The sequence below is a fragment of the Xenopus laevis genome, chromosome 4S, assembly GCF_017654675.1.
Source record: "Xenopus laevis strain J_2021 chromosome 4S, Xenopus_laevis_v10.1, whole genome shotgun sequence".
NCBI lineage: Eukaryota > Metazoa > Chordata > Amphibia > Anura > Pipidae > Xenopus > Xenopus laevis.
This window is the reverse complement of record NC_054378.1, coordinates 92,722,786-92,775,302: the sequence shown is the minus strand read 5'-3', so window position 1 is coordinate 92,775,302 and position 52,517 is coordinate 92,722,786. Positions and strand designations below refer to the sequence as shown.

The window sequence follows — 52,517 nt, the reverse complement described above, 5'->3', positions numbered from 1 at the left end:
AGGTCATGCTGATTCTTTGCTGAGAGTTTTGTTTTTGTAAGTAATTGGTAAACCTGACTGTTTTGCCAACCTAACTGTCCCATCTGAGCCTGTCAGTTAAGAGTTTCTAATGTTAAAGGACTCCTGCTGCACAAATATGGCAGCCCCCTCATACAAGAACATGGGGCATCAGACAGGTAATGTAAAAGCATCGTGCAAATACTTTATGGCAAAATTATAAGAAGCACGCAAAGTCAATTTTATGGTAGATGTAAAAAAGGTTCAATTTCTGGTGTCGGTATCTCTTTAATATGTCTGTGAATTTATATCAAACTTGGAACAAATAAAGTGTGTTTTTAAATTTATTCCCAGCAGTGAGACCCCCATCTTAAGTAATTCTCTGCTATATGGACTCTTTTTCCCAAAAATATTCTGTTACTTGGGGGAGCTCCAGGGAGCATTTTGCCCTAACATACTGGATACAGATCATATTTATGTTGCACCTTCATGTGCAGCTTTGGGATACCGCTTTTTCCACCAAGACCCCCAATACATCCTGCACAATGAGCTGACCCAAGGAACAGGGTACCCGACTTGCCTTTACACTGTTACATTGTCATTTTGTGCAGTGCACCAGGAACCTAGAAGGTAAAGTTGATGCATTCCAGCTTAAGAAGCCTTTTGCCAAAAGTTTTTTTTTTTTTTTTTACAGGTTTTAATCATCATGTAAATGTGCCTTTCCATTTTATAACATCTTGTAGAGTCTATACACATGTTCATCAGAATGTGGCAACAGAACGATGTATAGAACAGGTTTGTGCTACTGCATTATGAACCTTAAAAAAAAAAAAAGAGAGAACAATGTGCCTTCAATAGTTGCCTTCTGAACTGCTTTTAAGTCCATTTTGGGGAATTCATACTTTGGAAGCTCTGCTTTATTGATAACTTGCCCAAAAGCCATGTTAACACCAGCCAGTCATTCTTCTTCCTGATTTCCCAGGCTGTTCAGGAGAATCAGCAATACTCAAGACTAGGGATGCACCGAATCCAGGATTCGATTTGGTATTCGGCCAGGATTTGCCCTTTTTCAGCAGGATTCGGCATGGAAATCGTGTGACTTTTTGTCACAAAACAAGGAAGTAAAAAAGGATTTTCCCTTCCCACCCCTAATTCGGATATGCAAATTAGGATTCGGTATTCGCCGAATCTTTCACGAAGGATTCAGGGGTTCGGCCGAATCCAAAGTAGTGGATTCTGTGCATCTCTACTCAAGACTTTGTACTGTAGCTTGCCAACCAGTGTCCAGCTGGTATGAGGGCAGCCAGCAACCTGGCATTATTGACCGGTCACTAAGATCATTTCCTATATGAAGGATGAGCTCTAATTGGCTACCCAATCTTCTCAATGCAGTCATGTGTAGGGGGAAAATACTCCAAATAGCAATAAGATCCAGACACCTGCCTGCCCAACATCTTATTCTCAAACTCTTTACCACAATGACAGCCTCTATACGTCATTGATACGGTGGCATCAATGAAATGATGTTGCATTGTAAAAACTGAAGAATCAGATAACTTAATAAGGCAGGTCAATTAAACGTAAAGTATAAAAGAATATCTGTTTAGCAATCACAACCCACTTCCTTTTATCATACGCATTATTGCACATGATCTACAGGAACTTATAAAGAAATCCTATTTCTTATTTTAAATAACCAATTCATTACATTCTAAACAAAAAAGGTTTATTCCTAAATTAGGCAAAACTTTCAACTATTTCCATATTCCAAAAAAAACCCAACAAATAAATATCAGGGATTCACAAATCCATTAGCTTGGCTGAAACAAAGCCGAACCCTTAAAAATCACATGACTTTTCGCTGCACAAATAAGGAAACAAACATTTTTTCCCCCACACACAATTTTTTTTTTTATTTATTCCTGGCTGTAATTTGCATATTCAAATACATCCTTCATGAAAGCTTTGGGATTCAGTAGTGGATTTGGTGCAACCCTAGTAAAAATATGCCGTTCTGCAAAAAAAACTTTACGTTGTTATTTATATTAAACTATTTGTAAAGTTGTTTTTTTTTTTTTAAACAAAAGTAAGCTTTGCTGCATATAGCAGATGCTGTGGGGGCTTAGCACCATAAATGCAGTTTTTCTGGATTTTAAAAATTCCACATATTCCTTAGAATAATTTTTTTCCTTTCTTCTCAGGCTGTAAATTAAGATGTTCAGTCACATATTAAACATGAAAATATAAGCTGTGCAGAAAGTAAAACACTTTTAATAAAAAAAATACTATTTACAAATAACAGAACCTTTTAAAGGGGAGCACTATACCCCCCCTTATTCAACACGAGTGCTATAAAGTATGTTTAGAAGAAGCCCTATTCATTGCACTCATGTTGTATAAGGGGGTGTACTGCACCTTTAATTGTATATTGGAAAGTTGGGGTTTCTTCCAAAACCATATGTCACTTTACCCACAGTCTGTTTTAATTTACAGGTATGGGATCTGTTATCCGGAAACCAGTTATCCAGAAAGATGCGAATTACAGAAAGGCCGTCTCCCATACTCTCCATTTTATCCAAATAATCCAAATGTTAAAAATGTATTACTAAGATATAATTAATCCTTATTGGAAGCAAAACAATCCTATTGGGTTTATTTAATGTTTACATGATTTTCTAGTAGACTTAAAGGACCAGTTACATCAAAAACATTTTTTTTAAAAAATTCGTTAGTATACATCAAAAACTAAACACCAAGACAAATAAATCTTTACAATTGCAAAGCCTTTATTAAGAAATAACTTAGCGAAACTCCGCTCCTGTTCAGAAAAGGCGACATGGCGACCATCCATTTTGCGACGCTGGATTTCTCCTACTTGGCTATCTCTCATGTTGTACTGACGTGAAGCAGCTGCACCTCGATGTTTCTGAAGGGTGATCATCTTGGACAGCAGATCCTTATTCCTTAGGAAGGGGCCCACCTGTGGCAGTCACTGGTATCCCAGAGCAGAGGCTGTTGTGAGTCTTTGTCCGTACAGGGCATAGGGCGAGTAGTAGTGTCCCGTGGCTGCTGGCACTGGCGCGCCTCCTGAGGGTAGGGGGCTTTTGGAGTATGGATAGTAGCGACTGCTGCGGAGTCCCAAGGGGTGGTGGTGTGGGCTGCGCAAGGAAAGTCGGCTCAGGGAAACTCTTGTAGGAGGTATGTGCATGTGACAGGCCATAGCAGCGGTGAGAGGGCTAGAAGTTGAAGTCTTGGTGTTTATTTTTTGATGTATACTAATAAATTTTGAAAAAATTTTTTTTGATGTTACTGGTCCTTTAAAAAGGAACTCTGGCTTCCAAACAAAAATTTGGTATATTTAATATACCATCGCAGTTACCAGTTTCATTAAAAAGTATGAATAAATGCCATTATTTTCTATGCTGAAATCCAGTTTAACAGTTCTTCTCTCTGCATCATTTGAAATCCTGGCAGGGAAGGAGGGACTAGAATGTTACAAAGTGTAACAACTTTTCTCCACAGTTTACAAACAGCATGCAGGAACTACATAACCCACAATACATTGCACTGATGCTTTTTACTTATTGATATCACGTGTGCAGGGAATTGTGGGGTTTGGCGGATGCAGGCTGAGGACAGATGGCTGTTGATACAAAGTAACAGTAGTCAGCCAGCTCAGCAAAGTAGTCAGACAGATCAGCAGGAGAGCAGGGGGGCTAGGCTTAGGGAACTGTCAGAAACGATTAAAAAATCATGAAAAGTCTGCATATTTTTTTAATGTATGTATATTGCAAAGTTTCTTGAAATTATGTTAACTTTTCAAAAATATTAAGTTTTGTTTTTATGGATTTCCCCTTTCAGGTATGAAGTTCCAACTTACAGAAAGATCGGTTATCTGTAAAATCCCAGGTCCCGAGCATTCTGGATAACAGGTCCCATACCTGTACTTTCATTTTCTGCCATCACCCCATTTTTGTTGGCATGACCTCCTTCTACAGCTTAATCATGAGTGGAGAACTTAATTGAAGCCAGTAAGGTGGAGCTTATACACATTAAAGAACAAACACAAGCTTCATCAGGGTAATTGTGTTGCGCAAGTACCATTTTCTGAACATACAGTTCTTTAATATACAGGCACACCGAGTATAATGGGTAAGAAAGCCTTAAAATTACACAAAATATAAAAAACTATTGCAAACAAGCCTTCATCATGCCCCTAAGGCATAGAGGCCTTGCTTACAGCGTGTAAGCATATACTGGTATATTCCAGACAAGGCGTGACCCGACGTCTGAAATAGGGGGAAAATAGCAATAATTCAAAGGGAAAAAACACCCACAGTTATTTCGTGTCACAAACTGTCATAGCTTCCTCCGTCAGTAGATCCTGCCCTCTGCTCTCGGCCGTCTGCACAACATTACTTGCCTGGGAAGTATTTGATATTGTGCTGTTTTTCTCCAGAATGGTTTTGAATGTTGCCAGCGAAGCATTGGTGCGGATTCCTGTAGGATCAAAATGCGTCCGGCTCACTTTGAAACCCTCTTCTGATAAATACTGCAAGAATTTGTTCAATCTGAAAAGCAATCATAAAACCAGAGAGAATGACTATTTCCTGCTCACGTAACAGAAAGTGTTGGAAATCCCTTATTATTAAAATAATCTGGACATGAATCTGCCTAGTGCCCCTCCCTGCAATGCAGAATATTCCACGAATTACACAAATTAAAGGGGTGGTTCACCTTTAGGTTAACTTTTAGTTTGTTATAGAATGGCTAATTCTACGCAACTTTTCAAATGCATTTTAGTTTTTCTTTTTTATAGTTTTTGAATTTTGTCTTCTTCTGACACTTTGTAGCTTTTAAATAGCAGTCACTTACCGCATTTAAATACAAATGCTCTAAATTTGAAGACACACTTGTGCAATGGAAGAAGCTACCCGTCACACTAATAGGTAGAATAAATACATGCAAAATAATTTAAAGAAGACTAGGAAGAAAACATAGACAACCTCTACCTCTCTTTAGTAAGTACGAGATATAAACTCATACAATTCAGAATTATCCACCAAACATATAACATATTTCCTCCATTTGCCCGAGATGCAAAGCCCCAACACTTAATTTTTCCATTGTTGTCTTGGGGGACACAGGAAACAGTGGGGTATAGCTGGTACCACTAGGAGGCAGGACACAACAAAGTAAAAAATCTCTTGCTCAGATCTGGAGAACGGTGAGGCGCTTGAACGGTGGGGTAGCTGCTGCCATAAGATCAGCAGGAACATTCCAGTTGGGGCCTTACCTCCAAACCTGCTTCCTACACCCTCCACCCTTCAAGAGCAGCGCATAGCTCCTAACAAGGGAGGGGATCGATTATCTCTACAAGCCCTTAGGCTTACCAGGTATTGTACTACCATGTCTGAGGGGGCTAGTGAGGGCCTTTTTCCTAGAGGAGGGGCCTCCGTGAGATACCTAGCCTGTGCCAAATGCTGCAAACGATTAACCAGGGGTCACAAAGAACCCTTATGCTCAAATTGTAGTTAATCAACTGCTGGGTCAGATTCCCCAGGGACTGCTCATCCTCAGGGGGCACAAACTTCAGGGGCAGTCAGAGAACTCTCTCACAGACAATCCTTCCCAAGACTTGCAGGATATGTCACAGTGGGCATCCCAATTAGCAACAGGGATCCCAAGGTTGGCTCAATCTCTGGATAGGCTCCTATCTCGCCTTGAAAGCCCTGCTGCTGTTAAGACTAATAAGAGGAGGGTTCCAATCTCTTCTTCAGTGAATGAGAGCGAGGGAGAAGACCACAACCAGTCCCTTCCTCCCCCAGACCCAAATCTCTCAGACGGAGAAATAACTCAGAGTGATCAGGTGGAGGAGGAGGGCCCACGTTCTCATTCTTCTGAGACCATAAACTCTCTAGTCAATTCTGTACTAGACACTTTACATCTTCAAGTGCCAGAAACCTCTTCGGAAGCTTCTAGCTCTCTTTTCAAGAGACACAGTAAAGTGTCCCCAGTTTTTCCCTCCCATTCTCAGCTAGATCAGATAATCCAACAGGAGTGGGACAAGCCCGAAAGATGCTTCCAAGCAAACAGGAGGTTCCTAAAGAACTATCCATTTAGTACTGAGTCCACAGACAAATGGACCACACCTCATTCAGTAGATGCTCCAGTTTCCAGGCTTTCCAAGAATACTGCCTTACCAGTCCCTTTTTAACTTTGAGAGAATTGATTTGGGATATATCTTTGGATTTTTGACTTGGGGGCTATATTCCAGCATTTTCTGGCCCTTTTTTGACAGGCCTTTATAGACTGCAGCAGCTGAGTAATAATTGTTTTTTGGATTTTCCAAGAATACTGCCTTACCAGTCCCTGATGCCTCATCCTTCAAGGACGCAATGGACAAAAAGATGGAAAGTCTTCTACGCTCAGCTTTTTCCGCATCTGGCACATCCCTTCGCCCGGCTCTCATCATGGCATGGGTTAGCAGAGCTGTACAGTCATGGTCAGACTCTCTACTTGACGCTACTCAATCGGGAGCTCCACGTCATGAACTGGCAAGTTTGGCGTCACAAATCAAAGAAGGAAATGACTACATTTGTGAGGCTTCCCTGGACACAATACAGGTAATCAACTGGACTTCAGCCTTAATGGTATCCGCTTGGCGATCACTTTGGCTCACTTTTGCTGATATGTCCCAAAGAATCCTTGACTTCCATTCAAGGGAAAACTATTTTCGGTCCAGATCTGGATAAAATAATTAGTCAGGCCACAGGTAGCACGAGCACTCTACTCCCACAACCAAAAGCAAGGACTTCCTTTCATAGAGGAAAATTTTTTCGGGGGTCTCATAAGAGTTCCAGGGCATCGCCCCATCGTCATTCTACCTCTGGAGGCCATTGGGGGGGGGCAAGACCAGATCTGCCTGGAAACCCCGAAAATCCTTTACCAAGACCACCGCTAAGAACACCTCTGCATGCCGTTCTTTCTTGGCCCTGGGGCCATAGGGGAAGACTGCGCCACTTCTCAAACTCCTGACTGTCCTGCACTCAAGACCCTTGCGTACATGAAACAGTGACCCGAGGATATCATCTAGCGTTTTCCAGCCTTCCCCCTCAACGTTTCTTCATATCCAGACTTCCTCAGTAATCCCTCAAGCACAAGGCATTCCAGGAAGTCATTCTCAATCTGCTCCAAACAGAAGTGATCATTCCGGTTCCTTCCGGAGAAAGATTCAGAGGGTACTATTCAAACCTCTTCATTGAGCCGAAGAAGGATGGATCTTTTCGCCAAGTGCTAGATCTAAAGGAGCTGAACAGATGTATTCGTCCACGCAAGTTCAAGATGGAATCTCTTCGATCGGTTATAGCGGCAATGTCTCTGGAGGAATTTCTGGTATCTCTGGACATTAAGGACGCATACCTACATGTTCCCATTTTCCCTCCGCATCAGAGATTCTTATGCTTTGCTTACCAAAATCTGCATTACCAATTTACGGCTCTTCCAGTCTGGCCGACATCAGCCCCCAGGGTCTTCGCCAAGATCATGGCGGCGGCCACAGAGGTTATCCGCAAGAGGGGTATCTCAATCGCCCCGTACCTGGACTATCTTCTAGTGAAGGCTCCATCAGCCACAGAACCACAGCAAGCGCTTCAAACCACAATGACAACCCTACAGGATCTTGGTTGGTGTATCAACAGGGAAAAATCCTCTCTAATTCACAGTCAATCCCAGACAATCTAGGAATGATATTCAAAACTTTGACGCAGAGAGTATCACTACCTCACGAGAAGATCATACACCTACAATCACTGGTCAGGAACCTTCTGTCGAGGTCATCTCACACGGCCCGGTTCTGCATGAAAGTTCTGGGTGTCATGGTATCAACAATGGAATTGGTTCCCCTTGCTCAGTTCCATCTCAGGGAACTACAGTGGAACATACTATCATCGTGGAAGAATAAGTCTCTATGCCAGATGAAGACTCGTCTCTTTCCAGGAAGACTCGTCATCCCTACATTGGTGGTTGAAAGTCAGCACCCTCAACAAGGGCAGACCGCTTGGAACCCCTCGCTGGTGGGTTCTTACAACAGACGCAAGCCTATTCGGATGGGGAGTGGTTCTGGAGGGCAGGGTAGCCCAGGGCCTCTGGTCTCAGGGAGCGGCAGACTCTCAATCAATCTACTCGAGAACAGGGCAATCCGTCTGGGATTAGTTCATTGGCAACGACAACTGTCAGGTCAAGCAGTCAAGATCTAGTCGGACTATTCCACGGCGGTTGCCTACATAAATCATCAAGGCGGAACAAGGAGCAGAGCAGCACTGAACTAAGTCAAACTAATCTTCCACTGGGCGAAAAGGAATCAGACCCTGCTGTCCGCCATTTTCATTCCAGGAATACAAAATTGGGAAGCACACTTCTTCAGCAGGCAGTCCTTCGATCCGGGAGAATGGTCTCTAAAGCAAGACATCTTCAACGAGATCGTAGAAAGATGGGGAGTACCGGAGGTGGATCTCATGGCCACTAGACAGAACCGGAAGGTTCCCAACTTCTTCACAAGATACCAGAATCCTCTAGCACTCGGTGTGGACGCTCTAACCTCAGAGTGGAACTTCACACTGGCATACGCGTTTCCTCCTCTACCGCTACTTCCGAGAATGAGAAAATTAGAAAACTTCAAAGCGAACGGACTACACTCATCCTCATTGCGCCAAAGTGGCTACGAAGAACATGGTTCTCAGACCTGATTAATCTCTCCGTAGACGAACCATGGTCTCTGCCTCTACTGCCAGATCTACTCTTGCAAGTTCACATCCTTCATCCAAGACTGGCAAACCTCAACTTGATGGCTTGGCTCTTGAGACCCAGATTCTGAAAAGGAAGGGGTTTTCTGATGCTGTATCAGAAACAATGCAAGCAGCTAGGAAACCCGTGTCGGCCAAGACCTACCACAGGGTTTGGAAAACTTATCAAATTGCTGCTACCAGAACAACAAGAACTCCTCATCCTTTTCCATTCCCAATATTTTAGAATTCCTACAGAAGTGTTTATCCCTGAAGTTATCACTGGGATCGCTTAAGTTGCAGGTTTCAGCTCTATCCCGTGTTGTTCCAGAAACACTTAGCTCTTCTACCGGATGTCAAGACATTCCTACAAGGGGTGGCACATTTAGCTCCACCTATCAGACCCATGCCGACTTGGGATCTGTCTAGTCCTACGGGCTCTCCGGGGTCCACCCATCGAACCACTAGCCTCAGTGTCTCTTCAATGGCTCTCTTGGAGCCATTTCAGCTCTATCCGGTGTTGTTCCAGAAACACTTAGCTCTTCTACCGAATGTCAAGACATTCCTACAAGGGGTGGCACATTTAGCTCCACCTATCAGAGCTCCCATGCCGACTTGGGATCTGTCTCTAGTCCTATGGGCTCTCCAGGGTCCACCCATCGAACCACTGGCCTCAGTGTCTCTTCAATGGCTCTCTTGGAAGGTAGTTTTCCTTGTTGCCATTGTTTCAGCAAGGAGAGTGTTGGAACTCGGCGCTCTGTTGTGCAAAACCCCCTTCTTGGTGTTCCACCAGGATAGGGCAGTACTGCGCACAGTTCCATCCATTCTTCCTAAGGTGTTTTCCTCCTTTCACTTGAATCAGAAAATTACCATTCCGACCTTCTATCGTTCACCCTCCAATCCCAAGGAGGTGGCTCTCCATTCCCTGGATCCAGTCCGGGCTCTCAAGTTATATCTTGACGCAATGTTCATTTTACCCTCAGTTCCGCAACGGGGTACACAAGCTTTCAAGATTACCATACCTCGTTGGATTAATAAAAAACATTCAACAAGCTTACACAGCACAGGGTCAACCATCCCCTCACAGTATAAAGGCACACTCTACCAGAGGGATGAGCACTTCCTGGGCTTTTCGAAACCAAGCATCAGCAGAACAGCTGTGTAAAGCAGTGACGTGGACATCTATCCACTCATTCGCAAAATTCTACCATTTTGATACCTTTGCGGCCTCTGACACTCGCTTTGGGAGAAAGGGTCTTCAGGCTGCGGTAGCTTCTTCCACGTAAGTCTATCCTTCCCTCCCTATCTTATGGGACAGCTTTGGTACGTCCCCACTGTTTCCTGTGTCCCCCAAGACGACAATGGAGAAAAGGAGATTGTGTGTACTCACAGTTAAATCTCTTTCTCTTCAGTCAATTGGGGGACACAGGACATCCCTTCCCTGGATAGGGGCTTTCGCTACCTGTCAGACATGGTCTGTTCAATATTTCTTCTGTGTTTAAGGTTAATGTTAAACAGGTTATAAATAAAAATTCACGTTAAGGGTTGTATTCTGATGACTTTGGTACAAACTGAACTGGGCTCCGCCTGCTGGGGGATATAGCTGCAGGGGAGGAACTATTTTTTTTTTTTTCTACTTTGTTGTGTCCTGCCTCCTAGTGTTACCAGCTATACCCCACTGTTTCCTGTGTCCCCCAAGCGATTTAAGAGAATCAGATTTAACGGTGAGTACACAAAATCTCCTTTTCTTGCACTTACTATGGGACTGCCCTGCTGTACACAAATTCTGGAAATGAGTTATAAATTTTATTTCCATTGAGTTGGAACTTCCTCAGGTGCTCAACCCGGTTAATTGTCTACTGGGCCTACTTGACTCCCTGGTGTCCAGGGAACATACCTGACATTTCATGAGATTACCCCTGTTCTAAATATAATCAATTAAATATTCTGTACCATTTATAAAATAATCAAGTTGCTCTTCACTCTCCACCTGCCTCTCTTCATTCTGTCTTGATGCAGTAGGTGGAGTCAGTTTTTGATTGACAGCTCGATTACATTCTTTGGGGGGGTTGCACCCTTAACCTAGGTGCTCACTCTTTAAAAATACCCGGCTGTTATTGAAATCCTGTTTCTCTGTGTGCAGGGTTTTTGCCAGAGTCTGTTATTTTGTTGCCTTTAGTTTGTGCCCAAGTAAATTTGATAACATATAGACCCCATGGCTCGAATCACCAGTCGCTTTCAGCAACTAATGAACACTATCTCCAGCCTACTCCCCCCTCTCACCTGTCTCTTTCCTTCAACTTGTTAAATAAAAAAATTAAATAAAAATAAAACTATAAAAAAACCCCAAACAAATGCTCTGTAAAGCTACAAATGTATTTAGTTACTTTGTATTATGCTGAATATAAATCTAAATAACTAAAAAAAATGTGCTAAAACCTCTATAATAATATAGATTTCTGAATTATGCTAATGTTGCACACTACTTAACATTTTATTTTATTCATTCAACAAATATAGCCAATGGAAATGATTGAACTTACTTTGGTATGTTCAGCCCTCGGATGCTATGTCTGTGGATGCTGTAATAAAATGGAGGGTGCTCTACAGGGGCCTCGTTCTTCAGACGTTTAGAAATAGCTTTGCTTATGTCCTGACGTTTCCGTTTTCCTGAATTTAAATTGCGAAACATTATGCACATTTGTTTTATTTTAAAAAAATGCAGTGCATTCCGTCAGAGAGCATTAGTGCTGATGGGTGAATCAGGGTGCTGCTATATAAGTTACAAAAGCATTTAGACTGTTCAGTCTGAAAAGTTTTCTGCCAATGATCTATCATACGTCATGGTTGGGGCATCAGCAGATCATAATGTAAAATGCCACTTAGGCACAGATTCTGATGAATGAAACAGCACTATATGGCCTATCCGTATGATGGTGAATCATAACATATTAATCTACTTGACCCTCTGGCTGACCAATTTTTTTTTGCTTGAGTTACTACTGTAAAAGGCACTAGCCCTACTTGCTGGTGTTGCCTTCACTATTGCAATCATGGTACTTTCACTATTTCAATATACTCCCTTTCTCCATCCAAAGAACTTCGGTTTATGTAAATCATGGTACTTTCACTATACTCCCTATCTCCATCCAAAGAACTTCTGTTTATGTACAGATGACAAAATCAGGATCTTCCTGCTGAGACAATGAGTCTGTACAGAGCACTTGGAAGAAGACTGTATCCATAGGCCAATGCCTGACACTAGGGAAAACAAATTGAAAGGAAGCTAGAGGAATAAGACCCAAGGTTCACTGTTCAATGAAAATGAGTATCACGAAGAACCCACTATAATCTAAAAAAGCAGTTATGTTTATTAATTATTCATACCAAACAAGACCCCATCATCAGTAAATACAGATTTAAATATACTTAGGATATTCATTTTACCTGGGTCTGCGGAATAGTCTGTTGTGTCAGGAACCTTGATTAACACCCCACTTTCTTCTGTAGACAAAAAGTGAATGGAATACAATTTAAACTTTTATTCAACCCATAAAAGAACAAAATCAGCCTATGAAAAACTTATTTTTACTATACTTTTTACTATTTTACTCTCCTATGAAATTCAATGCAATTTTTTTTAGAAAATTACATTCTGAAAATTGGCTTGCTTCTCTTATTTCTCTATGCAAAGCTAGGGGAATTAATGTTTTCAACCTTGGGCTCAAGCAACTAATCACAGTCAAAGTGTGAAAGAGAATAGCTGGTCCCAAAGCTGCAAGATCCAGTTGTATTCCACTGAGCATAAGAGATTTGTCTGGTTAAGCTCTGCATAACTAACATAACTTGCAAAACAGCAGCTTATTTCAAAGTTCATACAGAGCAAACATAATGAAAGATTCTACTCTCGATTGTATATGTCCCTCACAATACCTAGCCTTTATCTAAGTCTACCAAATCTATTGTGGTATGGCAGATTCATAAGGGGCTCCCATTAGTAATCAGTGCTATACTACTTGTGTTGTTTGGATTAGGCCAGTTAGGATGCTCAATAAAATGTTTATAGTTTCACAAGTGAAAATACAGGTATGGGAGCGTTATCCAAAATGCCGGGGACTTGGGGTTCTCCAGATAAGAAATCTATCTGCAATTTGGATCTCCACACCTAAAAGGACAATGTCAACCCAAAAAATCATGTTTGCCTGATAAACGAAAAAATAATTGAAGCAGCTTTGCAATCTACTTTCATTAAAATGTTTGTGGTTTTTTAAGTTATTTGTATATGTATTGCAGTTGAAAGCAGTGTTCGTTTACCCCTTTCTATTCTCTGTGTCTTTTGAAACATTGTAATATAAACCAACAGATTAACAGACCTGTCTATATGGGGGAGATAAATTCATATTGGAAAATTGCTTATAATTGTGTTTTCTTTTATTAGGCATTTTTTGGGTTGACTTCCTTTAACTCTACTTAAAAATAATTTAAATGTTAAATAAAGCAAATAGGATTATTTTGCATCCAATAAAATTAATTATATCTTAGTTGGGATCAAGTACAAGGTGCCATTTTATTATTTCAGAGAAAAAGGAAATAATTTTTAAGAGTTGAGGATTGTGATGAAACACTGGGCCTTGTGTCACTGAGGAGACACAGGTAGCGTTACTGGAGCCTCTATGGACAGATTGAGAAGATTGAAGTACCAGGATCTCCTGGGCCAGCAGGGGGCCACCAGAATTACTGTGACTGGTTCCCTGGAGATATTTTGACGTACTCAGAGTAGCATGGGGAGGGGTGGGAAAATGTAGGCCAGTTGGAACCGCCATGGTCTTGTCATGGCATCTGTGCCCTCTGCCAGTGGGTCTCTGCACCTTGCAAAGAACCTCGCTACCTTCCGATTGTGTCTGGTTGCCATTAGATCGATCTCTGGCTCTCCCCACCGATGGACTAGCATTTGAAAGGCGTCTTGGTTGGAGTACCCACTCCCCTGGATCCAACTTATGCCTGCTGAGAAAGTCGGCTTCCATGTTGTCCACTCCGCGGATGTGTATGGCGGATATCTGAGAGGAGAGGAATCTGAGGAACTGTTGATGGGGTGGGTATATCGGGACATGTTAATATGCGTCTTGGATGTCTAAGACGCTAGGAAGTCTCCTTGTTCCAGTGCTCTGATGATGGTACGAACGGACTCCATCTTGAACCTGTGGTATACCTCCCATTTGTTTTGCGTTTTAGATCTAGGATGTGTCGAAAGGCGCCGTCATTTTTGGGTACGATGAAAAGGTTTGAATAAAACTCCCGAAATCTTTGGCACCGGGGAACTGGGACAATTACTCCTGACTCGAGAAGAGAGTCTATTATGGAGAAAAAGGCAAGCCTCTTGGTTTCCTGTGAAGGAAGTCTGGACATGAAGAATTGGCTTAGTGGTGCGCTTTGGAACTCTAAACGGTAGCCCGTTGATATAATTTGGACTACCCAAGGGTCGTCTATGAGCCGTGTCCTTGAGAAGGCCTTCCATCTTCTTTTCAGTGGGGTCCTTAAATGCTGAAACGTCTGGGACGGTTAACACCGTGGCCTTGGAAAGACATGAAACAGGGGGATCGACCATAGGCGGCGTGCTCAACTTGTCAACAAATTCCTTAGGAAAAGGGTATTGTCTGGAAAAATGTCTTCTGACCTGGAATTTCTTGTCCGGAGTTTTCCATTCTTCCTGGGCAAGGGTTTGTAGTTATTCATGAGCTGGAAAGACTGCAGCAGTTTTGCGTTGTCTCTTAAACAGTGAAGAAGTCTTCTTCTGGGAACCATCTTCCTCCTGAATGTGTAATGTCTCTAGTACTGTTCTAATGAGACCTTCGACCGCAGAACTGAGTCCTTCTCTCCGGAATCAGAATGTTTGGAGGAGATTATTTCCCCTTCACTAACTTTCTCATCAGAGGAGGACATGATATAGTACCCCTAAGCTATAACAAACAAGGGAAAGTTGTGCTCACCACTATTTTTTAAAACCATTAGGCGGGGGTGCAATGAGGCTGTGACCACAAAATACATATAGTCAAATACAAGAGTCCTCTGCACTCAACCCATTATCAATATATTTAAGACAGCGACATTTTGTGCATACTGCTACTAAAAAATGCCTTACCCTTTAAACAAAACAGGGATTGTTTGTCCATATATTGCAATATATTTAAGCTGGCCAACTACGTCAAAGTCATCCCATATCTGGCCAGTCCCACGCTCAATTTCATCTGATTCATCAAGAATTCCATTGCCTCATTACACATTTTACAAAGGGACTCGGTTTTACCTGCAACTTAACCTGCCGCTTTCAAAGTAAACCTCCATACTTGGCTGCCCTTTTATTAGACACCAGTGGGATCACCTGACTATAGCTGGGAAGGGTGGGAGCTACAACATGGAGCTGGTCACTGCTCCTGTATAAACTATAACAAACAAGGGAAAGTTGTGCTCACCACTAATTTAAATAGTGGTGAGCACAACTTTCCCTTGTTTGTTATAGTTTATACAGGAGCAGTGACCAGCTCCATGTTGTAGCTCCCACCCTTCCCAGCTATAGTCAGGTGATCCCACTGGTGTCTAATAAAAGGGCAGCCAAGTATGGAGGTTTACTTTGAAAGCGGCAGGTTAAGTTGCAGGTAAAACCGAGTCCCTTTGTAAAATGTGTAATGAGGCAATGGAATTCTTGATGAATCAGATGAAATTGAGCGTGGGACTGGCCAGATATGGGATGACTTTGACGTAGTTGGCCAGCTTAAATATATTGCAATATATGGACAAACAATCCCTGTTTTGTTTAAAGGGTAAGGCATTTTTTAGTAGCAGTATGCACAAAATGTCGCTGTCTTAAATATATTGATAATGGGTTGAGTGCAGAGGACTCTTGTATTTGACTAGTACCCCTAAGCGCAGTGACCGGGTGACTCTGAGGTCGCTTGCGCTTGGCGGTGGAATGACTGCCCATTTTTGCCAGCATCTTGTCTATGGATGAGGCTAGTTGAGGAATGCATTGCAGGTTGGAGAGGGATTGAGACAGTGACATGGCCCAGCCTGGTGCATCAGAAGTGCCCTGGGAAGCGGAGTCCCCTCTGTGAGAAGTTCCTGGGAAGGAATCCAATGGGGCAGCTGCTGAGTCTAAGGCGAGAGAGGGCTGTGTGGGATCGGGGCTGCAAGTGGACCAGAGAGGATCTACTTGGCATTCCCGAAGTTTAGTGAAGCATTTTGAGCAAGCAAGGAAGGTAACAGCGTTGTTAGGGTTTCTGCCCCCCCCATGAGAATAAATCCCCCCCGCCTTCTGCCATTGTGCGCTTTGTAGTACAGTACCTGAATAGGACTGCTGTAGAACCAACCTGCTGCCGGTGAGGGAGAAGGAGGAGCGGAGGAGGTTCAGTGCTCAGGACGCTGGAGAGACTGCACCAATGAGCGGGAGAAAGAGCGCGAAGGTGAGGTAGTAGCACAAAGAGGCGCGCACCTGTGACGTCATGCGCACTACGTCCACGCTGGGGGACGCGCGTAGATCACGGCCCAGGGTCTAGCGGCAGGTACAGGCAGCATCCGCCTAAGAGGGACTTTGCTCTAGAATGGCAGAGCGGGAGGGGATGCTCTGATGCTCTCACTTACTTGCTGGGAGAGGAGCGCTGATGCAGGGCATTTGACTCCTGATCTCCAGGTGTGCTCTATTGGGAGAACACTTCCAATCTTTGGCACTGCGTTGGGGGCTTGCTTAAGGAGCACAGTCCAGCTGACCCAGCCTCACCCCAGGTGTTGATGCTAACCATCAACTGTTTATCTCTTAAAAGCCTATCGAGAGGCTAGTCCAACCTCCTGTTCGAAGGACACTGAAAAAACTCGCGCCCTTCTGTGTGAACAGGGGGATAAAGGAGGAGTAGGAGGGGCTTCAGCTCTGACATTTTCTCAGTGTCCTTCCTCCTGATGGGAGGGGCCCTTTACCCCACGGTCCCTGTATCCCCCTAGACATGAGAGAAAAATGGGTCTGTGGAAGAGCTACTAGGAAATTATTAAATGTACAGGTGATCAGTCACACTCAAGCACCAGTACCACCAATAACTTACCTTGATTAGCTTGGTTGGGTTGAAGGGAAAACTGTTTTAGAGGTGTACATTCAGCTTCACAGATTAAAGTTTTTAGCAAGGGATGAAGATCATCCATTTCATGTTCCACAGATTCAGACATCATTCTTCTGAGGAATCCGGTGTTAAAAAGTGAGCCAGACCTTAAATAAAAAATAAATAAATAAAAAAAGATAATAATCACCCACTCTACTGTGTGCATATATGTTAACTGGAAAATAAGAATATACTGGTACCCTGTCGAGATTACTGGATTACTTAGGTACCAATATGTTATAATTCTACAAAATTGCTAAATTCTCCAACTGTACATTTGAAAAATTAAGTTGTAAACTTTGTTGGAAAAAAAATAACAAAAAACCCAAAATATAAACTCACGCACAAGGAATTTCAAAAGAGACTAGAACATGTAATGATGAACAAAGGTCCTTGACTGGATTTTATTCATCCCAGGGTAGTAAACAAGCTTAGCTCTGTGAAAGCCAAATCTCTCTCAGGATTCACTGAGGTAGTGATGTGCGGGTCGAGCTTTTTCCTGTGCAGCTGATTCTGTTAATGCTTTTAAGAGTGGCATGGATGTTTTCTTTGGCAAGCATAATAACCAAAGCTATTGTGATACTTAAATCTACAATTTAGTATAAATTTTGATACATGTATTTTATGTGAGTGTACGGCGGGTCGGTGTGCATGTGTTTATGTATGGATGCTTGGTTTCATTTGGAGTGGTTGAATTTAAAGGACTTCTTATTACTATTCAAATATATAAAAATTGATAAGCTAAACAGGAACCTGAGCAAATGATGGACCACAAAATAGAACAAAAGACTCAGTTTCAAGGAACTGACTAAAGGAATGGATTAAAGAGATACTGTATCTATGAAGACGTCGTTTAGCAATATACCAAAATCCAATGATTACTTACCACATGGGGCCTAGGACAACTGCAGAATTTCCTTGCATGCTTTTCTGGCAATCACAGGGAAGATTTTTATAAGGGTTTTCTGGAAGCATAAAAAGATTGTACAATGTCAGCAAAGCTACTGTACACAAACTCACCCTTTCTAACCCTACAGTATGTATTGTATCAGTATGTTAAACTGCTGAATGTGGACCACTGTTGTAAAAGCTAGCAAGCCTTTATTACATTTGAGTCAACACATTGCCCTTTTACAATACTCAAAGATCACAGATAGAGGCCAACCCAGGTTTTTCAGTATAGGACTGCTTTTATTCTATACACAGAGGTAATAATTACAGATGGGTTTGTATAAGTGGACCTATTTTAAACAACTTTTATTGGACTCCTTTACATATATGGGTTTTTGATTTATTAGCCTTATTATTCTGCCTATTTACCGCCTACAAAAGACCTTATTTTAGTAAGATCTTATTTTATATTGCTTCTATTTCATACTATGCCTTCTCTTCCATTCTGACTTCTAACCTGCTGGTCAGTTGCTAGGGAGATCAAACTCTAATATACAGTCTACCTGAATCTGAAATGTACGTATACAACATACCTTGTACCATGTTCCCTTCCTTCTGGAAAATCCGTTCTTCGCACCACTGACAGTGGATAAGCGTATTTATCTTCTGAACACTTTCATCAGTTTGGGTAGCACCTCTCAAAACCCTGACCACAACTAAGACAAAGTGTTCCACAGCTACGGAAAGCAATACCTCAATTCCTTTACCACAGCGAGCAGCCGCTCTGGTAAACATAAAAGTCAAAAATGTTATTTGGATGCAAAGAAAAGGTGGAATTATGTAATGTCTCAAACTCACAACAATAACGTTACTTTGTGAACTGTGATGAACTTTGTACAAGTTGAAGAGGATTTTACGCGGCAGGCCCACTATGGGGTCTGGACAGGAAGCATACTCCCAAGTGCACCAGAAAATCCTAAGATGCAAGGGACAGACTCTAGGCATTATGGAAGGCTCTTCAAGGGAGATTTTACATGCCTTGCAAGATGTGCTAACGTTGCCACTTTCTGCATAAAAGAGCGATGGTCTGCTAAATACAGTTTGGTTTAGCAGACCATAGTAGTACTATTAATGATATATGCATATATTTACATGCATCACAAACATCATGTTACCTGGCCACCGAAGCTAAAATAATGCGAGCTGCTAACTCTTTGTAGTATTCCGTCCTTACAATGTTGCACCCGTAATGACGCTTTGCCACATTCAGAGTCTTGGCAAACAGTGAGCCAGTGTCAGTGGATGTCACAGACACTATCCCCAGATTCCTTACATTCCGAAAAGCTGCATCCAGGTAGTTTACTGATGTCCCAAAAGGATCCAAGTGTCTATATAAAAAAAGGTGACGGTAAAGGTGACATTACTTATACAGGTTGTACTGTGGGTAACGGACATGGATAAGGCTGGAAAATTGCATACTCACATAAAGTCAAAAGCTCTTAAATGCATTAGGACGTTGGCATCATATTGTGTAACCTCAACAGCAGCACCACTATCTTCTCCCACTTCATTCTCCTCCTCTTCGTCATCCTTTTTTTTGGTCAGTACTTTCATATTGTTCAGGAGGCAGTTATCCCGAATCATTGCTACGGAGCTTTCACTTATGTCATTAATTGTAACCTTTACAGACTTTCCAAGATGTTTTGCCCATTGCAATCCCATAATGCCTATAAAAATAAAACAGGAAACCTCAAAAAAAGCTATTTGGCCCCTTCAGTAGTTTATCAGCCTTTGTATGGAGCAATCATGAGAGCCCATCCAACCAATATCTGGCCAAAAAGCCGACAGATTTCTATTGGGCAGGTCTAACAATAATACCATTGTGCAAGGACAGCATCATTGCATTGATGTGGTGTTATCCTTACACACACGTTATTACAAATGCCAACCTGCCCTATCCAGTGGTTCCAACTCTGATGGTACGTTTCTGCAAAGACAGAATCTTCTGGGTAGCTGCATGCATTTGCTGTAATTTGTATAGGCATTAAAGGAAAAGGAAAGGTTAAAACTAAGTAATCTTTTCAGTAAGGTCTATATAAATGCACCAGGAAACCCTCAAAGTAATGCAGCTCAGAGTCCTCTGTCAAACAAAACACCACATTTCTTTTATTCTATTGTGTATACATGGGCTTCTGTATCAGACTTCCTGTTTTCAGCTTAAACCTCCAGGGCTTGGGCATGCTCAGTTTGCTCCTCTCCCTTCTATAATCTGAGCTCAGAGCGAGCAGGGAGAGACTCAGACAATAAGTGATGTTACATCAAGCTAATATGGCAGCTGCTTTCCTAAACAAACAGAAAGAGTCTAGAGCTGTTTACTTGGGTATGGAAAAGCATTCTATAGAATAAAAATGGCTTTCTAGCTTGCACTGTTGTGGCTAATCTTTTGGCAATAAACTGCCTTGGTAGCTTTCCTTCCTTCCTAAACTATCAAAAGATCCTTTATCTGGAAAAGCTCAGATCCCGAGCATTCTGGATTTCATATCCCATATCCGTTCAAGCATTTACCACTTTTCATTTATTTTTATTTTATTTTTTTTATAAGCTGGCATTTGCCATTCTTCCTACATTCTTTTACAGAACACAACCAGACAGAGAGATGGCAGATAAGAAAATTATTATCAGAGGTAGTTACGTCCACCTGACATTGGTATGGTAGGTTAGGAAGATTATGACCAAAGTTCACAAAAATCCCGGTTGCATCAGTAAAATGGTTAGCCTTGTAGTATTCCCACAACCCTCCTGTATTTACATTTCATGTGAGTTTGTTTGCAGGCTAACAAGAGGTTGGAGCACCCCATAATATGGCCATTTAATGGTGGCTCATGTCTTTAGGAAGTGCTTATTTGTCTTTTGTCAGCTGTGGTCTAACAAGCGGAGACTCTATTCCCTTAATAATACAACCGGGCCTCAAGGCATAATAGTATGAAAAAAAATATGAGCAGAGTTAAGTACTGGTGACAGAATCACCATATGATGTGTATATGGGGCCTTAGAAATTTTATGCAGTATAACATGCGACTAAGAAGAATGAGTGAGTGTGTGTGATTACCAGTGAAACTTAGGGCCTGGTAATAAGCATTGACTAGTCCTCTCTTATTTCATAATTTTAGGAAAAACTGCCTGGAACCCACAAATCCTTGAGTGTTTCAATATTATAATCATAGACAGTGCTGTTCTGTCCAAGAACTGTACCTGTTGATCCAAAGGCATCCAAACACTCAATTGGTTTTCTCTCTTTAGCCAGTACCACCAAGGCACAAAAAATCAGCTGCCTATAAAGCAAAATGTAGCATTGTTTACATACACAGATGCACTATACAAATTCTTCCCAGAAGGACATTATGTTCCACTCAAACTCAATGAGGTGATTAATAAAGTTAAATTTAAACTTAAATTGTAAATTTGTACCCCACCAGTTGAATAGGAAAATGGTGAACGCTTATCACCTACACAGAGCCAATCCTTTCTGACACAGAGGGAAGTGATAAATGAAACTAGGATTCAATCTCACTTTCTAGCATACGAACAACTTATCAAGCCAAGTATCCATATCACCAGTAACTGCAATACTTGATCAGTTGTAGATAGTATATTACTCCAGCCCAGGAATGATAATTGCAAAAATATAGCAGTCAATCAGCATGTGTACTATAACAGGAGGCACCAATATTCTCTCCTAAAAGGCAGCTTTACAGTTGCCCTAGTGTTTCCAAACAGGATTTCTACCCAGTAGGTTTAGATTTGTTTTTGCCCTAAAGGGGTTCAAACTATATTTTTCAGATTGTTCATCAGAAATAAAGACTTTTTCCAATAAATTTCTATTTTCTATTTGTAACCATTTTTCTAATATTGAAGTGTAAAGTTTCATTTCTCACCTTCTAAAGCAGCTCTGGGGGTGGGGGGTCACTGACTAACTGTTCTATATGGATACATTTAGTTGATTCTTTGTTATCTTTAGCCCTACTGAGCAGAATCCCTGAGTTTCATTAAAGGCAGCTATTGATACAATAGTTGCTAATATTCCACAGATACTGTTGAGAAAAGTATCTAATTGTATTGACTAAAATGTAGCAAATTGTAACAGTTCAGAAATCTCCTTGGTCACTGAGCTGTCTGACAGAAAACAATTTAAATTTGGAAAGCAATTGAAAAAAAAAGTCTTTGTTTATGGTGAACAATCTGAAAATTACTGAAATGGAAAAAGTGTTTTGAAGGTGAACAACCCCTTTAAAAATTACATTTCAAAATCAACTGCTTACTAGACTAGTCCTATCCGTATAGCCTATAGAATGGCGATCACCTACCTGTTAACTTTCATTTTTGGATTAAAAAAAGTGTCTGTTTTCTGTGGTGTTTTGAAATTGGGAGAAACTTGCACATGTGTGTTCAACTCCTTTAAAGTTTTTTGAAAATGGCCTGCAAAAACAAAAAAAGGGATGGGGGGAATCAACTTTCACTTGTAGCAGAACCCTGTCTAATTGGGTTTATCATCGTGTGATTAGGCTATAGGCACACAGGCTGAAGGCTCTGTGCCTACTTATTTTTGCAGGCTGAGAGAAGCAGTGCTCCTGCTCCATTGATTTGAATCCAATTAAACTGTGTGCGCTCAGCTGATCGGATTCAAATCAATGGAGCAGGGGCACTGAGCAGATCTGCTTCTCTCAGTCTGGAAAAATACTCAGGCTGACAACAGTAGGAGCCTTCCGCCTGTGTGCCCTTAGCCTTGTGTGTTAAGTCATTGCTAATACACCTAATACTTTAGTATGGTCAATCAAAAAATAGTCAACAATATCGCAAATCTATCATTCTTGAGCACAAACATCTACTTATTTATTAAAAGAACCAAATATAGAAAGCGTGAATGACTAAAAACATAGAATAAAAATGGGGAGCAAATACCTCAAAAATCATTTTCGTAAGAATTGTCCTGTGATTACAAACAGATATAACCCAGAAAACATCAGCTCACAACAAAGGAAGTTTTTACGATTGGAAAAACTTGAAAAGGTCCCCTTGACTTCTTAGTGACCTTGCCAGTTTTTAGATGGAGACACTTTGTATAGTTTTTTTTGTGGTTTTTACTCTTAATACACAACATTTTTTGTGCTTTAGAGTAATCAGTTAAATACATGATTTTTGGTGCTAAAACATTTGATTTAAGGAAATTAAACAAGTATGAAAGTTAGTAAATCTGTCACTATAGGGAAGTAAAAGTGTACGGAGTATCCATTTACACCACTACTAAAAAGAGGCGCACTATCTAAAACCAAGTATCTAAAAAAGACAAGACTACCTGGAGAATATTTTCCGTCTGTCTCCCCTTTGGTGGCATGTCTCTTAACATGACTTATCATCTCTGTTCTTCTGCTAATGGTTGCTGAACAGATAGAGCAGTGATAGTGGCATGCTGTCTTTGGAGGCACCTGGAAGAAATAACCAAACACACACCAGAAAATAAGGCATTTTTATTTCCATTTATGGAGAAAATACTTTTCAGCATTGCGCTAACTAAAAGGAAATGGCTCAAGCCACAGAAGCACCCAAAACCTTCCCCCCCCCACCCTGACTCATTGATATTAATTGAATTTTCCACTCATAGATGCAGGATATAAAACAAAAACTGCAGCTTGTAATATTTTAGGCTAACTCCCATACCTTCCATTACAACATATGTATTTATTAATACATAACTAAATACAAACGATTTTTTATTATGCGTTGGCTGCGTTGTTAATTTTTGAGCAAAACATATATCTCTATCTTATTCAAGGATTTACACTGTTAAGTTACAAAAATAGCATAGTACAATAACGAAAACGGGTCCTGATCAAATACACAAGTAGAGTACCCTTTAATGCAACCATTGGACTGACTTAGGCATTACATGCTGGTACTGCTTCAGGCTATCCTTCATTGACATAAAGAATGGGGATGCACACCACCAATAAAGAGATTAAAATTAATATCACAGGAATACTCTCTTACCCCCTCCTTATCCTGAGATGGTTTCTGCTGCATGCATGGTAAACAGCAAATGCACATTCTGTAATCTAGAAACAGATATTAAAATACATTGAAATATTTACATGTCAACTGTACTGATACTTCAGTTCACAATCGTTCTTGGACTGCTACTGCGCCATAATCCAATGGCACACAACAAGAAATTCACATGTAGTTGGTCATGCAATTTTTTAAAAAAAAATTAGAGACCATTACCCAGGGTTATAAGATCTATTTAGTACAAATAAAATGTCAACTAGAAAATGTCCCTTGAGCAACAGATCTGAACAAAACTATTATATGTTGTCAGGCCTTTAAACACAAGGAAAAATCACATGATAATTCAGACAGACCAACTTGCTCAAAGAGAAAGCATGGCACAATAATGAAATTACCAACCTTCAAATTCAACAGACACTTTCCAGTGCAAGTTCTGCAGATGTTTCAGAAGCTTGTTGGTTAGGCAGGGTTTGAACGTCTCTTCTGGACAAAGAGGACAAGGCTTCTTTTCCCCTAATCAGAATAAAACAAAAGTTGCAGTAAGTGAAAAGCTTTTCACTTTCAAATGCTTTATGGTGCTGCACTTGACTTGTGTATTAAACTAAAAAGTTGCTTTTAAACCACGCAGGTTTCAAGCAGTATGCATTTATAGGAGTTTGACTGTGATACTTCCTTTAGCACCATGGCAGCGCATTTCTTGCAATGAAATAGATGCATTTTATGAAATAATTGCCATTGATGCCTAAATCTGTAGGTCTCAGAGGTACCAGACAGCCTACAACTGCACTACAAATTTATCACAAAACAAAAACAACACAGGATGAACCTGCAGCTCATTAATAAGCAAATCTACTGCATGGGGCTGACATGGGTCACAGAATAAAAGGCAGATAATGCCTAGTGTTTTAAATAATAGCATTTGTTGAAAATAGAATTTAGGGTTTATGTGCTCCCAGGGATTTCTCACACTTAAATTATGTTTTTTTCTGTTAAATGACATCTTTATAAGGTTTTCACAGGCCAGTCGGTGTACCAAGATACAAGGTTTTCCATGCAAACAGAACAACTAAAATAAACATCTATTGCTTCCAGTTTCCTTAACATGACACACTCACCTTCATTTTGCTCAGCCAAACCCTCTAGGTCTCTCAGTGAGTTTTGAATAGAGATGTGTTTTTCTATAAAAAAGAAATGACAGACACCATTAACCACTTCAGCCAGGAGCTTAAAGGGATACTGTCATGGGAAATTCTTTTTTTCAAAACACATCAGTTAATAGTGCTGCTCCAGCAGAATTCTGCACTGAAATGCATTTCTAAATAGAGCAAACATACTTTTTTATATTTCATTTTGAAATCTGACATGGGGCAAGTCATATTGCCAGTTTCCCATCTGCCCCAAGTCATGTGACTTGTGCTCTGATAAACTTCAGTCACTCTTTACTGCTGTACTGCAAGTTGGAGTGTTATCACCCTCCTACACACCAACATTTCAACTTGCTGGTTCAGGAATTCAATTTTATATTGTAGAGTAAATTATTTGCAGTGTAAACAGTGTCATTTAGAAATAAAAAATACATCATAAAATTCATGACAGAATCCCTTTAAGAATCTGATTTTCACAAAGGAACAGGTAGCTCCCACTGAATATTGTATGTATGGACTAAACCCACAAGGGTTAGAGTTTATTGTAATTCTTTCACTACAAGCCAAAGAAAATGTTGTGTATCTGGCCAATACAGTAATTGAAATTTGGGAATTAGAGCTAAAAGATACCTAGATTTATTTTAACTAACCTTTTAGCTTAGAAGTCAGATGCACATCCAAGTCGATTTCTGAAACGTCTTTCTCCAATTTACAGTCGTTTCCATCCATTTCAGTCTTTGTAGCCGTAAAGTCACCTGAGGACAAATATTATATAAATGTAAAGAAAAAAAGAGAAAGCGAGAGATTAAAGAGATATGCACAATTAACAATTCCTTTACCCGAGTGAGGATCTTGATAAGCAACATAAACAATGCAGAAGAATGGCTCTCACAGGATTTGCTGAATTAAGAGCCCCATCCACAGGCCAATATAAGATGCCGACAGATTAAGTCTGCAGCTTATTGGGCAGTGTATAAGAGCCCTCCTCAATTGATATTTGGCCGAAAGTAGACCAGGTGTCAATCGGGCAGTTTTAAAAATCTCGTTGGACAGAGGACTGCATCGGTTTGTTGATGGGGTCCTGAATCCGACCACCTGAATTCTGCTTGTTGTGATCCAATTGTTGGGCAATAGGCATCAGATCAGCTCAATACTCATTTGGCAAGTGGATGTATGGCCACCTTAAGTCTTCCAAAGGTTTATTTTGATTTGTTTTTCAGTCCCCTCCAGAGGTACCTTGATGGGGGTTAAACTTTGGAAGACTATTTAAGTTATTGCCAGTTTTTCCAAGACTGCACACCCTGCAAGTCTGATGCCGGGTGCAGGAGTCGGTGACCCTTTTGTCTAGTGTAACAGGGAAATCTGCTGAAGGAGGCCTCATGATTCATTTATAGGTGCATATTATTAAAACACTACATGATATTAAAAACAATAATTTTACAATTAAGTTTTATTCAGTGTGAATGCCGGAACTGCCCATACATTTAAGCTGATGTGATTCAGCCACTTAAGACGGGTCAGCATCTTATCTGCATACATATAAGACATCCCCAACAGCCTACCTGATATGTGGCTAAATATCGACCAATATCTATTTGGCAAGTTTCCTTCAGCAAGGATGGCATTGGCACACAAACATGCATAGGCTGCATCTTATGAGGAAAGCTTTTTTTTAATCCTGTGGGCTAAAGAACTGAATCTGTCCAATTTAGCGCATCTTATTGAGGATAGCCTGCTTTGGGATGGGTGCATCTTTACTGCACTCTTTTAATGACACAAATTTATTATAATGAGGCCCTTGTACCTGTGGTATATAACTATAGTACAGTCTTACATGTGCACTACTATTTGGCATATACTTCTGGAAGTCCAGCCCATGCATCTATCAACTATTTACCATTTCCCACACACCAATGCAAACAAGGAAGCATATTCCATATTACACACACACGTATTCCCATCATGCACCATGAAGTGACCATTCTACCCAGCAGCTTCCTTTCGTTACGGCCTCGCTCTCACACACACTGCATTACTGCCCTTCAGTACAAGTCACAAGTTCTAAGCGCCTATTTCCATTGCAGAACAGTGAGATTATAGTTACCAACTAGCACTCAGTAAAGCAAATGGCAATCCCACTGGCCCCATGCAGCAATTTCCAAGCGGTAGCTGCTAGTTCCCAGTTGATAAGAGGCCGTGGGTGACGTCACGACGACGTGAACGTCTCATGGAACGTCCCCGTCACGTGACATTCGGTGCGTATTCGGCGCCTTCTTCAAATGGTAGGCAACTCAGTGATTGACTAGAGAAGAGCGCTGCCACAGTCCTCCACTGACTATTGAGTATTGGCTTGTGCTGGGTAACATTAGGGGCAGGATTTTATGATGTTCTTTCCTTAGTAGAATGCGGTGGCACTTGCTGTTGTTCAATGAAGGCTGCCAATCTATTACATACTTGCTGGTCTCTTTAAGGTGTGCTTTTAATTTTAGGGGCTTATTGCAACCTGCTTATATGTGGCGTGTTTTTAAAGGACAAGGCAAAAAAATAAAATCCCATTTTACTTTCTTTAATGAAAAAGAAACCTATCCCCAATATACTTTAATTAAAATATGTGTACCGTTTTTATAAGAAACCTGACTGTATGCAGTGATATTCTCCCTTCATTTTCTGCTGTGGATAGGAATTGTCAGATGGTCCCTAACTGCTGAGCAGGGAAACAATCATACTTATGAACAGTAAGGAGAGCCCCCACCTTACTACCCAGCCATGCAGAACTCAAGCAGCTTTGTTTTTTGGCGATCCCTAAGCAGCCCAGACCACACTGAGCTTATAAAGGGTCAGGCAAAGATGTTTAACAAAGTTACAAGATGACAGCACCTGTGGCCAACTTTGAAAGCATAAATCATTTGTTTGATTAAGCTTTGTGGTACAGTAAGTTTATGCTTATGTTTAGTATACAAAATACAGCATTTATAGCCTTATTCTATTTTAGACTTTTTAAATGTTTGGGATAAGGGTGCTGATGAGTTTTGGTGCGTGTGTTTTTTTTTTTGAAGGCGGGTTACTTTTGTTTACTGTTTTCAGTTGGGTTAGGGTTGCCACCTTTGCCGGTGGCTAAACCCAAACAATGGGGGCGGGGCAGTGATCTTGGGGTGGACATGATGACATCAGAGGCAGGCACAATGATTTCAGGGTTATTACATCACTTATATGCAAATGGATGGATTTCTGTCAAGGCCCGCAACCCCTCAGGGCCCCCCGGCAGTCCGCGCCACTAAAATGCGGGCCGAAAATACGCCTACGGAGGGGGACGGGGGCCCGGCTGCGCGTCACGCACTAGGGCCCGCCCCCCTCTAGTTACGTTACTGTGCAGCAGCACAAGCACACCTGTAGCAAAACCCCCAAGTGAAGAACTGTTCCGATCAATTTTGGGTGGAGTACACTTTTCTCTACAGCGAGATGCACTTGTAAATGAAAACAAAATATTAATTGCCAAATAAGACATAAAGGGGTTTATGTAATAAAAGGCTCTTAGTTTCCCCAGGAGCAGTAACCAATAGCAACCAATCAGCAGTTAGCATTTACTGAGCACCTGCTTAAAAGCAAACATCTTATTGGTTGCAATAGGTTACTGCACCTCTGCAAACTTAGTGCCTTTTATTACATAAGGGGGTAAGAGATTTATTTTTGCACATTTTGATATGTTTAGCATATTACAGTACAAACGTTGATCTTTTTCTTTTCATAGTTGTTTACCTATTGATCAAAAAATCCTGTTAATTATTTAGAAGTTTACAGCTGTACCTATTTTCACTGGACAGGTACAGGCTTTGTTGTGGCTGGAAATGTCCCTAGATGTTAAAACTGACCAATGTACATAAATTAATATTACAAAAATATTAAATTAAAAAAGTGCATCCTTTAGTCTTGACTATTTTGGTTGGTGTCCATTTATGAACACTAGGCATATTTGGACCTTGCCAGTAACTTATGGCGAGATCAGGGGGCTGATCGGGCTGTAAACACGTGCGGGTCTGGGTTGGCAGAGCCCATAAGGGCCAGGGCCCACAGGGTTTGCTCATCTTGACTACTCAAATTTTTGTTCCTGATGATAACAATCAAACAATTGAATTATTGTAACAATATTTCATAAATCTGCCCCTTTTTAAAAATTATTTTATTGAATACTTGTACTCACTACTGATTTGTTATTTATAGCTGTCTTTTGAAATTATTGGAAAAAACTCCCTTGGTCCTTTCCAATAGGCCAGTTTTATCCCTTTGCTTGCCAACAGCAGATTGTCCAAAATAACTATTAATCATATTCTCGTCACCTCCTGAGATGCTGTAAGAGGCTAAGGGGCAGATTTATAAAGGTTCAAATTGAAAATTTAAAAAATGAATTTAAAAAAAAAATGCAAAATTCAAATTTTGAAATTTATAATGGACTGTCCCTTTAAGAATTAGAATTCGACTATTCGGCATCTAAAACCTGCCGAATTTGTGTATTAGGCTTTGGGGGACCTCCTAAATTCAATTTGGAGTCGTTTGGTGGACTTGTGAGGTTTTTTTTACATTTTTGTGGTGAAAAAATTTGAATCGAATTTGCAGCTCCATCCTCTTCACCCGTTTTTAAAAAATGTAATTTTTTTAAATAAATTCCGATTGGTTGTTTTTTTTCCGAATTTCGAGTTGATGGGAGTTTTTAGTAACTCCCATATACTCAAAATTCGACCCTTGATAAATATGCCCCTACATGAGGTGGGTCTTGCCCTTAAAGAGCTACACAATATGCGTTGGCTATTTTAGCTCATTTTATAAATATATTTAAATAACCCTTCAAAATATGTATTTTGTTCTACCAGTGAATTCCCTTTCCCTAATATATCCACTGCTGTGAGTCCTAGCGTTATACCAGGGGACAACTGTTAGGTTGAGGAAATACATGTCTCACAAGGACGTTTATAACAATCCAATCCTAGAGTCAGGAGTTTAGAAATTCCAACTGGCAAGTGGCATTATTGAGTTGTTAACAACAGACAAACAACTGCTATTTTGAAGGATTACATACACAGAATAATTTTTGTAAATTCTTTATTTTTGAACATTTTCAGTAGGAAAGGGAATGGATAAGGGTAGAAAAATAATGGAATGGAAAAAGAATGGAAAATAATACATTTTCAGTACAATTAATACATTCATACGCATAGTAATTACTGACAACAAGTGATACCTAAGTTTGACATTATTTTCCATCTTGTCTTAGTAATATCCTAAGCAAATTCTAGGTGGTGGGCACTCTGCTAAACAGAGAGTACTACATTGAGTAAAACAGGCAAACTTTATTTATGTATTACTAATCATAGGGATTTAATATAGGTTATCCAGGGGGACCAGATTTTCCAAAACTTGCCACTTTGGTCATAAATAATGTGGGTTATTTCTTCCATTTGCCTCATCTCTTCAGTGTTTGTAATCCATTCTTTTAATGTAGGTGCTAGCTCTGTTTTCCATTTCTTTGGAACCATAGCTTTTGCAGATTGGAGGAAAAAAGAGTTAGGGTGTACCAGTGATCCTTTTCCCCATAAAGGAAGTTTAACAGTATTTGTGCCTGATGTTCTTTCTCAATATTTGAGCATGTTATTTTGTTTATTACACTTAATATCTCGTCCCAGTATTGTTTCAGTTTGGAGAAAGTTAACCACATATGTATATGGGTGCCTAAATCAGTGTTACAGCGCCAACAAAGATTAGAGCAGTTGGGGTACATTTTCTGCAACTTTACTGGGGTATAGTGCCATCTAGTGAGCAATTTTTAATTAGCTTTGTTTGTTTTGGAGGCTTTGAATATTTTGTATTGAGATTTAAAAATACCTCACCTTTGATTGTCTGATAAGTTTGTGCCCAATTCTTTTTCCCACGCTCTGCAGAAAGGCCAGGGTTGTTGGGAGGTTGTGTCAAGTAGAAATTTGTATGTTTTTGAAAATGGTTTGATTATGGATGCAGGAGAAATCAATAGTTGTTCCGAAGGAGTCAATTGCCTTTTCCAGTCGTAGGACTTTTGTTTTTGTATATAGAAATGTAGCTGGTTATATCCCCATAGATCTCTGGGGTGATTTCCCCATCTTCTTTGTATCTCTGCCAACGAGATCATTTTGTTAGCTTTCATAAAATCTTTAATTCTAGTATATCTATTGTTATATCTCTCCCACCTCGTGAAAGATCCTTTCTCCATACAGGGTAAAGTGTGTAGGGGATATTCATACACGGAATAATTTATTATGAGAAAAACTTAAAGGGTGGTTCACCTCTAAGTCAGCTTTTAGTATGTTATAGAATGGCCAATTCTAAGCAACCTTTCGATTTGTCTTTATTATTTATTTCTTATAGTTTTTCAATTATTAGCCTTTTTCTACTGACTTTTTCCTGCTTTCTAATGGGGGTCACTGACCCCATCTAAATAGTGTATGCTCTGTGAGGCTACAAATGTGTTGTTATTGCTACCTTTTATTACTCATATTTCTATTTAAAAGAGATACTGACACCTGAAATTAAACTTTTTTTTACATCTATTATAATATTGGCTTTGCAAGCTACTTCTAACTTTGCCATAAAGTATTTGCACGATGCTTTTACATTACCTGTCTGATGCCCCATGTTCCTGTATGAGGGGGCTGCCATATTTGTGCAGCAGGAGTCCGTTAGCATTAGAAACTGTAACTAACAGGCTGAGATGGGACAGTCAGGTTGGCAAAGTCAGTGTCAGAGAGTCAGGCTTAGGAACTTCAACTAACAATTATATACAAAAACAAACCTCTCAGCAAAAAATGATCAACATGACCTATAGGTAACATTTAATGTACATTCATATGCTAAAATTCATTTTTTAGTGTCAGTATCACTTTAAGTCCTCTCCTATTCATATTGTAGTCTCTCATTCAAATCAATGCATGGTTGCTAGGGTAATTTGGACCCGAGCAACCAGATTGCTGAAATTGCAAACCGGAGAGCTGCTGAATAAAAAGCTAAATAACTCAAAAACCACAAATAATGAATATTGAAAACCAATTGCAAATTCTCTCAGAATGTCACCCTCTACATCATGCTAAAAGTTAATTTAAAGGAGAAGGAAAGCTAGAGGCCTTTTATTGCCAATAGATTAGCCACAATAGTGCAAGCTAGAACACTATATTCATTCTGCAGAATGCTTTACCATACCTGAGTAAACAGCTCTAGAAGCACTCTCTGTTTGTTTAGGATAGCAGCTGCCATATTAGCTTGGTGTGACATCACTTCCTGCCTGAGTCTCCCCCTGCTTTCTCATAGCTCTGGGCTCAGATTACAGCAGGGAGGGGAGGAGGGAGGGTGGAAAAGGGAATGGAGAGAGGAGCAAACTGAGCATGCTCATGCCGTGCCCTTGAGGTTTAAGCTGACAGACTGACATCACATTTTCCATACTTACATTATTACTTGATAAATATTTGGTTGTGACCCTACAAGTGTTCCATGAACATGTATATAGTGCTGTACAGGCACAGGTCATTTCCCTGAACCGAATCATGGTTTTAATTTATTACTGTAAACTATGGAAAAATCTTTATTAATCGCAAAAAACAGGGAAAACTCTAAAACAAAAATTCAACATTTAAGAGCTCGCAAAGGCATGAAGAAGGCAATGGGAACTGTCTTTAGCAAACTGTATTTTTTTCCCTGATTTGTTTCGCTTGGAGTTGAAAGAAAATTCTCCTGAAAACTAGGATTTCAAGGTTCTCATCGCTGTATTCTTTTTTCATTTTTATTTGTTTGTGCTTTTTTAATACCATATACTGTACTAATATACAAAATATATTCAAGATTAGGTGCTAAGTGTTGAGACACAAGAGGAAGGAAGTGCCTGCCCTGTAGAACTCTTAATATAAATGGTTAGGTACCATATAAACACTATTAATAAAACAGTACATTGTACTTGATCTGAAGTATGATATAATTAATCCTTATCGGAAGCAAAACCAGCATATTGGGTTTATGTTGATGTTTACATGATTTTCTAGTAGACATAAAGGAGAACCAAACCCCCTTAATTATAAAAACCCCTACCCCTCTCCCTGCTCTCTCCCAGCCTAGGTGTTACCGCCAGTCAATGCACATACACCTTTACTTACCCCCCGGGTGCAGTCTGTGCAGTGGAGTTCCTGGGCGCCATCTTCTTCTCTTTGGTAATCTTCGGGAAGAGGGCAGTGTATCGGCACATTCGCAGTTGGATCAATCTTCTGGTTCGCTACAACTGCGCATGGGCTGAAAGTGACGGAAATTGCTGAAGTGCCGGAAGACCCGAAGGATACTGAAGAGAAGGTGGCGCCCGTGAACACCGCTGCACAGAATCTGCACCGAGGGGTAAGTAAAGAGGTAGGGGCATTTACCGGGGGTAACAGCTAGGCTGGGGGGAGCAGAGAGGGGGGTCTATGTAGGGAAGGGGGTAGGAAGAAAGGTCTCTCTTGAGACTGAAACATCGGTTTAATATAAAAAAAAACTTTTTTTTTCACTTCAAAAGTCCTGTGAGTGCAGATTTATATGATATATATATATATATAATAAAATCGTAGATGATACCCGCACTCCTTCACATGTAGTTTTTGCCGGGTGCTTGGTCAAGTTTAGGTATATAAAATTGTAGAAAGGACCAGCACTCCGTTTTCCAAAAAAATTCAATGGTTTATTCAAAACTCACAGTGTCTCCAACGTTTCGACCCTCTTTGAGAGCAGGCAAAGTATAAAGCACCAAGGTTAATTGCTATTACACAGCCAGAAAGGTCATGTACCTTTCAGTGTTTCATCTCTCGCTTGGAACACACCATTCTATAGAAATCTCACAAAATAACCTATAATCAGTGTATACTCTTCTTTTTTTTTTTCATTTTTCTCCCCTATCGGCCATCTTTGAACAGGGCCAGTACCACACAAAGTAAAGACAAGTTATTGCACGATTCCACCGGTCCCTCTCCGACCAATGAGTGTGAAGTTCGCAGGACTCATTCGAGGTGCTTGAGCCACCCGTCTTCGCTTCTAAGGCGTGACGCAATCTGTTGCTAGGCAGCGAGCGTGCGCGTTCTGGAGAGTGAAAGTGCTGTTGGCGTCATCGCTTTGGTTTCGCGCGCTCCAGCGTGGGATGTAGTGTAGCTCTGTGGCATCTGCAAGTTTGAAGTACAGTGTCGGCTCTGTGGCGTGGCGCAAGGTAATGTATCTCTGCTGCTCTTTATCACGCCGGGCGACATCATTAATGTTATTGCGTTATGGTCCACTGGTATGGCTAGTTGGTGGCAAGTTACTGGAGGAGATGGGCAGCTTTGCTAGAGAGAGAGAATGAGACTATACACTTGAGATGACGTCATGTGGATGTGTGAGACGCGATTTTGTGCTGAAGCGGCTCCATGCTGTTTGATTGACATGAAGTCAGGGCATTTATGGGGAGGCGTAAGATGCGCTACTATTTGGGGGCTAATGGTGCAGAAATGACCATTGTTAGTGACGGGGAAGGAGTCGGCGGCTGCTGGATGGAGGAAGTAGACTCGTATTGTCGGAGTCAGCTGATGGCCGCTTCATTGCGTACCTTCTAATTGGCCTCGTGTGCTCGCTGTCCGGGGGCGCGCCTTGTTACTGTGCCCTCTCGTGTCTGCCAGTCATCATGTGACTCCGCTACCCGACTAATAATATACACGGGCCATTTGCCATCATACTGTGCCAGGGCAACAGGCCATTTTGTCTCTGGTGCATTGCTGAACGTAGCTAAATGTACGCTTTGTATGTTGTATAAATACCACGCAATAAATACAATGTAATTGTGACGCGTTTTATTATATAAATCAGGAATGGACAGCCTGTTGCGGGGGATGCTGGGATTTGTAGTCCAATTGCAGTTGTAAAGCTACAGGTTGGACTTTACTAATGCCCTTTAAGGGTTGGTCTACAAGTTTTCCTGCATCGCCCTGGTCTTCCCTAGCTCTGACCTTATATTCTCCTGTTGGCTAATTAAGACTTCCAGTGCACTATTCTGAAATGGAACTAGACTGCCTACTTTTGCTTCAGGGTTTGTTTGGCTGGAGAAACAGTATCAGGACAAAGGTTACCTTGGAAACTGGGGGTACAAACTGATATTTATGTTTTGTAAACCGTTTGACATGTAATTACGGTATGTAGTGTCCAGAATCTATTCACAACTTGAGTTCAGAAAACCTTGTACTAATAGTCTTGTCGTTTTTACTCATTCTTTCTTACAGTTGCTTTTATAATTTGTGAGTTTCCCATCAGCAATGACCCACAGAGTGATAATTAGCAAGAAAGAGTTTTTGAACAGAAATCTGCTCCGTGTAGGTGCGGAGGGGACAACATTGGCTTCTCCCACCTGCAGAGAAAACACACAGATGGAGAGAAGCTGTTCTCTTCTTCAATGTTGCAATCCAGCTAAAGAACTGAAGGAGAGAAAACCAAAAGGAAGGGAGCACTCACTGTTCCAAATGCCGTTACGCTGTGCTGCAACGTGTAGCCACTTCTCGTAGTGTAGAATCCAAATGAAAATCTTCAAAGACATGGAGCACTTGCGGGGCTAAAAACACTCATTTATTATTCAAACATAGTTTAAAATCATGGAGCGCACAAACTTGACGCATTTCGTGGACCATACCACTTCCTCATAAGCATGCTTATTAGGAAGTGGTTTGGTCCATGAAACGCATCAAGCGTGTCAAGTTTGTGCGCTCCATGATTTTAAACTATGTTTGAATAATAAATGAGTGGTTTTAGCCCCGCAAGTGCTCCATGTCTTTGAAGATTTTCACAAAGAACTGAAGGAGACCTTACTACTGTTGCATTTTGTTACAGATGCAGAGAACAGAAATGAATAAACAAACTCTGCTTTCAAGTAAAATTACATTTGTAAATGCTTTAAAACATTTTGTAAGAGGAAATCACTCCACAGCAGCTTTTAAACATTTAAAAGAAACTAGTTACTTTTAGGGCACTTAAATATAAATGTTTTGTTATGTGTTCCCCTGTAGTTGCCCTTTCATGCTTTTGAGCATAAGGGACCGCATGAGTTAATTCAGCCCATTCTTTACTATCTGTTTGTGCTTGCTGCACTGCATGGAAAAACTGAATGCAGTTGAAAAGGCATGAGCAAACATTTGTGTGTAAAGAGCCCACAGTAAGACTCTAGAAGGGCATAAAAAATAGAAATCAGAGATTTTTGGGTTAATACTATTTTAACCTCCATGGTTCTACAGCTTACCATTAATATAAATCAGACGCACACATTTTATCTCATTTAACCCTTTCAAACTCACATACCCAGTAAAAGATAACCAAGCTGATAAATGTGCCGTACCAGTACAGAATGCTGTAACTTTTTATCAAGAAGCACCTTGTCTCAAGAACATTGGTCTCTGAATAATCTTGTGTACTATGGCTCCATATAGATATGACTTAACAACCGCAGGTCACCTTGCAATAGATAACTTCTTTTAAACCTATTGTAAATATTTGACATTAAACTATTTATCCAGTGGAAGATATATAAAATCATGTCATGAAAAAGTTTGGGAACCCCTTTCAGCCTGCATAATAATTTACTCCACTTAAAGCAAAAAATATAACCGTGATATGTCTTTAATTTCCTAGAAACATCTGAGTACTGGGGTGTTTTCTGAACAAACATTTTAAGTGAAGCAGTATTCAGTTGTATGAAATTCAATCAAATGTCAAAAACTGGCTGTGCAAAAAATGTGGGTAACCTTGTAATTTTGCTAATTTGAATGCATGTAATTGCTCAATACTGATTACTGGCAACACCAAATTAGTTGGATTAGTTTGTTAAGCCTTGAACTTCATAGGCAGGTGTGCTAGTAAAGCTTCTGGTTGACTCTCTTTTGAAGATTGACAGCATGGGATCCTCAAAGCAACTTTCAAAAGATCTGAAAACAAAGAATGTTCAGTATCATCGTTTAGGGGAAGGCTACAAAAAGCTATATCCGAGGTTTAAACTGTCAGTTTCAACTGTAAGGAATGTAATCAGTAAATGGAAGGCCGCCAACACAGTTGCTGTAAAACCCAGGTCTGGCAGGCTAAGAAAAATACAGGAGCTGCATATTCGGAGGATTGTGAGAATGGTTACAGACAACCTAAACATCACCTCCAAAGACCTGCAAGAGCATCTTGCTACAGATGGTGTATCTGTACATCGTTCTACAATTCAGCGCAATTTGCACAAAGAACATCTGTATGGCAGGGTAATGAGAAAGAAGCCCTTTCTGCACTCTAGCCACAAACAGTCACTTGTTGTATGCAAAAGCTCATTTAGACAAGACAGTCATTTTGGAACAAAGTGCTTTGGACCGATTAGGCAAAATTTTAGTTATTTGGTCATAACAAAAAGCACTTTGCGTGGTGGAAGAAGAACACCACATTCCAAGAAAAACACCTGCAACCTACTGTCAAATTTGGTGGTGGTTCCTTCATGCTGTGTGGCTAGTTCAGGGACTGAGGCCCTTGTTAAAGTCGAGGGTCAGATGAATTCAGCCCAATATCAACAAATTCTTCAGGATAATGTTCAAGCATCAGTCACAAAGTTGAAGTTACGCAGGGGTTGGATATTCCAACAAGACAATGACACTAAACACACTTCGAAATCTACAAAGGCATTTATGCAGAGGGAGAAGTACAATATTCTGGAATGGCCGTCACCCTACTCCCTGACTTGAATGTCATCGAAAATCAATAGGATGATTTGAACTGGAGAGATTTTGTATGGACGAATGGTCAAAAATACCACTATCCAGAATATAGACACTCTTCAAAGGTTATAGGAGGTGTCTAGAGGCTGTTATGTTTGGAAAAGGAGGCTCAACTAAGTATTAATGTAATATCTCTGTTGGGGTGCCCAAATGTATGCACCTGTCTAATTTTGTTATGATGCATATTGCATATTTTCTGTTAATCCAATAAAATGTCACTGCTGAAATACTACTGTTTCTATCAGGCATGTTATATATTAAAGGAGAAGTAAAGCCAAAACATATCAAATACCTCCCTCTAAAGTTCTTATACAGGTGGGTAAGATCGCTAAAGTTTAAGCTCACCAGTGGGTATAATAAAGTAGAATGTTGCGCTTCATCTTCACTGCTCGGTTTGCAGAACACGACCGCCATCTTTCCAGGTATGTCATTAGCTCTCTTTCTATGGATCTGACTACTGGACTCTCTCAGGGGCATTCACTAATTAGACTTGCCCTTTTCCACAAGCTGATAAACTGAACTGAATAGAACTTTATCACCCGAAGAGACTGATTGTTGCCTGTGTGAGGCAACTTCGTGCAATTATGGAAAACGCATCGCCGCATGTACATTAGCACAGGCGACTTTTCATTATAGCCTATGGGAAAACACGCTGAGGCAAATCTCCCTGAATCTCCTTGTGTGAACTAACCCTTAAAAGTTGTGCCATGGTGAAGGCTTGCTCAGATGACCTCATTGATGATCATTTATCAAACTGGGCAAATTTGCCCATGGGCAGTAAATTGTTGCAATCAATCAAATTGTTGCATTCGTTGTTTTACCTGCAGCTGGCTGAAAAACCAATTAATGGTTGCTATGTGTTATTGCCCATGGTCAAATTTGCCCAGTGTTGATAAATGCGTCATGTTTGTATTTTCTCTTTTTTTCCATGGTGTAAATCACATCTAAGTAATCTATAGAGGTGCAGTATGGTAGCTTATTCCTTAAGGGATGTTTGGTGCTTTAACCTATGCTCTTTTTCCATTGATATAATGTGCTGAAAACACAATATCTCTGACAACTATACTTTTGCACAGGACTGTTTAATTGATGGAAGCTGCTGCACTATGTTGGTGCTATTAAGTCTCTATTGGGGTGATGTATTAAACGTTGCAAAATTTCTAGTAAACTATAGCAACAAACCAACAGGTAATATTTATTTGTACATAGACATTGCTATTGGCTCGGTGCCTCTGAAACCCCAGATAAAGAGTGTTTTTACCTAAAATCCCTCCCTAAGTTATTGGCCATCCAAGGAATTAGTCAGATTTTGCTGAATGTCTGATATTTAAAAGGAAATGTGTATGTGTGTGTATATATACATATATTTTTTTTTTATATATATATTTTATTCCATTCTGGGCCATTAAAACTTGGTATGTAATGTGCATTTCAATTAGTGTTGAATTTCTACCTTTGAGGCAGATCTAATTCAAGGTCAGTCAAGAACCAATTCCTGTGTTACCCAGCCAGATTTAACTAGTCTTTTGATTGTTTGCTTTTTCCTGATGAAATAATTATCAGTGCATACAAAGATTTTATCTCAACTGGCTTCAGCTGCATGTAAGCATTCAAATCCACCTGCCACTTTTCCCTGACTTTTTGCCACCGCCTTAATTGAAGATGGTTGGTTTACAAGCTGATTTTTCCCAAATGCTTGTTATTGTCACAGATTGCTTCTTTATGTCCAGAAACAAAAGTTCGGTGATTAGGCTAGTGCATTAGTCCGTGACCTGTGGTTGCAATTTGCAGCATTTCTTTCTAGCTGTCCCTGAGATTTTGTTTTCTGGAAATCTTTTGTGCAGAAAATTCCAAAATGTGGTAATGCTTTAACAGTTGAGTCCTATAAAAATCAACTTTTTTCATAATTAAACTGATGAGCCTTTTCAGTGTTTTAAAAAGACTGTAACTCTCGATGGTAAAGTCTTGCTAATGGGATATTTTTTAGGCTTGTGGTACATGCAGTAATCTCCAACGTTTTTCAGCCTCTCAGGAGCCAGTTACCCACTTGTTTTCTGACCAATAGCCACTGTTCACGCTAGTATCTGGCAGATTCCATTTAAGTTAAAGACTGCATAGCCCCATTTGGGCACTTCTCTGCTGGCAGAAAAAGACTGACGTGCCATGGGTGTTAATGTTAACATATTTATAAGCCTTGAGGCGTGGTGCTCAAGGCTGCAGAAAATACATACGCTATGTCCTTCAATTCACTGGTCAAACAGTGTTCTGTATGCAATAGCAGTTTGCCTTTTTAGCTTAGTACAGTGTTTATGCATATCATCTGCCAACATTCTATATAACAGGCAGTTTGGGATGTATCCAATGTTTAAAACATTAATTCTCTATACTTTTGATTAAAATAAAACTTGATACTGCTCTGCAAGTCGGTATTAATAGAGTGAAGTCTCCTGTTGAATGTTACTTAAAGGAACAGTAACATCAAAAAATGAAAGTGTTTTAAAGGGGTTGTTCACCTTCCAAACACTTTTTTTCCAATTCATTTATTTTTAGATTGTTCCCCAGAAATGAAGACATCTTTCAATTAATTTCCATTATTTATTTTTTACTGTTTTTCCAAAATGTAAGTTTAAAGTTGAATGTTCGTGTCTCTGGTGTTTCAGTCTGGCAGATCAGTAATTCAGGTGCAGACTCTAAACGGTTACAGTTTTGCAACATTTAGTTGATACATTTCTCAGCAGCATCTCTGGAGTATTAGCAACTATTGTATCACATCTAACAGCTGCCTGTAGTGAAATCCAGAGATTCTGCTCAGCAGGGACAAAGATACAAAATGTATCCATTTAGAAAAGTTTACAGGGTCGGCGACCCCCCTCTCAGCTGCTTCGGAAGGTGAAAAATTACACTTTACACTTCAATATTAGAAAAACAGTCACACATAGAAAATAGAAAGTCATTGGGGAAAAAGTCATTATTTCTGGTGATCTATCTGAAACCAACTAGTTGTTTGAAGGTGAATCACCCCTTTTAAAGTAATAAAATATTAATACAGTGTTGCCCTGCAATGGTAAAACTTAGTTTGCTTCAGAAACACTACTATTGTTTATATAAATAATCTGCTGTGTAGCAAAGGGGGCAGCCATTCAATGGAGAAAAGGCTCAGGTTGCACAGCAGATGGCAGATAAGCTTTCTAATGGTGTTATCTGTTATCCACTATTTAACCTGTGCCATATAGCCTTTTTTCAATTTCCGCTACTGCTACACAGCAGCTTGTTTATATGAACTATAGCAGTGTTTCTGAAACAAACAGATCAGATTTACCAGTACATGATATTTTCATTACTTTAAAACACTTTCATTTTTTGCTGTTACTGTTCCTTTAAAATAAGTTGCCTTTCAGACCTTTGTGATACTGAGAATTGTATATTGCGTGCTCACATATTCTTGCCAAATATCTGCATCACATGAGTGTTGATGTTGCAACAGTAATTAGACTTATTTTCCCTCCCCAACTAAAATTATCAAAACGTAATCTTTGTATCGTCTCACTTTACAGAGTTTACGGTTGGAGAGAAATAGTCTACCAGTTTTGTTATTCTTAAAGTCACCCAGGATCGTTTGTTTAGGTTGTATATTACTACTTTGTGCTATGCAAGGTGAGCGGACATGTAGATGAGTCCAGTAAATACCTGATACTTTCAGCAATCTGATAAATTGTTCTTATATTTCAAATCCATTTTGTGTATTCTCCTTATCTGTTTTTCACTTAACTCCCAGCCACCTGCAAACCACTTCCTGACGCTTAGTCCCTAATTAGCGAATGCACACTTAATGAATGAGTAAATTAATGAGACCTAAGAAGGAAGTCTCAGGAACTCTTCCCCTAGGTGGCTTGGCAATAAGATTCCTATTGGTGTAGTTGTGACTATGGGTGAATGGTGTGTGGGTCACATGTAATACCTACATATTATTGATGACGCAGAGAAAAGCAGAGAGCGGTGGCCATGCACATGTCTTGGACATGGACCATTGCTTTTACTCTTCGCCCACAGTTGCATGAGAGATAGATTAACACTATGGAAGTGAGTTAATGTTACCTGAGTGTAAAGGAGATAAAGCAATGAACACTGTGATTTATCCAAGGCAAGATGATGTGGCACCCTGAGTCAATGTGATATACAAGTTCATGAAGGACAGAAAAGGTTATTTTCTAAGGAACCCTAATCTTTGTCATGTGTAAGAGAGATAATCCAGATGAGTAGTAGAGGGCTTGGGACAAGCAGAACCTATGTCTAAGGGTGGGAACACCCATAACCTGGAAGGCCATGGCCTCGTTTATAACCTCAGCAGAGCAAAACAAAGATTTGTATTTTTATGGTAGATTGTGCTGCTGACTACAATTTTACTTGTATGTTTCTGAAGACAAAATTCAAACCTGTTCAAGACAATGGATTAATGTTTTGTGATATAAAGTTTTTCTTCAGAATTCTCAAGAGCTGTCAAGAATTCTTGAGTTGCTGTCTGAGAACCATGTGCAGTGCAACATTTTTCTGTAGTGTTTTTATGATCGAGACAATTTAAAGTAAAATGATATATAACCAGTAGCAAAAAAGCCAAATCATTAGAGGCATATATTGTATATAAGGTGCCAGTACCCTCTGCCTCTCATTGTATAATGTCATTTTGATGTGGGTCTATAGTTCTAGGAATTCGCGGCAGCATTTTTTACCAGTGTATTTTTGTATGGCCAATTACCCCTCTCTAAATCAGAAGCGCCAGTAGTTGTTTTTTTTTTCTTAAACTTTGTTTAATTTTAGGTAACAAAGGATTTGTTTTTGGGCCCCCGAAAAGTCAAATTAGAGCATTGCCTCTACGAGCTGGCCATAGACGTTCAGATTTTAGCCTCATATCCGACAAACGATTTATACATTGCAATCTTCTGACCTGCAACTAACCATTCCGATTAAATAAAGTAGTAAAAGAACAAATTAAAATTAATGATCTGGCCATGACGGCAATCGTAAGAAAGTTATGTCCGACAAAGTAGTGTGACATTCACCCATTGATATCTTCAGGCAATACATGCAGAGGTATTATTGTTAGTAGGCAGAAATTTTCTGACCTGTCCAATCGACTAAATGATTGATTGCTATGGTATGAAAAATGTTGGGATGATCTACACTTGGTCCAAAATCGCACAAACCTTTGATTTGTATGACTATTTTTGCTTCTATGGCCAATTTTAGGCAGTTTTCATTAGGGCTGTAGCACACAGAACTGGCAGTGGTAGCTAAACTGAACATGTCACCTCTAATGTTCGTAAATAAGTGCCATGAGGGATTCACAAGGAGCGACACAAGGCAGACCTCCATGTCAGAAATGCATATACAAGTGGGGCCCATTCATTAAGTTTGAGTGAAGGAATAGAAGAATAAAAACGTCAAATTTCGAAGTGTTTTTTTGGCTACTTCGACCATCGAATGGGCTACTTCGGACTTCGACTTCGAATTGAATGATTCGAACTAAAAATCGTTCGACCATTTGATAGTCGAAGTACTGTCTCTTTAAGAAAAAACTTCGACCCCCTAGTTCACCACCTAAAAGCTACCGAAGTCAATGTTAGCCTATGGGGAAGGTCCCCATAGGCTTGGCTAACTTTTTTTGGTCGAAGGATAATTCTTCGATCGTTGGATTAAAATCCTTCGAATCGTTCGATTCGAAGGACTTAATCGTTCGATTGAACGATTATTCCTTAGATCGTTCGATCAAACTATTTGCGCAAAATCCTTTGACTCCGAAGTCGAAGGCTTTTGATTCCCAGTCGAATATCGAGGGTTAATTAACCCTCGATATTCGACCCTTGATGCATTTGCCCCTATGTGTGAGGCGCCCTATTAATTGATGCATTTTTAAAAATAGCATCTTTATCCCTTTAAATCTTGTGACGTGCAATTGTGACCTGCATGAGCCAAGGCAGTCTCACTCAGCAGTAAATCCTTTTGTTCCATAATCTCCAAACACGGCAGTCTGATGCATTTACATTAGAAAAGTGCAGATTAAGAAAAAAAAATTCATAATGTCTGTATTGAATTATTGTGGTTTAAAATGACCAAACATATTGTCAGCAATGGTTGTATCAAAATCACCATTGTGATACATCACTTCATTACATGGCTAATATGACAACGGCATAAAAAAGTTTTACCTGTTTATAGGAAAGTTTACAATCCTGTATAGATATTTTTGTATTCATAAATTTCAATATGTGTATTTTTGAAAAGTAATCTTTTTCACTAAATATTTTTTCATGAACAGATACACACAGGAAAATGGTTCCTAACGGATCTTTAAATTTTGAAGACGACCAATTTATTGAATCATCCGTGGCTAAATTAAATGCCTTGCGCAAAAGCGGACAGTTTTGTGATGTCAAACTACAGGTATTGTTCATTATGTCATTCTTTCATTTGTGATTTTTTATTTCTAATATATCGGGGCAATGGATGAAGGAGTGATAAAGTGTCTGAAAAAAACTTGCCACTGCCCTGAATGCCTCTTGAATATTGCAAAATATCTCGCAAAAAAGGGATTTTTCAGACTTTATGTTGCAAGCAGGTGACAATGCATCCAGTGTGCCATTGACATCATACTACTGAAATTGTGTTTTTGAAAGATAAATTTAAAGAGAAACTTCCGATAAATTTTTTGCATAATTAAAACATACTTCTATGCATTTTTTTCCATGTGTTAATTGTTTTAAATATGAATTCATACTTTGAGAATGGAATTGCTATGAAATTGGTATTTGTCACTTTCTGTATAGCTTGAGCTACATTCTGAGAATTGTCAGAACTAGCCATGCAGAGAATAGGAACAAATGCTGCGTTTTTTTAAAATTTCTTTTACAGATGGCAATTACATTTGCGAATATCTCTGCTAAGCCTAATTAATAGGGATGTGCGAATTTGACCCGTTTCGTTTTGCCAAAAACTTGCAGCTGGCGAAATGTCGCTGATGCCCAAGTCAAAAAAAAATGTTGATGCGCGTCTAAATTTTTTTGACACACAACGCCATACAGGTCTATGGGCGTCATTTCTGCGGCGAAACAAGTGAAAAAATTCGCCCATCCCTACTAATTAATACATTTATTTTGGAAAATTTCTTAGAACTACACTTTCATAATGCACAAAGAGTAGTTTTAGTCATTTTTTTAGAATGTTCTAGGTATAACTAGCTTATTTTCTTACTGTATTTTAAATACTAAAACCTATTAAATGCCATTTTTAAAGACATAATTGGAAATCTCCATAAGGTATTAAATATAACTGCAAACCATTTGTTACATTTCTGCTTTATTCATGTTTTCAAACCTTGAAGGTCTGCGGCCATGAGATGCTGGCACACAGAGCAGTTCTTGCCTGTTGCAGCCCCTTCTTATTTGAAATTTTCAACAGCGATGGTGAATCTCATGGTATTTCCCATGTCCGATTTGATGACTTGAATCCAGAAGCTGTTGAAATCTTATTAAATTATGCATACACTTCTCAGTAAGTAAAAACATTTCAAAAAATGTTCAAAGGGTGAACAGTTTGTATTGCTTTTGAAATAGTTTTTCTGACATGTGAAGATTAGAATAGAAGTGTGCAAGACTTTGAAAAACTGTGAAAAATTGAGTCTACAAGAAAGCAGGTACAGCTTTTGGCAAAATATATCATCCAGCACTAGGTTGCCTAGTGCTGGTGGGAGGCATAAAAAACAAACAAAAATACTACTGTTACCACCAACTGGCTCTATAAGCCTGCACCTTTGGTTGGGGATAATCTATTTTGTCGATGCATGCCCTTTAAGGCTTATGGTACACCGCTATTTTGTCTTAAAACTTTTGTCCGGTCCCCTTCATGCTCCTCTTGTGCATCAGATAGGGTACTGCACATTTATTTGTATTGCAATAATTTTTATCACAGGAAAACAGGTGTTTTGACCAGTGCTGTTTTGAACTCTGTGTCCCATTAGCTTTTGGGTTTGTAAACTTCACTGTAAAGACACTATGATCATACATTTCAGAAAGACAAATATGTTTCTAAATATCTTTCCTGCAAAGTGGGTGGTCAAAACATTTAGAATTAAAGTTGCCAGCTCGTTTGGTGCTTTTGTTATTCATTTTTTAATTTATAATAATTTATATTTTAGGCTTAAAGCTGAGACAGATCTTGTTAAAGATGTATACTCTGCAGCAAGGAAACTTAAGATCGAACGAGTGAAACAGGTATTCATTTTCTGACAGAAGTATGGGCATCTAAAAATGGCTGATGGTTAGATAATTTATTCTCACATAGCCAATCCATGGCAAGCATTGTTCACAGATGTGGCTAGGCCTGCAAACAATACAACAGGATGCTATTATTCGGATGAAACTCATTGCTTGTATAGTGCATGTCAAAAAAGCAGTTGTGCATGACATCAAGGTCTGTTTGGGACTTAAATCACAGGCTGTTGTCCATGGGGCAATGCTTCCGTCTAGTTTCATGAAGGAGAATCTGATGTAACATTTGTCCCCATGACTTTTTAACCGTTTAATTACTATTTTCTCTGAATTTTTTTGTCATGCAGGTGTGTGGAGATTACTTAATGTCAAAAATAGATGCTCAGAGCTGTATTTCTTACCGTAATTTTGTAAACACAATGGGAGATTGGCGCCTTTTAAGCAAAATTGACCATTACATCCAAGAGCATCTTCTTGAGATTTCTGAGCAGGATGATTTTCTTAAACTCCCAAGACTGAACGTAAGTATAACATTTAAAAGATCTCATGCCCAGCTAATTTATGGTGTTGGTTTTCTCCATACAGGCAATGCATTCGTTTATTTCAACATGGTAACTGCAGCCATTTAAATGTCATTTGCCACTTAATCTGCAATTCTGACCTCAGAGATTGACATTTAGGGGCCAATTCATTAACTTCGAGTGAAGGAATAGAAGAAAAAAAACTTCGAATTTCTAAGTGTTTTTTTGGCTACTTCGACCATCGAATGGGCTACTTCGACCTTCGACTACAACTTTGTATCGAAGGATTCGAACTAAAAATCGTTCGACTATTCGACCATTCGAGTCGAAGTACTGTCTCTTTAAGAAAAAACTTCGACCCCCTAGTTCGCCACCTAAAAGCTACCGAACCCAATGTTAGCCTATGGGGAAGGTCCCCATAGGCTTGGCTAAGTTTTTTTTGGTCAAAGGATAATCCTTCGATCGTTGGATTAAAATCCTTTGAATCGTTAATATTAATTCGTTCGATCGAAGTGTTTGCTCAAAATCCTTCGACTTCGATATTTGAAGTTGAAGGATTTTCATTCCCAGTCGAATTAACAAGGGTTAATTAACCCTCGATATTCGACCCTTGATGAATTTGCCCCTTACTGTTAAAAGGGAAATTTAAAAAGCAAAAAAAATGCTTTTGTCTTTTATATGATTCAAATCAAAAACTGATGGTCAGTCTTGTTAAATGAATAGCTTGGTACTATTGCCTCTGCTAGAGTGGAGAATACATTCTGCTTGTATTGTGATAAAGAAAAAAGTATATGCTGTCTTCAGCCAGTTTTAGTCAATTACACATAAAAATATGTATGCTTGAAGGAGTAAAATCTCCATTTGAAAGTTGGATATTACAGATACTTGTAATGGTATCCTTTCTTAGCAGATAAATACACCCAGAAGATTTTTTATTTTTAAAGTTAAGAATTAACTATTTATTGTTAATTGCTGTCGCTTGCATAAAAATAACACTGCTGCCCTTTCCGATTTGTCTAGTTGGAAATAATGCTAGAAGAAAATGTCTCGCTCCCCAACAATGGTAAATTGTATACAAAGGTAATCAACTGGGTTCAGCGGAGCATATGGGAGAATGGTGAAAATCTGGATGCCCTAATGGAAGAGGTTAGTCTGGCAAAAGAATGACTGTAATACATGTAGGATGCTAGGAAAGTCAATTTTTTACAACTAATTCAATTATCCTTTTATGATAATTAGAGCCCAAAGTAAAGAAAATATCAGTTTTCAGTCCAAAACTGGTAGGTTTGAAGGTGAGACTGAATCTTATTTTCCCAAAACAAATCTTATGTTTTTTTTCCACCAATTCCCCCTTTCACTTTTGTACTGTTTTAAGTTCTAATGTTTTTTGATTGAAAATTGCTGTAGACTTTCAACATTTTCCTGCAGGTTTAATGCTTGAATTGGCCTTTTTCTTTAGAAAATTTCTAATAGTTTTTTCCTCGCCATTGATTATATTTTCATAGGTTATTTAACAAAAGTAGGATACCCAAGATGGAAGATCAATGAAGATACTCCAAGGTTTAATCGTATTGAAGCTCAAGTCTGCCCTATGCCTTCTAAGAACATCCACTCTGGGCAGAGAACCATGATGATGATTTTAATGGTGTTTACTCCTTTTACAGGATTTGTTTGACATGTACAGCCTAAATTTTTCTAGCTAGAAGTGCCTGCCTACTTTCTTACTAATTCAACAGAAGGCATTTATAAGATTACCATTGTGTTGGTACCATTTGATTTTATTTCTTTAGGTTTTGCTACCTTTTTATAAACCAACATGAGGGTGATTTTATATTCATAGTTTCTTACCCGGCATACATTTATAGTAAAGGTTGCATGCACCAGCAATTTTAGATTTGTATATTAAAAAAAGTCAAGCCCTGATGTTAACAGGGAATTAATTTTTTTAAGTGATAACTGGCTACTTGCTATACAGTTTGTGTCTTTTAAAATATAAACAACAACAATCCATGTGTAATGTGCACATTTTATTGAAGTATTGTTACATTTTGTTAACCCCCCTTCAGTATTTACAAAGCACATGAAAAATGTTTTAACCCAAACGGCATCACAGTGATCTGTGATTTTTTAAAATATTTGAATTGTTAATTTTGGTAAATTCCCACACTATCATTTCACCTACAAAACAATGGACTAGAGTATGTAAAGACTGCATATTAAACATAACTTATTGGTACAGACACCTTACTTGAATTGTATTCCAGTAAGTTAATCTAAAATTAATTTTAAGATGTAGAATTGTGTTAATGTGTAATTTAATGTGCATTTGTGCATGTACATTTTGCAAAAAATTTTTTGTTCTTGACTTTTTATGAATTTCTGTTAAAAAAAAAAAAAAAACTGGCTTCATGCAGCCCCAAAACAGTGTAAAAAAAATATAAAGGGCAGGAAGGTGCAGGAGATATATATGCTAGGGGTAGTGGAGTGCATTTTCTTGGATGTTGCCTCATTACCTTAATTTTGCTAAGGAAGTGATCAAGGATCACCTCTTTCATAGCAGATATGTAAGGATTATCTCCATGTTCTTTTTGCATTGTCCTCTGACAATCTGAAGTTTGTTAGTTGGTGTTTTATCTGCTGGCTTCATTTATGGTGGCATTTAGGGCTCTTACACATGAGCGTTCCGACCTGCGCTCCCCTGCGTTCCGTTGGCGTTCAGCCGCAGGGGAGCGCTCGAATAGACGCAAGTCATTATTTGAAATGGGGCTGTACTCACTCAGGCGCGTGTAGGCGCCGAACGTAGGAAAAATGCAGCATGTTGCGTCTGAACCTGCGTTCGGCGCCTACACGCGCCTTAGTGAGTACAGCCCCATTTCAAATAATGACTTGCATCTATTCCTGCGCTCCCCTGCGGCTGAACGCCAAAAAACGGAACGCAGGGGAGCGCAGGTCGGAACGCTCATGTGTAAGAGCCCTTAAGGTGATTTTCACCTCTGTGGCTGGAAGGATAATCAGACATCAGTCTTGCCTTCCATTAAAGGCACCTAACCTGCATGCCCTGTAATTGTACAAAATATAGCCTTATTATTAAAGAAGCCATGTTGTATATTTCTGTCAATGGTCTAACATTAAATATTGGGATTGTGCTAGTGATGGTTGGACCTATTGTAACTGCTATCTATGTTCAGCCCCCCGCCCCACTCATGATAAGCTTGTAGATATAAGATATTTGTGTTAACTGGTGGATATACATGTTTTAGGCAGCTTTTATTTTAGTTAACATGTAAAGGTTGCCCATACACGGGCCTGTAAAAGCGCAGTGAGACAGAGTTGGCAGCTTATTGACCCTTTTGTGGGGCCCTCCGACGGCTTCCCCGATCCATATATGGCTGAGAGATGTCGATAGGCAGGGGTCAAAATCCCGCCTGATCGTAGACCGCATCTGTTTGTTGATGCGATCCAACAGCCGATATGCCATACATTATGATGTGAGCGTTGGGCCATAGGACCCACGATCAGATCAGCCCGATATTGCCCACCTTCAACTTCAAGTGGGCATATCTGGGAGAGATCCGCTTGCTTTTCAAAATCGCCAAAGTAGCAGATCTCTATGTGTATGGCCACCTTTAGTTCTTCAGTCTCTTGGGAAAAAAATACCTAGTAAACCTTAGACAAAGCATGAAAGAATGGTTGTATCTTGTTAGTGGCCTTTAACTAAAGAATGCATGTATGTTTCTGTAGAGGTCTCCCAGCTCATTTAAATTATTCAATGGCTGTTATTTTGGGGGGATGCTACTGGGGCTTGAAATTAAGGCTCTTTCATTTTAAACAATAACTTTTAAAAGCATGCTCTGATTGTCATGCACAAATCAAGCATTCAGTTTAGGTGTTAGTTTTCCTTGACATTTGCATTCAAAGAAGGCTATTTGTTTTGCATATGGATGATTGGCGTGAGCATGATGAAAGGGCTAATTTTGCACCCCAATAAATCTTAAATACAGTATCCCTTTACGAATTTTAATACTTTTTGCTTAGTAACCAGATTTTGATACTGTACAACTGTATGTATGAAAATATTTACCCTCTTGCCCCATTATATTGTAGTTACTGGTACTGACTGTTTCTTTTATGAAACGTTATGCTTTGCTAATGTATATTGATAGTATCTTGTATGTGTCCTTGTATACATCTGTGCTTCTATCATATCTCGTATCTCCTTTTCTTTTATTTACTTTTTATTTTTTCCTCCTTTTTTTTTTTTTTTTGTGTGTGTGTTTTAACGCCCCTACTTATTGGAAAATGAAGATTTCTTCAAGAAGACTTGAATAATTAGAAGATTCTGACATCGTGCAATATAATTTTTTTTTATTGAAAGTGAAAAATTTTGCTCACAATGAAGATAACGTGGAATACAGGATCACAATTAAAACATTTTTAGAAGTAGTATCCATATGCCTGTTTCATTCCTATTTTGCAGGTTCAAACCTTGTATTATTCAGCTGACCACAAGTTGCTTGATGGCAGCCTTCTGGGTGAAAATATCGAAGTATATGAAGACAATATACAGTTGATTCAGGTACATATTTAAAAACAACATTAGATTGTATACTATTAGTCATCTGTGAAGCTGCAGATTATGTAATTTGGACAGATAGGGACTATTTATTGGTCTGCCTAGCTATTTTTGGGCCCAAATTAGCTGTATAATTTAGTCCCAGAAATACTGGTAGTTGCTTTCAAAGTAAGATTAAATGGGTATCAATTAAAAATACAATTTTGTTCGTGTTTCATAATGTGAAATAAAACCTAAAGCACGGCCAAATAATTTAGCTAGAAATGGCTAGTACAACCCCCCAGACCCTGGTTAAAGGTAGGTATTGTGTATCTAAACTTGTATACAGAACAATCCTAAAGTATGACCACCACATTTGACCATAATGATATTGTCAAATGGTTTACTGCCTGAATATTGGACTCATCGGGAAGCAGACAAAATGGTCTGTCAGTGCGATTTAGAGTTGTGTGGCTACTCCATTTTCAGATTCCATGCCAGATCAGTGCTTCTGTGCTTATGTTATGTACAGACTGAACTGAATAGCATGATAATCCACCCATTGAGGTTTTGTAGAAAGATCCTGGTTGCAGATGACTAAAAAAAAAAAAGAACTTAATACTACAAGGCCTGGATGGGCATGCAGCTGTCTGTTTCTGGCTCAGGCAGCAAAGGTCAACTCGCTTTCATTACTTGCCGCCCCCCCCCCCCAAAAAAGCCAAAAGTAAAAAAAAAACAATGACTTTTGTTTTTAGAAAGCATGAGGAAATGTTAAATACCCAAGTCTAAAATTGTTGCTGTAGGATTGTCCTGAACTAAACCTATGTAGTTTGTTTAACTTAAAGGAACAGTAACATAAAAAAATTTAAGTGTGTTAAAGTTATAATGCAGTGTTGCCCTGCACTGGTAAAACTACGGTTTGCTTCAGAAACACTACTATTGTTTATATAAATAGGCTGCTGTGTAGCAATGGAGCAGCCATTCAAATAACAGAAGGCTCAGGTTACACAGCAGATAACTGTAAAACATAATGGTTCTGTTATGCTCTATTTAATCATAGCCTTTTTTCAATTTCCACAATTGCTACACAGCAGCTTGTTTATATGAATTATAGTTTCTGAAGCAAACAGATCAGTTTTACCAGTGCAAGGCAAAAGTACATGATATTTTCATTACTTTAAAAACACTTTAATTTTTGTTAGTTTCTTTAATAGTTAAATATCCTGATGAGCCCCAAGCAATAGCACACTTGAATCTTTATTTTTTTTTTCCCCCAGAAAAAGTCCCCACGTGAAAACAACCATAGGAATCTCTGTAGCAGCTCATCTGGATCTCTGTCTCCAAGTGCCCTGACTCAGACTCCTAAGCATGAATGGAAAAT

General features: G+C 39.6%; 2 protein-coding genes across 4 annotated transcripts; one reads left to right on the top strand and one right to left on the bottom strand.

Annotated features, from left to right (window-relative positions):
• Positions 1–1,706: 1,706 nt before the first annotated feature.
• trmt1l.S (tRNA methyltransferase 1 like S homeolog) lies at positions 1,707–27,260 on the bottom strand. Of its 3 annotated transcripts, none has more exons than XM_018259779.2 (16): positions 27,129–27,260; positions 25,671–25,775; positions 24,991–25,053; positions 24,275–24,388; positions 23,858–23,922; positions 23,166–23,295; positions 22,177–22,288; positions 21,065–21,144; positions 19,296–19,539; positions 18,988–19,200; positions 18,406–18,596; positions 17,808–17,886; positions 16,868–17,028; positions 12,228–12,284; positions 11,324–11,450; positions 1,707–4,568 (listed from the first exon to the last, which is right to left on the bottom strand). In XM_018259779.2, the coding sequence occupies exons 1-16, from the start codon at positions 27,166–27,168 to the stop codon at positions 4,337–4,339; spliced, it is 2,013 nt and encodes a 670-aa protein (XP_018115268.1). In that variant the 5' UTR covers positions 27,169–27,260; the 3' UTR covers positions 1,707–4,336.
• Positions 27,261–44,114: 16,854 nt separating this feature from the next.
• ivns1abp.S (influenza virus NS1A binding protein S homeolog) lies at positions 44,115–48,984 on the top strand. Its single transcript, NM_001091777.1, has 5 exons — positions 44,115–44,240; positions 45,178–45,347; positions 45,991–46,066; positions 46,411–46,584; positions 47,605–48,984. Exons 1-5 carry the CDS (start codon positions 44,130–44,132, stop codon positions 47,749–47,751), a joined length of 678 nt encoding a protein of 225 aa, NP_001085246.1. The 5' UTR covers positions 44,115–44,129; the 3' UTR covers positions 47,752–48,984.
• Positions 48,985–52,517: the final 3,533 nt, after the last annotated feature.

Bases quoted from the DNA above. Each gene is read 5' to 3' on its own strand.
- trmt1l.S (XM_041591469.1), bottom strand. From the start codon at position 27,002: ATGGTCACTTCATGGTGCATGATGGGAATACGTGTGTGTGTAATATGG. The intron at 19,540-21,064 runs GTACAGTTCTTG...TTATTTTTATAG, and splicing joins GGATGCCTTTGGATCAACAG to GCATTATGGGATTGCAATGG. The intron at 17,887-18,405 runs GTATGTTGTATA...TTATGCTTCCAG, and splicing joins GGAAGGGAACATGGTACAAG to AAAACCCTTATAAAAATCTT.
- ivns1abp.S (NM_001091777.1), top strand. From the start codon at position 44,130: ATGGTTCCTAACGGATCTTTAAATTTTGAAGACGACCAATTTATTGAA. The intron at 45,348-45,990 runs GTAAGTAAAAAC...TTTATATTTTAG, and splicing joins AATTATGCATACACTTCTCA to GCTTAAAGCTGAGACAGATC. The intron at 46,585-47,604 runs GTAAGTATAACA...CGATTTGTCTAG, and splicing joins TTAAACTCCCAAGACTGAAC to TTGGAAATAATGCTAGAAGA.